Genomic DNA, 72,089 nt, shown 5'->3' on the forward strand with positions numbered 1-72,089 from the left:
CTAATATTAAGGACTACTACATGTACAATATATACTGTAGTTTTTATGAACTGGTTTCTGCAAAAGAGTTCTAATAACATTAATGGATGAATGTGGAACATTTTGTGGAAATTCTCAGGAGAGGGATATAAAATAAAATTGTTATGGTAGGAAGTTATTTGTTCCAACAAACAACCAAACCAACTTGCTGTCTAGTCTAATCCAGTGGAAGAGAATATCTATTGTCAAGTGGTAGCCTAATTTTGCCTGATATGGTCAAGAACTGTATGTAAAGCCTAAAAGGAAATCTCTACAAAGTAAAGTCAGTGTATTCCTCTCTTAGCTCTTGTACACACGGTCGGAGATTTCGACAACCAAATCCGTTGGATTTTGTCAGACGGATTTTGTCCGAAAACTGTTGCATACACACGGTCGGACAAAGTTGTCGGAAAATCCGACGTGATGACGTTATTTCGTTACGACGGGACTACGTTCACGCTAGTAGCCAATAGCTTTGGTGTAGGAATTTGATCTGAGCATGCGTGGCACTTTGTCCAATCGGAATTCTCTACACATGATCGGAGTATGTCCGATCGGAGCATTTTGTCTGAAAATGTTACCAACAAGTTGGGAAACTAGGTCTGTTGGATACTCCGATGGAAACAGTCCGATGTAGACCACACACAGTCGGAATATCCGACAAAACGGTCCGATCGGACACATTCCATCGGCATCTCCGACCGTGTGTACAAGGGCTAAGACGGTTGTCAACAGAACATGTACCCTATCAGATTGAAACCCTTGGACTGGATTGTACCTATCTAATTTTTGTTCAACAAAGTAGGCAGGGAATGGTGACTTATCTTATCAGACTGAGTAAGCTTTTGGGGGCTCGGGAGACAGGTCTAATCTGCTCATTTACGGTAAATGGGTGTTCTGAATGTTGTAATGCTTCTCTTTTCTTTTTGTCTTTTTGTTCTTTTCTATGTTTATACTGGTTACACACAGCCAATGGAGTTGTAGCTCTTGTTTATATAAATATCCTATGTGGACTATTGTAATATATATGTCGGATGTTAACAGTACTGATATCCGTTGGCTTCATATCATTGTTTTTGACATGTACTGATTCAAGTTTCAACAAAACCTTTTTTGATTAAAAAAAAGACTCAGGATAGTGCAGGAATTCAAGGGCAGAGATCTCATTGGTGGAGTCCCTAGAGCTATTGGGTTCATTTATTAATATGTCTCAAATAAGAATTGCCTGTCTTTTGTTAAAAAAAATGACGTTAATTTTAATCCTTTTCTATTAAACAGTTGGAAAGTTAGAGGAATAATCTACTTGATGTGTAACAACACAAAAATTGATAAATGAGGATAACAATTTGGAGGGTGACTCTGTCCACCTGTATTCACCAATTTATCTTTTGAAAGCCCCCCCGGTCACTCAAGGTATCAAATCCAAATGTACTCCATTTATAAACTGCTAATGCTGTTAAAGGAAATGCTGCAACTGAGTTAACATCTGCTCAGTTTACCTGAATCCCACTTTTGTGCAATGCATGACAACCAAGGTTAGAGTTGCCTGGTGCGCTACAGCTATATTCGAGAATGTACTGAGCATAATGATTGTGTGCCCCTTTATTTTACGTTTTAATGTAAAAATTGCATAAGCCTAAACCCACCCCCTCCTTTTTTTTGTGCCTCGTGTCCATTTGTCTTTAGTTCACAACACAACAGGAAGTATGAAGAGATCTCTATAAAATGAGAGGAAATGCCAAAAAAGGATTTCAATGCTCTATCCAGGACTGTATATATTGGCTTTAGATATACTTTGGTTGCTACAGGTACACATACATTATAACTAAATCTGGGTAATAGAAAGAAAGTACTCTATGACCTTTACATGCATTGCTAATTGATCCACTCACACCTGTGCATAGCAATTTTATAGCTTTTTATAGACATTTATTAAAGCGTTTTTGCATCTTTTTACATTAGCACGATGCTAGAATTGTGTACCCCCTGTCAGCCTCTCCAGGCCATTCAAACTACTTAACGTGTGCTCTTTCATTCTCTAGTTGTAGTCTGATCTCAGCCAGAGAATGAGAGATTGCTCAGTTTGAACAGTCCGGGGTGGGGGGGGGGGTGCACAACTGTAGCATCCAGCCCATCCTTTGATCCCCCTTCATCCTGTCAAAGAGTCACTTGTTAAGAGGCCTTCCCATGGCTGCATGTTTAATAAGGGCAGGTGCAGAATTGAAGATGTCACATGATTGGGTAACGCAACGTGTTGGAAGGAACCAATGGCATCATGCCACAACCAGAAAGAGTGGAACGCCATCTTGTGAGGTACCTACTGTCTATGCATCTTAATGGAAACATAGTCTAATAATCTGAAGTTACAGTGCACTGTTTTATGTGAGTGAATTTTATATGATTTTAATTAAATAAAGGTCGGAATACAGGGAGCACTATGATTATTAATTATTTTTGAGCGAGCAGTGGTAATCTTTGTTTGGATGGATGAACATGGTTTGAGATTTTGGGGATCTGCAGAAGGAAAGACCATGGTTAAAAGACCCCCATTTAAAGTGGAAGGCACATTAGACCTATATGTTTGGGTCAGATTAAGAAGGTGAGAGCATAAGATTGTTGGTTGCTGGAATAGAACTGTATGTAGTGGTTTGAAGGACACTATTGCATGTGGAGACTGGAGAAGATGCACAGTATAGATTTAAAGGAGAAGTACAGTCAAAGTTCGCTTGGCTGTATTTCTCCTGTTGACCACAGGAGTGAAGTTCGCTCTGCTGTCGGCTGACATCACAGCCCAGGCTTGGGCAAGATCGTGACAATGAAGTTGGGATCTGCCCACATGCCTGGACCAGCACTTGTCTCAGCCTCTCAGTGACCTGCTGAGAGCCCGAGCCGGCCGCTCCTGTCCCCTCCACAGACCAACTCTCCATTGAGCACGGGGGGCAGTCACCAGCTCTCTGCTCCCCAGAGAGCTTGATAACCGAGTCAGTGTTTGATTGCTCGGTTCTGAGTGTTAGAGCTGGTGGGGGACAGATGCAGCATCCACCTAGGTAAGTATGAAGCATTAAAAAAAAAACAACGTACTTCTCTTTTAAAATTAAGTTTGGTGACACGCATGATATTAGTTATCACATATGATAACACAGACACTGTTACGGTATATGGTGGACAAGAAAATAATTTATTGCACATTTTTTTTACTAAATATTTTGTGGATTCTATATAAAATATAAAAATTGTGTAAACAAACGCACTAAGAATAATCTAACATAAAATATGTATTGTGTATATAAGCAGCAAACCTGTGAGACATATACACAGTGAAAAACATAAAAATTATATAGGTTGCGCTACTCAATCATATTAAACCAATAAAAATTATTCAAATTGATTTGAAAACAGTCTACAAGGGATGTGATATGTTAATCCCGATGTCATAATGCACCGTCCACCACCATAGTGATCATTAAAACATCAATGCCTCCAACAACAGCTGAATTGCTCGCTTAACAGCTCCAATTGATCCTTCATTATAAGGGATCATATGCACTTGTGGCTTTAGCCCAGCCAAGGCCTTTATCTGGGTCCGGATGGTCTCCTGCACAAGAGCACACATTAGCACCGTATTAGATAAAAGGATTTTTTACTTGTCCTCATCCATGTTTCCAGACCTATCCATGGGCTAAAGCCACAAGCGCATATGATCTCTTGTAAAGAGGGATTAGTTGGAGCTGGAATGTAAGAAATTCAGCTGTTGGTGGAGGCACTGATGTTTTAATGATCACTATGACATCAGGATTAACATATCACATCACTTATGGACTGTTTTCAAATCTATTTGAATCATTTTTAATAGTTTGATATGATTGATTAGCGCAACCTATATTATGTTTATACTTTCTATATAAAATATGCTGAGATAATTTATTATTTTGGAAGTATTATATTGCACAGTGATTTTTTGGAAAGGATGTATTGGTGTACACAGGAATACACTTAGGATTTGATTTACTAAAACTGGAGAGTGCAAAATCCGATGCAGGTGTGCATGATAGCCAACTTCTAACTTCAGCTTGTTTAACCACTTGCCGACCAGCCGCTGCAGTTTTACTGCGGCAGAATGGCATGGTTGGGGGAAAAAACAATGTTATGTTACGTTGCCACTAGGAGCATACGCCGCAGGAGGCTCATGCTCCTGCACCGCGTGCCCGACCCCTGATGCGAGTGCCCGACGGGCGTTATGACCACCAGGCTCCCGCGATCGCTCGTGACAGAGTGAGATCCTCGGTTCTTTCAGGGGAGAGGAAACAGATCGTGTGTACATACTATGTATGAACGCTGATCTCTCTCACCTAATGGACAGTCCCATCCCCCCACAGTTAGAAACACACAGAGGGAACACGGTTAACCCCTTAATCAACCCCTAGTGTTAACCCCTTCCCTGCTAGTGACAGTTACACAGTAATTAGTGCATTTTTATAACACTGATCACTGTATAATTGTCAATGGTTTAAAAAATGTGTCAAAAGTTTCCGATGTGTCCTCCATAATGTGGCAGTCCCAATAAAAATCGCAGATCGCTGCCATTACTAGTAAAAAAAAAAAAAAAAATTGTAATAATAAAAATGCCAAAAATCTATCCCCTATTTTGTAGATGCTATAACTTTTGCGAAAACCGATCAATATATGCTTATTGCGATTTTTATTCTTTTTTTTTAACCAAAAATATGCAGAAGAATACATATCGGCCTAAACTGAGGAAAATTTAAATTTTTTTCTAAAACATGTGGGATATTTAATATCGCAAAAAGTAAAAGGTATTGTGTTTTTTCTTTTTTTTCAAAATTGTCACTCTTCTTTTGTTTATAGCGCAAAAAATAAAACTCGCAGAGGCGATCAAATACCACCAAAAGAAAACTCTGTTTGTGTGGAAAAATAGGACTTCAATGGGTACAGCGACACACAACCGCGCAATTGACAGTTAAAGAGACGCAGTACAGAATCGCAAAAAATTATTTGGTAATTGAGCAGCCAAATCTTCTGGGGCTGAAGTGGTTACATAAGCTTTAACAAAAACCCGGAAGCTGATTGATTTCTATGCACAGCTGCACCAGATTTTGCGCTCTCCAGTTTTAGTAAATAAACCTCTTAATTTTAAGGCTATGTTCACACTGTTCTGACACGGAAGTTGCATGACTTCTGATCTGACATTGCCCTGTGACTGCATGTCCGACTTCCATGCGACTTCAATGAATGATATCTGACTTTGAATCTGGTATGGATATTGAGGGGGAACTCCACAGCAAAAAGAAAAAAAAACGGTGTGTGGTCCCCCCAAATCCATACCAGACCCTTATCTGAGCATGCAGCCCAGCAGGTTAGGAAATGGGGGGGGGGCAAAGAGACAGAGAGACGAGTGAGTGCCCCCCGACCATACCAGGCCACATGCCCTCAACATGGGGTGTTGTGCGCCCCCCCACCCCAAAGCACCTTGCACCCATGTTGATGGCTGCATGCTCGAATAAGGGTCTTGTATGGATTTCGGGAGGGGGGGACTCCACAATGGGTTTTTTTCACTTTTGGCATGGGGTATCCCCTCAAGATCTCCAGGGTACAAATCACATGCCACAAGTCGGATCAGTTAAAGAGGAACTGCAGTCTGCTCACATAAATTGTAATAAAAACATCTTTGCCATTCAGATGCTTCCCCCCAACCACTTTGTATATTTTATATATACTGTGATTCAGTACTTGTCAAATATGCTGCAGAAATCTCCCTCGACTGAGTCTGGCTGCAATCATGTTAACTGTAGGCAGCTGAAGCCTGTTCACTTCCTGGATTTACACAGACACGCATACCTCCAGCTCTGCAGCTCTCATTGGCCCTCTTATGACTCATCCCCCCTCCCTTCTTGGCAAACTCTCAAGAGAGTAAGAGAGAGAGCTGTAGATGATGTTATAAGCCTAGGCTTTTTACCAGACAAACAAGAAGTGGGCTGTATAAGGCATTTACTGGCAGAAAAAAAAATGTTTTACTATCCAAAATTCCACTTTAGGATGATGATTGACTTTGATGCGACTTACATTCAAATCAATGGGCTTGAATTGTGCCAAAGTTGGACCATAGTAGTGCAGGAAGCATCCTCAAAGTCGGACTGACACAAGTCAGACCAGTTAAGACGGCTCTCATTGGGAACCATTGATTATGACATATCGTGCGACTTGGGCTCTAGAAGTCGGAGTGCATGTCGGACCAGTTTGAACCGATCTTTACAGCAACATTTACAGTAAGTTGTCATAATTGCGCTAGGGTTTCTTTATTAAATTGTCATTTAAAAAAGTGCTGGTATGTACTGTTCAGGTTATATGCAATAACAAAGGGGGCTTTTTAGAGAAAGTGAACTAACACTTTGAGGATCAATGCACACAGCAATCAAAACTCTATGTAAGAAAAATGGTGAGCATTGCAAACGTAATCTTTTATTAGTGTTTTTTTATTTTTTTTTAAGGTTTAACGTAACCTTAACCACTTGCCTCCCTCCATATAGCAAAATGACGACGACAAAGTGGTTTCAATATACTTATCGGACGTCATATGACGTCTTCAGGAAATTAAGCCGCTGCACGCCCCACAATCATTGTTGCGGTGTGTCAGTCTGACACACCACAACTCTGATCTAGGTAAAGAGTCTTTGACTCTTTACCACGTGATCAGCTGTGTCCAATCACTGCTGATCATGATGTAAACAGGAAGAGCAGCTGACAGACACGAGTAGAGGAGAGTCGATCAGCTGCTGACAAAGGGGGTCTGTGCTGATTTATTATTGGCGCAGCCCCCTGGCACTGATTGGCATTCATCAGTACCATACAGGGGTCAAGTCCTGGGAAAAAAAGTGTGGGAACTCCCACCCAAGATCCATTCCCCCACCAAAAAAAAAAAAAAAAGTACGCTCATATGCATATATACTTCACAGAAAATACAGTACAACATTTATTGTAAAGTGCCAGTTTACAAAAACAAAAGAACGTGTCAAACAAAACAATCAACACAATGGGTGATGATCTTTCCCTCGCAGGGAATTTCTACCACAAATACACTCTGTTCCAAATTCTGTTACACAGCCCATTAGAAAATATCCCACAAACAGGAATAACGTTGTCCTTGGCGTTTAAGATTATCAACTTTCCGAGATTTATTATCATCTGCGCTGCGATGTGTGGTCAGCCATTTTGTGACATATGGCAAAGGATCCCATAAATGCACAGGGGGGCCAATGAGACTAATAAACAATAGAGAAGATAGGCGTTCAATGCCAAGCCCACTACTAATGGGTGACATCACCAAATTCATTGTACTGAAGCCCCTTTCACAATCACCGGATGTCACTGGAAGACTGTTAACTGCTGTCACCACTGGTTTCAGCTTTTCAGGAATCTCTTCACCACCATTATCAATGTAGTCTCTGAAACCTTCACAGATGGATGGATAATAGCTGAGACAGAATCTTTTGCACAGCTGCTCCAGCTTCACTTCACCTTCAAACCATGGACTGTCCACATTGATTGGCCAGCGTTGTGCATTCAGGATGTCAATTTCAGAAACAAGACTTTCAAATTCACCTGACTTTGATGAAGTGGCAGATCTGTTGCTTGCAGTTAAAGCAAAGAGTCTGGAGCACAAATTATCCACCAAACATTGGTAAAACTGAGGGAGGTTTATCTTCACTTGGCCTTTTGAACTCTCTGTATTCATGGTCACACCTTTGAAATTCCCTTTCTCCAGCGATTCCATGACTTCTTTCAGATGTTTACCAGGCATGTCTTTCATTTTTTCAACTGCACGAATTGAACGATTAATCAGCTGATAGGCTCGTGGAAGTGTGATGTCATCTCTTTGTAGAGCTTCAGATAGCAGTCCCATTTCCTGAACAGCATCCGCAACCCCTGCAAGGTTTAACAAATAATCTTCTGATGTCAAGACCTTGTTAAGGCCACTAAATAGAGATTTCTGTTGACTGTTATGAGCTGAGCTCAAACTTGCTTTCAAGAAATGACTGTGTAGTGCAGGATACGACTCCCAAACTGCTCGTATAGCTCTCTGGCTTGAAGCAACCCATCGAACTGAAAAAACTTTTCCAATTTTAAGAATTTGTACTTCTAATTCTTTTGCACATTCAGAGAGCTCTGCCAGTTTTTTCGGTGACTGATGATACACAGCATACAACTTCTCAAAAAATGATGTGAGATGGTGAAGACCAGGAATAGAATGAATTGTATCTGAAATGCACAATTCAAGCCTATGACACAAGCAGTGCCATTTCACAAGCTGTGGATATTTTTGGCTGAGTCGTTCCAAAACACCTGACTTTCTTCCAAGCATTACACTTGCACCATCACTGCAAGCACCAATCCAGTTTTTGGCAAGAAAGTCATCACTGAATCCAAATTTAGAAAGGCAAGCTAGAAGAGTGGCTTCAATAGACTGTGCATCTGCTTTAGGCAAATCAAGCAAATCAAGAAAAAAAGTAACTGGGTCTTTTCCGTTAACAGAGGCACGAATATAAACGATTAACACTGAATGTGTAGAAACTGTTGTAGACTCATCAATATAAACAGAAATTTTTGAAGCCTGCTCAACAACTGCTTTGCAAAGCTTTTTCCTCATTTCACTAGCAATGCAATCTATTATTTGTGCTGCTGTGTACTCACTATGGAGAATACTTCCTAAGTCAGCTCCATTTGCAACTTGCAAGCTGATAAGATCTGGAAAGTCTGTGAAAGGGCGATTTTTTTTTGCACAAAAGTAGGCAGTGCGAAAGACTTTAGTGGTGGACACAAACTTATGCTTCTGCTGTTCTGCAATATTGGATTGCAGTATCTCCTTTCTGGATACTGCTTGGATATTTCCTGCCTTTACATGTGCTTCTGAAATCCGATGTATGTGGATTTTTTTACGCAGTGAGGTCAACATATCTTTTTTGGTTTTGCCATATGGAGTAATTGTACCAGTGCTCCATTCTTTGGAAATGGATACACCCTGTGAAACAGACACTCCAAGGTGTTTAATTTCACGACACAATTTGCACCCTAAAAGACCATTTTCTACAAACAGCCAAGGGTTCTTTTTATTAAATTCTATCCACTGATTCTGGTCCTAACATTCCGGAAGAACAATGATATCACTGGCATTGGCAGTGGTATCTTCAGCCACATTGGTAATGAAGTCAACAACCGATTCACTGACTGGTGTAGTTTCTGCAGCGGACACCGCTTGCTGAAGCAAAGGCTCAGCCTGAGTTGAGCAACTTGCAGAATCAGCATGAGATTTCTTACTGGATGCCTTCATGAAGAAATCTGTAATGCTGCTTTTTCGTTTGCTCATTTCTGTAACAATGAATACAATAATGGTGTAAAATAAGCAGCCTGGCTGGCCTCAGGGTGCTGGCCTGGCTGGTCTCAGGGTGCTGGCCTGGCTGGTCTCAGGGTGCTGGCTGGCTGGTCTCAGGGTGCTGGCTGGCTGGTCTCAGGGTGCTGGCCTGGCTGCTCTCAAGGTGCTGGCCTGGCTGGTTTCAGGGTGCTGGCCTGGCTGGTCTCAGGGTGCTGGCCTGGCTGGTCTCAGGGTGCTGGCTGGTCTCAGGGTGCTGGCCTGGCTGGTCTCAGGGTGCTGGCCTGGCTGGTCTCAGGGTGCTGGCCTGGCTGGTCTCAGGGTGCTGGCTGGCCTAGCTGGTCTCAGGGTGCTGGTTGGCTGGCCTCAGGGTACTCGGTAGTTCCCTAGCTGGTCTCAGGGCGCTGGCCTGGCTGGTCTCATGGCGCTGGCATGGCTGGTCTCAGGGTGCTGGCCTGACACTCACCCAAGATTCCCCACTTCAAAAATACAAAAAAAGTGTGTGTGTGTATATATATATATATATATATATATATATATAATCATACTCCTTTAACAAATAAACTGCAACATTTATAGTACCAGTTTACAAGGACACCTCCAAAATTCACATGCCTTAAATAAATCTAGAACAGATGTAACAAAATAATTTAAGCTGTATGCTATACTAATAAAAAACCACCACAAATGTGTGAAAACGGTTCCCTCGCAGGGGATTGCAATGACTGGGGGCCCCTTCTGCACTATGTCTCTATGCAAGCTACGATATGTGGGGCCCCTTCTGCCGCAAGATGTCCACACATGTGTTGGTCTGTGCAGGGGAGGGAGGTCGGGCATGCTGAGTGTGCCGGCCCGGAGCTCCTCTTCTCAGGCTGCCTGTATTGTTTCTGCAAAGTGGGGCTCAGGCCCCAGGCCACTCACTCATCTGTTCCCATCAATGCAGCCTGATCAGTGCCCATCAAATGGAGCCTTGTCAGTGCCCCCATCAGAGAGCAGGGGTTCCCTTCAGACAGCCCCCCATAAGAGTGTCCCCATAACAGTGCCCTCATCAGAGAAGCAGGTGTTTTCACGGAGGGGGGAAGTAGCAGAATGGAGGGGGACACAGAGGAAAACTGGAGGGGGGCAGAGAGGAAAACTGGAGGGGGACAGTAGCAGAACAGAGGGGACATTAGCAGAACGGAGGAGACAGCAGAACGGAGGGGGACACGGAGGAAAACTGGTAGGGGTGCAACGGATCAAAAAACTCACGGATCGGATCATTCCTCGTATCAGAGTCATGGATCGGATCATTTTTCGAATCAGCAAATAATTATTGAATTTGCAAAAACCTGTGAAAATGCCACCACCATATAGTCCCCACTGCAATATACATCTCCCCCACTGTAATATTGGCTGAGCATGGATGGGTATGTCTGGGTATTGGCAGAGTAAGTATTGGCAGGGTAAGCATTGGCAGGGTATTGCAGAATAATGGCAGGGTAGGTATTGCAGAGTATTGGCAGGGTATGTATTGCAGAGTATTGGCAGGGTATGTATTGCAGAGTAGCGGTGGGGTATTGCAGAGTATTGGCAGGGTATTGCAGAGTATTGGCAGGGTATTGCAGAGTATTGCAGAGTATGTATTACAGAGTATTGGCAGGGTATTGCATTGCAGAGTATTGGCAGGGTATTGCAGAGTATTGGCAGGGTATTGCAGAGTATTGATAGGGTATTGCAGAGTATTGATAGGGTATTGCAGAGTATTGGAAGGGTATTGCAGAGTATTGGCAGGGTATGTATTGCAGAGTATTGGCAGAGTATTGCAGAGTATTGACAGGGTATTTATTGCAGAGTATTGGCAGAGTATTGCAGAGTATTGATAGGGTATTGCAGAGTATTGGCAGGGTGTTGCAGAGTATTGGCAGGGTATGTATTGCAGAGTATTGCAGAGTATTGCAGAGTATTGGCAGGATATTGAAGAGTATTGATAGGGTATTGCAGGGTGTGTATTGGCAGGGTATTGCAGAGTATTGGCAAGGTATTGCAGAGTATTGGCACAGTATTGCAGAGTATTGATGGGGTATTGCAGAGTATTGGCAGGGTATTGCAGAGTATTGGCAGAGTATTGAAGAGTATTGGCAGGGTATTTATTGGCAGGGTATTGCAGAGTATTGGCAGAGTATTGCAGAGTATTGGCACAGTATTGCAGAGTATTAATAGGGTATTGCAGAGTATTGGCAGGGTGTTGCAGAGTATTGGCAGGGTATGTATTGCAGAGTATTGGCAGAGTATTGGCAGAGTATTGCAGAGTATTGCAGAGTATTGACAGGGTATTGCAGAGTATTGGCAGGGTATTGCAGGGTATTGCAGAGTATTGGCAGAGTATTGCAGAGTATTGGCACAGTATTGCAGAGTATTAATAGGGTATTGCAGAGTATTGGCAGGGTATGTATTGCAGAGTATTGGCAGAGTATTGGCAGGATATTGCAGAGTATTGGCAGGGTATTGCAGAGTATTGGCAGGGTATTGCAGAGTATTGCAGAGTATGTATTACAGAGTATTGGCAGGGTATTGCATTGCAGAGTATTGTCAGGGTATTGCAGGGTATTGCAGAGTATTGGCAGGGTATTGCAGAGTATTGATAGGGTATTGCAGAGTATTGGCAGGGTATTGCAGAGTATTGGAAGGGTATTGCAGAGTATTGGCAGGGTATTTATTGGCAGAGTATTGGCAGGGTATTGCAGAGTATTGGCAGAGTATTGTAGAGTATTGGCACAGTATTGCAGAGTATTGATAGGGTATTGCAGAGTATTGGCAGGGTGTTGCAGAGTATTGGCAGGGTGTTGCAGAGTATTGGCAGGGTATGTATTGCAGAGTATTGCAGAGTATTGCAGAGTATTGCATAGTATTGGCAGGATATTGAAGAGTATTGATAGGGTATTGCAGGGTGTGTATTGGCAGAGTATTGGCAGGGTATTGCAGAGTATTGGCACAGTATTGCAGAGTATTGATGGGGTATTGCAGAGTATTGGCCGAGTATTGAAGAGCATTGGCAGAGTATTGAAGAGTATTGGCAGGGTATTGCAGAGTATTGGCAGGGTATGTATTGCAGAGTATTGGCAGAGTATTGCAGAGTATTGACAGGGTATTGCAGAGTATTGGCAGGGTATTTATTGACAGAGTATTGGCAGGGTATTGCAGAGTATTGGCAGAGTATTGCAGAGTATTGGCACGGTATTGCAGAGTATTGATAGGGTATTGCAGAGTATTGGCAGGGTGTTGCAGAGTATTGGCAGGGTATGTATTGCAGAGTATTGGCAGAGTATTGCAGAGTATTGACAGGATATTGCAGAGTATTGGCAGGGTATTTATTGGCAGAGTATTGGCAGGGTATTGCAGAGTATTGGCACAGTATTGCAGAGTATTGATAGGGTATTGCAGAGTATTGGCAGGGTGTTGCAGAGTATTGGCAGGGTATGTATTGCAGAGTATTGCAGAGTATTGCAGAGTATTGGCAGGATATTGAAGAGTATTGATAGGGTATTGCAGGGTGTGTATTGGCAGAGTATTGATGGGGTATTGCAGAGTATTGGCACAGTATTGCAGAGTATTGATGGGGTATTGCAGAGTATTGGCCGGGTATTGAAAAGTATTGGCCGAGTATTGAAGAGTATTGGCAGAGTATTGAAGAGTATTGGCAGGGTATTGCAGAGTATTGGCAGGGTATGTATTGCAGAGTATTGGCAGAGTATTGCAGAGTATTGACAGGGTATTGCAGAGTATTGGCAGGGTATTTATTGGCAGAGTATTGGCAGGGTATTGCAGAGTATTGGCAGAGTATTGCAGAGTATTGGCACAGTATTGCAGAGTATTGATAGGGTATTGCAGAGTATTGGCAGGGTGTTGCAGAGTATTGGCAGGGTATGTATTGCAGAGTATTGCAGAGTATTGGCAGGATATTGAAGAGTATTGATAGGGTATTGCAGGGTGTGTATTGGCAGAGTATTGGCAGGGTATTGCAGAGTATTGGCAAGGTATTGTAGAGTATTGGCACAGTATTGCAGAGTATTGATGGGGTATTGCAGAGTATTGGCAGGGTATTGCAGAGTATTGGCAGAGTATTGAAGAGTATTGGCAGAGTATTGAAGAGTATTGGCAGGGTATTGCAGAGTATTGGCAGGGTATGTATTGGCAGGGTATTGCAGAGTATTGGCAGGGTATTGCAGAGTATTGACAGAGTATTGCAGAGTATTGATAGGGTACTGCAGAGTATTGGCAGGGTATTGCAGAGTATTGGCAGGGTATGTATTGCAGAGTATTGGCAGGGTATTGCAGAGTATTGGCGGGGTATTGCAGAGTATTGATAGGGTAGTGCAGAGTATTGATAGGGTAGTGCAGAGTATTGTTAGGGTATTGCAGAGTATTGGCAGGGTATTGCAGAGTATTGATACTGATAGGGTATTGCAGAGTATTGATAGGGTATTGCAGAGTATTGGCAGGGTATTGCAGAGTATTGATAGGGTATTGCAGAGTATTGGCAGGGTATTGCAGAGTATTGATACTGATAGGGTATTGCAGAGTATTGATGAGTATTGGCAGGGTATTGCAGAGTATTGATGAGTATTGGCAGGGTATTGCAGAATGCAACTTACACACTAGTGACTGACCTCCTGGTATTCTCTTCCCTTCTGTTCTCGGGGGAGCCAGAGAAGTAAACTGGAAACGTGCAGCGGCTGTGGCCCCAGGAGGCACTGGGTAGAGGGGAGCGGGGGGACAGTCCGGAACTCCGGAACCAAGCAGGTGCGCAGCGTGTGTCACACTGACTCGTGCCAGTGCATGCCCACGTGCACGGCCGAAGTCATGTGACCGGTTGCTAGATGCGGAGCGGCTCCTGCCTAGCAACTAGTCACTCGGCGGCTGAGGAGCGGCGCGGACTACGTGCTGCATAGCCTCAGCCCTCAGACAGCTAATGGGAACGGCGTTCCCGCTGTGGAAATAGTACGGGAACGCCGTTCCCATGCGTTCCCGCAGCACTCGAGCCCTGGTACCATACATTACAGTACATCAATACCACTTATCAGTGCCCATGCCCATCTGTGCCACCTATCAGTGCCCATCCGTGCTGCCTATCAGTGCCCATCTGTGCTGCCTATAAGTGCCCATCCATGCCGCCTATCCATGCCCATCTGTGCCGTCTATCCGTGACCATCCATGCCACTCATCAGTGCCCATCAGTGCCACCTTATCAGTGCCTGACAGTGCAGCCCCAACAGTGCCCATCAGTGAAGGATAAAACTTACTTATTTACAAAGTTTTATAACTGAAACAAAAAAAAACATATTTTTTCAAAAATGTCTGTCCTTTTTTTATTTGTTTAGCAGAAAATAAAAATCCCAGAGGTGATCAAATAACACTAAAATAAATCTCTATTTGTGGGAACAAAATGATAACAATTTAGTTTGGGTGCAGTGTAGCATGACCACGCAATTGTCATTCACATCGCCGAAAGCTGAAAATTGGTCTGGGCAGGAAGGTGAATAAGTGCCCAGTATTGAAGTGGTAAAAGTGGTTGTAAACCCCCCCCCCCCCAAAAAAAAACCTACACGACAAAGTCATAATGAACTAGTATGCATAGCATACTAGCTCATTATGTATTACTCACCTCAGATCGAAGCCCCCGCAGAGGTGCTTGTTCACCGCTTCGGCCGGCGACATTGAGTTACTTCCGGGTATTGCGGGCTCCGTCGCCGTGATTGGCTGGTATCGGCACAGTCTAACTGAAGTAACGTGCCATTGCTTCAGTGCGCATGCGCCGATGACGACGGCACATGCAAATACAGGGGATATCTCCTAAACCGTTCAGGTTTATGAGATATACAGTGTAGCTACGGGTAAGCCTTATTATAGGTTTACCTGTAGCAAAAAGTGTGTTGTAAGGGTTTACAACCACTTTAAAGTGGATGTAAACCCATCGATTTAAACAGTTAAAAAAAAAAAGGCATGTCGGGAATGCTAACTGCACATTGGCTGTGCTCTCAGCCAAACTATCAAACCATCCAATGGCTGGTGTCATAACGAATCACATGTGCAACACCATAGCAGTTGAAGATTAAACAGAGGCAAAGATGGCCGCTTCCTTGGCTGAAAATGATAGGGGAGTTTACTTCCACTTTAAGTTGTGCGGAAAGCCAGTTCACTCAGGAGTTGAGTTAATTCACCTTTCCTTCATCAGTGTCCACCCTGGCCTCTCTTAATGTTTTCTTATGCTCCAATGACACTATTCCCCCTAAAGTATATGTTATGTGTAATGGTTGTTACCCTGACACTGATTAGCATCAGTTAGTTAAGTTTAATTATACTGAAGGACAAATTATTGCCAAACAACTCATACATATACAAGAGTCATTAGCTTTTGTAGTGCAGTCGTCTCCAGGCCCAGTATTATATTTGTGTACCTTGTACATGTGCTATCAACAAGGCTAATTAACCTTTTGATTTAAAAACAAAAGCATCATTATCACAAACACGGCAAATAATCCTTCACACAACATAAGTTCCGGCAAGCTCAAGTGGAATGAGTTGTGTTTACCTCATTCATTTTCTTACATAATTGCCGCGTGTATTAATTGTTTAATTTCAGATGCACTTGTACTCGTGAAGGTTAAGGGATGCACACTGCTTAAATGCGCTCTTATCCATCTGTTCATCCGATAAGAGGCACGCTTTTATTTTTCCACTCGCAAAGAGCTTTCTGTACAAGTCAATGGCAGTAAATGGTGTGACAGCGTTTACAACTCAATTGTCACTTGTGATGGCCATAGGGCTGCCAGCCTCAAGAGAGCGATCTTGTCTGAAAGGGTACTCGGGAGATTATCACAGTGTAGAAATTGTCATGATTTGTTTTTTTTGTAGTCTGGACATCTGTCCAGGGAGGGAGGGTTGGTACAAAACATGTCTAAGCTGGAGGATACAACAGTTTAACTTAACTCGAAAATAGTAAAATAATGCAGGCAAATGTGACAGCACGCTGATGTATGCAAAACAAAAGATGGAGGCTGGACTGTTATCGGAACTGGTTAATACCGTATATATATATATATTATACCAAACCATAGATACAGTGTGAGTGAAAGAAAAACTTGTGAATCTTTTAGTAACTTTATTATGCATGAATACATTACAAATGCAATCACAATATACACTCACTTTATTAGGTACACCTTGCTAGTACCGGGTTGGACCCCCTTTTGCCTTCATAACTGCCTTAATTCTTTATAGCATAGATTCAGCAAGGTGTTGGAAACATTCCTCAGAGATTTTGGTCCATAGTGACATGATAGCATCACGCAGATGCTGCAGATTTGTTGGTTGCACATCCATAATGCGTATCTCCTGTTCCACCATATCCCAAAGGTGCTCTATTGAACTGGGATCTGGTGACTGAGGACGGGGCCGTGTGATACAGTGAGCGGCTATAGCCGCCGGCTGTATCACGTGAGCGCGCCTGCAGATGCTTCTCACCATGCGAGGGAGCTCGCATGAATGTGAGAAGCACCTGCAGGAGGAAGCCAAGACAGCCGCCGAGGGACCCCTGAAGAGCAGGTTCGGGGCCACTCTGTGCAAAACGAGCTGCACAGTGGAGGTAAGTATAACATGTTTGTTATTTAAAAAAAATTCACTTTACAATCCCTTTAAACAAAACCAGTCGGCCCATTCTCCTCTGACCTCCGACATCAACAAGGCATTTTCATCCACACAACTGCCGCACCCTGGATATTTTCTCTTTTTCAGACCATGCTCTGTAAACCCTACAGATGGTTGTGCGTGAAAATCCCAGTAGATCAGCAGTTTTTGAAATACTCAGACCAGCCCGTCTGGCTCCAACATTAATGCCACGTTTAAAGTCACTTAAATCCTCTTTCTTTCCCTCCCTCCTGCTCGGTTTGAACTTCAACAAGTTGTCTTTACCACTTCTAGATGCCTAAATACATTGAGTTGCTGCCATGTGATTGGCTGATTAGCAATTTGTGTTACCAAGCAATTGAACAGGTGTACCTAATAAAGTGACCGGTGAGTGTAGATTAACTGTTTACATTTTAAAGAGAAAAAAAAAAAAATTAAAGTTCATCAATATCATGCCTTCTAAAAGATGTGATATATGTTTGTATTGCTGCTATGTGTTTTTCTTCTCAGGATGCACCGAGATCATCTGTCAAGCTGCCGGAGAATGGGTGGTGTAGATAGATAGGATTGGATGGTGTGTGTATAGTCTGTTAATGCAACTGTTTTATGTGAAAAAGTTTAAATATGTTTGTTATTTCTTTCCCTTCTCCTTTCCCAAAACCCCCTCCCCCCCAAAAAAAAGCTCAGGTACTTAAACCGTTTTGTAGTGTTAAGACTTTTTTTAGCTAGACGATGAGGACATCATCTCAATGACCCGGGGGAGTGTGTAGCGCCGGTACTCCTGAAGAGTACGTGCTATGTCTGTAAATTTAGTTTTTTCCCAAGACTATAGTTGAGTCTTGGGGTTAATTGCTCTAAATTGTGGTTTTGGCATGGGCTGTACTAATGTTCTCGTCATAGGTGTAGGTAGCACCTTTGACAGGCATTGGAATGCAGTCTGGTTGGACACATTGGGTACCAATCTCTTTCTCTGAGTCAATCAGTGGGTGCGTTGTCTCGCTGTGTATTCCGGGAGAGGGTACTTAAGGCGCCGAGGTGCCGAGGTCACGTGGTTCTGGGTTTATGGTCCAGAAGTATGTTCTGACTGCATGGTCCTGGTCCTCCTGACCAGCCACCAGAGGCCCTCATGGCCTGGGGTGCGGATCCATCAATTTCCGAGTCTCGGAACTGGCTAGTCTGAGGCACAGTAACTGGAAGGAGAATTCTAAAGTGGTCCGGTGCTGTCTCAGGTTTTGGAGAGGCCCAGCAACTCGTCATGCAACCAGGGGGGGACTCTTTAGAAGAGGGCCACGCATGAGGCTGGTTGTTCGGTAAGAGCCTGAATGCTGAGCTGTATGAACACTAATTGAATCCACATTTCTTACGGTATCGCTAGACCGGCTGCAAGATACTGGTACCGCAAGTAGGCTCCTATTTCCATCCTTCTGTTACAACTAAGTTCCTGTGAGAGACTTTCTGTGTTCATCTGAAAGTTTGCAACCAAGTCTGTGGCAGAGACTTTTCTAATTTTGAGTCATGTGTCAGCTGCTAAATCCATAAATCAGGATTTATCCAACAGTGGAAGTATCCAGTTGTGAGTGGCTATTCCCTGGATTACCTAGAGAGAGACATTTATTAAGTGTCAGCAGTTTCAAAGTGCCTGAGCTTCCATACCTATACCCTCTATTCCCAACTGAGAGACTGTGTTTCTGTTCAACGTTTTAAGCAAATAAAAATTCATAAAGGAATTCAAGTGTCGGTCTCTGCAGTTATTGGGTCATCAACCTCGGGAACCCCTAGCCAAGAACGACGAGCTACAAGGCGGAGGAGGTAAACGGTAAGCCAAAGAAAACCAGCCGCTCCTTTGGGGGTCAGTGCTACAAAGTGTTACATGCATCCCCATACCAGCATCCAATTTATTTGTATTCTGACACATGGCTGCACTGACACAGCCTCTATATCCCAATATGACATGCTGGTGCGGGTCCCTGAACGCACCCTGCATGCATTCTGGGACCCACACCCACCACACACAACAAATTGGGACACAATAAATGTGTGTGTCAGTAGAAATAAATGGGATGCTGCCACAGGGATATATGCAACACTTTATGCATCCCCAAGCCAGTAAAAGAGAGCCCTACATGTTAGATGGATGTCTGCAGCATGCCCCGTGTGAATGAGGCCTAAAGATTAATTTAACTGTCATTCTATATTATCATTATTATCATGATAAACACACAATATAGGTGTTGTGGCTCATGATGATAATGGTGATGATTGCTAACTGTAACATGCAGCATAGAGGGGGTTAACTAACCCTATGGTGCTGCATTAGTGACAGTGTTTTTTTAAACCCCTTCAAGCTGCAGCATAACAAAGGTTAATTAATACTGATGGTGCCACTGGCACTAATGCAGCACAAAGGGGTTAATTAATTATTCAGGGAAGCCTATCCCACACCCACCTAACTGTCCCCGAGCCACCTCCATCAAATCATTCTCTGCAGCTATTACCTTTTGTACCATCCCCTCCCTTTATAATGTAAGCTGTACGAGCAGGGCCCTCCTGTACCTTTTGTATTGTACTGTAATTTTGTTGTCCCCCCTTATACATTGTAAAGCGATGCGTAACCTGTTGGCGCTATATAAATCGTGTATAATAATAATAATAATAATAATAATTGTAACTGCATCAACCCCCACCACTTCAGCGAGTTCCCACAGCTAAGACAGCTAAGGCAGTGTTGCGTTAATCACTCACTTTCAGTGCACACAGGCTAGTCTGGCTACAGGTCGGAAGCATCTTATCTTCAATCTCGTGCTCCTGGCCTCTGAATCGTGACGTCACGCCAGTCAGGACTAGGGAGCTCCTGTCGGGTGGAGATCACTCCGCCTGACAGGGAAGTAAGTGCTTAGAAAGGCAGGAGTACGCTGGGCACACTCGCATCGCTGTGCTGCGGCTCTGGCAGTATTACTACACAGTGTGTAGCGGCGGCCCCGGTATCACCGCGGTCTGTACCCCCAAAGCGACGCTGCCTGGGCCCCTCTAGATTAACTGATGGGGCCCATTGAATATATTTTAGGCCATCTGGGAGCTGCGAGGAGCGGGGGAAGCAGAAATAAAGTCCCTGCCTCTGCAAACTTAAATATGGTGAGGTGGCGGAGGGAGAAAGTCTAGGAGTCGGTAATATTTTCTGGAGGGGGGAGGCAATTGCCCTGTTGACCCCCCCCCCCCCCTTCTACCCCTGGTTTCTACAACATTCTGAATTCTCTGCAGGATTTGCAGCTTCTCCATTGTGGTTTTATTTTCAGTTTTTAAAGACGACATATCCCATGGTACTTTGCTGCTTTTCAAGCAGTGATTCCAGTACTGACTCCGCCTCCTGAAACTCCTTCTCTCAGCGCCTCTGTAGTTCAGATTGCAGGCATTGCCTACTTGCCGGACTTAGTGAATATGTGTCACAGAACTTGAGGAAGTACATGTGTGGGGATCTACACAATGTAACTTTAGGGTTAATAGCAGTAGGCTAGAAACAATTAAAATACAATGTGGAAAAGAACGGAAGATTTTACATTTTGATCATAGATATGCCCAAAAGACCTCCTCCTCCTCTCCTCTTTAAGTTTTGGCCCTTCTTTTTTGAAAGGGGGGAGCAGATACCTGGTGTTGACATGTACCCGCTCCCAGTTGCAGTCAGATTTCCTCTTTCACCTGCAGTCTTCACAGGTTCCAGAAAGCTTCGGGACCATTCACAAAGAGCAGCATGACCCGCTCATGTGCCATGGGAAGCCAGCTTTGAAGCCTCAAGAGGTCACAGCTGGCTTCCCAGAGTAAACACACCAGCACCTGGATCCAAAGATGGTCGAAGGACACTTACTCTTGCTCTCCAACTGAAAGCTTGTACCTCGGTACAGGAAAGGAGCTGGAGGAAGAGTCTGCAGGAGCTGGAAATTGCTACTACGGACCATGGAGCCCAGGTGCAATGCTTTTCAGACCCTTTTGAAAAAAATTATGAATGCACATTTTTCTCCTGTAATTTGTGCATTTTTTTTTTCAAAGGTTGACTTAGCATTTAACTGTTGTAGAGTGTTGTCTATAGTCCTATTGTACATACTCAAGGAAAACAAGGCTTCTCAAAGGTGGGTGCTGTAGCGATTACCAGCTGGATCCTGGAGAGATCAAGAAAGTGTACATATTTGCCAGCACACCATGGATCTACAATCACCGTCCAAAAGTTTTTATTGCAGAGATCACATCACGAAGACAAATGCAATGTTTCTGAGTCACGCAGGACCCCTTTGTTGTGCACGTGATGACGAAGGGGTGTTATGCCACTCTGATAAAACGCACTTGTCTTTGTGATGTGATCTCTCTGCAATAAAAACCTTTGGATGAGGAGTGTAGATCCTTGATGTGCTGGTAAACATGTACACTTTAACTGCTGTAAAGGTCTCCAGGTTAGTTACAATGTCTGGCAGAGCTGTGTACTGTATATATTAGGAATACAAATCCATAGACAGGAAATACAGCTCATTTTATATGTTTTTCATCAGAGTATTTAGCAAATGGCCTGCAGTTCAGGTTTAGAGTGATTGAAAAGGTTTTTTTAAAAAAAATAACAAACCTATTATACGTACCTGCTCTGTGCAGTGATTTTGTACAGAGCAGCCTGGATCCTCCTCTTCTCAGGTCCCCAGCCTGTGCTCTAGGCTCGTGCCCCCATAGCAAACCACTTACTATGGGGGCACTCATACAGGCTCGCTCCTGAAATGCACTTTGTGCAGGGTGGATAAAAATCCAATGATTAAAAAAAAAAAAAAATCAGATTTTTTTTTTATTTAAATCAGATTTTTTTTTAATTTTTATTAAATTTATTTTAATAAAATAATTTTGTAATAAAAATGTACCGTATTTATCGGCGTATAACACGTGCCAGCGTATAACACGCACCCCAAGTTTAGGAGGGAATTTTAAGGAAAAAAACTTTTAGGAGGGAAATTTAAGGGAAAAAAACTTACATTTAAATGCCCATCAATGCAGCCTTATCAGTTTCCATCTGAAGCCTCGTCAGTGTCATTTGCAGCCTTGTCATGCAGCCTGTCCATCATTGCAGCCTTGTCATGCAGCCTGTCCATCATTGCAGCCTTGTCATGCAGCCTGTCCGTCATTGCAGCCTTGTCATGCAGCCTGTCCATCACTGCAGCCTTGTGCATCGTTGTCAGCTTTTATTTTTAAAAATGGCGCCGCCGAGATGTCCTGTGTATCTCGGCGGCGCCCGGTAGTTCTTGGCTGCCTTCGGTCGTACTGGGCGGCTTTCGGCTGCCTTCGGCCGTACTCGGCGGCTTTTGGCCACTCTCGGCCCTTCTCGGTGGTTTTCGGCTGCCGAGAAGGGCCGAAAGCCGCCGAGGAAAGGCTGAAGGCAGGCGAAAGCCGCCGAGAAGGGCCAAACGCGGCCGAAAGCCGCGAGAAAAGCCGCCCAGAGCCCAAAAAATCGCACAGAAATCGCAGAGGATCGGCGTATAACACGCACCCGCGATTTTCCCCTGATTTTAAGGGGAAAAAGGTGCGTGTTATACGCCGATAAATACGGTATCTAAAGATACTTTTCGATTTAAGATACAGTAGCCTCCCTGGCGGTATGATTATGTCAGATTTTTGAATCTCAAAGCAGTACATTGTTTTGCATAGAAATTTGGCGTTTTTATATTGTAGGCCTGTAATTGTTAGTAATAACAAACTTGAATCTGTCCAAACAACAGTCTAGTAGACATCCCGGGTATGAAAGTTTGAAACACGAAATAATAATATAATAAATAACTATAAATAAATATAAAAAAATAATATAATGATAAAATTTATTTCCCCACAATTCACTATCGCTCAATTCTGCAGGTGTTCTAATTTATAATCGCTGTTTTCTAGCTGGTCTAAAACTGCTTTTGACGTAAAGGGACACTTTTTGGTTGCCATGGACAATCTCAAGTTTCCAGGCAGAAAGAACAGTATTTATAAAACTGCAGGCACGCCATTGGACAAAGCACTAGGGACAAAAGGGATGTGAAATCATTTCATACAGTAATGTAATCTGTAATATTACAGTGTACTGTATGTATTATGGTTTGCGTACTTATTGAATTTAACGCCGGGCTCTGTCCCCATGCGACGCTCACAGGGAATGGAGCCCGTCACAGAGAGGCATCGGGCGGAGGTCAGAGCCCGCAGGCACAGCGGGGGGACATCGCAGGATCCTGGTAACAAAGTAAGTATACTGCACCAGGATTTTGCAATGCAATCCCGAGTGTGGCTCGGGGGTTACCGCTAATGGTACTGAAATGTAACCCCGAGCCACACTCGAATACTGCCAGGAGGGTTCATGATTTAGTTTTATGCTCCATTAGATGCTGAATAGTTATGTAGTATGAGGCTGTATGCTCTGCAATATTTACATTTTTGGTAAACTCATTTGGTAAACTTCAAATTTATTTAAATTTTTTTTGCATTTTAGTGTAAATAAGAGTTCTGAGGTCTTTTTGACCCCAGATCTCATATTTAAGAGGTCCTGTCATGCTTTTTTTCTATTACAAGGGATGTTTACATTCCTTGTAATAGGAATAAAAGTGACACTTTTTTTTAAACAGTGTAAAAATAAAAAGTTAAAGGTAAAATAAATAAGAAAAAAAAAACATTTAAACGCACCCTGTCCCGCCAAGCTCGCCTGCAAAAGCGAACGCATTTGTGAGTAGCGCCCGCATATGAAAACAGTGTTTAAACCACACATGTGAGATATCACCGCGATTGAAAGAGCGAGAGCAATAATTCTATCCCTACGCAAAACATGCAACTGGTAGAATTTTTTAAATGTCGCCTATGAACATTTTTAAGGGTAAAAGTTTGTCTCCATTCTATGAGTCGGTTCAATTCTGAAGCGTGACATGTTGGGTATCAATTTACTCGGCGCAACATTATCTTTCACAATATAATGAAAAAATTAGCTAACTTTACCGTTGTCTTATTTTTATATTCAAAAAAGTAGATTTAAAAAAAAAAAAGTGCGCTTGTAAGACCGCTGTGCAAATAAGGTGTGACAGAAAGTATTGTAACGACCGACATTTTATTCTCTAGGATTTTAGAAAAAAAAAAGTATAATGTTTGGGGGTTCTAAGTAATTTTCCAGCAAAGAAAACAATTTTTAACTTGTAAACATCACATCTAAAAAAGAGGCTCGGTCTTAAAATGGTTACAGGTAAAGAAGAGATCTGGAGTCTCTTTGACCCTAGATCTCTCCGTAAAGAGGACCTGTCATCCTTAAAGGGATTGTAAAGGTATTTTTTTTTCTTAAAATATCAAACATGTTATACTTACCTCCACTGTGCAGCTCGTTTTGCACAGAGTGGCCCCGAACCTGCTCTTCTGGGGTCCCTCGGTGGCTGTCTCTGCTTCTTCCCGCAGGTACTTTTCACGTTCATGCGAGCTCCCTCACATGGTGAGAAGCACCTGCGGGCGCGCTCCCGTGATGAAGTCCCGCCCCAGCACGCTGCATCATTGGATGTGATTGACAGCAGCGTGAGCCAATGGCTGCCCTGCCTTCAATCCATCCACTCCAGCCAATCAGCGGCCAGGCTGAGTGGTGAAGAGGAAGTCGGGGGCAAGCGCGGGACTTTCGAGGGGTGAGTTAAGTAAAACGGGGGGCTGGGGGGGCCGGCATTGTCAGATGTTTTTTCACCTTAATGCATAAAATGCATTAAGGTGAAAAAACATTTACCTTTACAGCCCCTTTAATTCTTATTACAAGGGATGTTTACATTCCTTGTAATAGGAGTAAAAGTGTTAAAAAAAAAAAAATTGAAAGGATGGTGTAAAAATAAAAAAGTAAAATAAATAAGAAAAGTATTATTTTTTTAAATGCCCCCGTCCCTCTGTGCTCATGTGCAGAAGGGAACACATACGTAAGTCCTGCATGCATATGTAAACTGTATTTGCACCACACATGTAAGGTATTGCAGTGAATAATAGAGCAAGAGTCATATTTTTGGCGCTAGACCTCCACTGTAAGGTAACCTGTAAAGGCATTTAAAGCATCGCCTATAGAGATTTTTAGGTACCGTAGTTTGTCGCCATTCCATGAACATGCACAATTTTAAAGTGTATCATGTTACATATCTATTTACTCATCATCTTTCACAAAAAAAAATTGGGGTATATAGTGTGGTTTGATTCTCTTGAATTCATTAAATTATATTTTTTCCAAAACACTGCGCAAATACTGTGTGACCTAAAAAATTGCAATGATTGCCATTTTTTTCCCTAGGGTCTAGGCTAAAAATACATTTAGAATGTTTGGGGTTATAAGTACTGTATTTATTGGTGTATAGCTTTTTCACCTTGAAAATCGGGTGCAAATAGCGTGTGCGTCTTATATGCCAATACTTCAATTTTAGCTGCCTCAGAGGGGACAGGGAGCGGGAAGGGACGAGCGCCATCAGATTACATACAGTGAGAATCTCCAGTATACTTGGTGGCCTCTGTAATAGGAAGTCCCATCTCTTGGGCCGCCATTGGACCACTGTTCTGTCTATTATAGGAGATTCTCACTGTATGTAATCTGTTGGCGCTCGTCCTGCCCCCTCCCTGTCCCCTCTGGGCTGCAGATGGGCATCGATCAGGCTGCACTGATGGCAATGGTGAGGCTGCTGCATTGAGGCAATGGTGAGGCTGCATTGATGTGGACTGATGAGGCTGCATTGATGGCACTTGTGAGGCTGCAGATGGGCATTGACCCTTATTTTGGTTCAAAGTTCCTTATTTAACCACTTGCTTACTGGGCACTTAAACCCCCCTCCTGTTTCAGCTTTCAGCGCTGATGTACTTTGAGTGACAATTGCGCAGTCATATAACACTGTACCCACAAATAGAGATTTCTTTTTTATGGTATTTGATTACCTCTGTGGTTTTTATTTTTTGTTAAAAAAATTTAAAAAGACAGAATATAATAACATTTTAAAACAGGTAATTTTCTCTTTCATTGATGTATGCTGATGAGGCAGCACTGATGGGCACTGATAAGTGGCAGTGATGGGCACTGATGGGTGGCAGTGATGGGCACTGATGGGTGACAATAATGCACACTGATCGGTTACACTGATAGGCAGCACTGCTAGGTAGCACTGATTGGCACCACTGGTGGGCATTGATAGGTGGCACTTGCAGATGACCAATGTCTCTTGCAGATGAGCCGGTGAATGGCTTTTTTTTTTTCTAATGCCGCGTACACACGACCAGACTTTTCAACATCAAAAGTCAGACGGAACAATTCCGGCAGACTATTCGATCGTGTGTGGGCTGCAGCGGACTTTTGATTTGCAAAAGTCTGACAGACTTTAGAAATGGAACATGTTTCACATTTTTCCACCAGAACTCCGCCGGACCCAGTTCCTACCGAGAAATCCGCTCGTGTGTATGCTAGTCCGACGGACAAAAACCGACGCGAGGGCAGCTATTGGCTACTGGCTATGAACTCCCTTATTCTAGTCCAGTCGTACGTCATCATGTTCAAATCCGTCGGACTTTGGTGTGATTGTGTGTGGCCAAGTCCGTTCATTCGGAAAGTCCGTCAGAACTCTGTCAGAACTCCGTCAGGACTCCGTCGAAAGTCTGTGGGACCTTGTCCCTCGAAAAGTTTGGTCGTGTGTACGTGGCATAAGCGTGAGGAGAAAAAAAAAAGATTACCAAGCTTTTGTTTACATTATGTGATCAGCTGTCATATGCTGACAGCTGATCACATGGTAAGGGACCAGGACCGCCCCCTTACTCGAATCGGTGATCACAGTGCAAGCAGGGAGCATGCACAGGGGAGGCCGTCATATAACAGCCTCCCGCAAATTCAGGTCCACTCTGTGGCCGTCATTCGGCTATAGCGTGGATGTCAAATGGTTAAAACTTACGTTTTTTTCCTGAAACTTCCATTTTAAAATGAATGTGCGTGTTATACCCCATTAAATACAGTCATTTTCTAGCAAAAAATACTGATTTAAACTTGTAAACAAAAAGTGACAGAAAAAGCCTGGTCTTAAAGTGGTTAATGTACATACAACAACAATGTATTATTAAAGCGGGAGTCCGCCGGGAGTGCGCGTTTTTTTTTTAAAAGCCAGCAGCTACAAATAATGCAGCTGCTGACTGTTAAAATAGTGACACTTACCTGTCCAGCACGCCTGCGATGTCGGCACCCGAAGCCGATCTCTCGATCGTCTCTCGGGTGCTGCCGCCACCATCTTGGGTATGGGAATCAGGAAGTGGAGCCTTTCGGCTTCATTTCCCGGTTCCCTACTGCGCATGCGCGAGTCGCGCTGCGCAATGAGGATGGACCCGCTGCCTCTGGGATCTGTGTGTTTCCCAGCAGGCAGCGGGGGACTTTCGGAAAGGGACGTAATCTACGCCCCTTTCCGCAGAGAGCTATCCAGGAAGTGGGTGCAGATACCTGTACTGTACAGGTACCTGCGCCCCCCTCCCCCCTGAAAGGTGCCAATTGTGGCGCCGGAGGGGGGGAGGATTCCAATGAGCGGAAGGTCCACTTTAGGGTGGACCTCCGCTTTAATAAAATGAATGCAAAAATGTGAAGAAAATTGAGAATAAAAACAATCAAAGATCATTAAGAAGTCCATATATGTAAAATAGAGTTCAAAAAGTCCCAAAGTTGACTATATTGAAGTACTCTCCCAGTGAATGACACCAGCTCCTTACCAGAGGGAGAGATCTCAATCAACAAAGATCAGTTTTGCTTTCCTGTGATACAGCCACAATATCCCCAATGGCAATGCAGGTTTGATATGGCTCCAGACAGATGGAAAAACGACAACATATAGAGATCAAATGCAACTCATGGGGACCCTGCCACATATCTCCAACAGCTACTCAGGTCTGACATGGCTCCATTCATATGGCATATGAGGTAAAGACAGAAAAAAACGCTCAAACTCAAAGTGCAGAAAATATTCAAATCATAAAAATGTATTGCGGTATTCCACTCACATGAGGTAAATGAGAAAATCCTAGTATACACTAAGGCCGCGTACACACGGGCGGACTGTTCGCCCAACTTTGTCCGCTGAACAGTGTTTCAGCGGACAGTCCGCCCGTGTGTACGCGGCCTTACCAAGATGATGACACAAGCTTAGACTTCCATCCAACGCATTTCCACCACATAGTCACCGTCTTTCTCTGTATTTATTTTACTATAATAAAAGTGTTGCAAATATTCCAGTATTTTTAGCAAATTGGGGAGCATTATAAAGTATGTGCGGTTATGAAAGGATAAACAATATTTTTTAGTAAAGGCCAGCAAAATGGTTTGCTAGGATTTAAGCATTTTTAGTTTTGTGAAAAAAAAATCAAATATGGGTGTGTTCACAGCATGGAGCTGTTTTTCCTATTTTTTCCACCAATTGGAGCTTCATGATGTTGGCGGGAATCCACCCTTTGCTTGGGATATAAGCTGTCTGGGTTAGCCAACTGACCATTTCACATGGACCATTTACACAAGCAGGACTCCAGGCAAGTCTACAGCCATAGAATTATACACAAGGTAATTTAGATTTACTTACATTTTAGTTTACCACCATACGGTGGGTTTGCCTTGTATTCACCCACAGTGGGCATACATTGCACATTCTCTCCGGTTGTAGTCTACTCAATTATTACATTTTACATCATTGCATTAATTGCATACTATTTATTAATTTATCTACATGTATGGAATTTTTCTATTCATAGTAAATTTATTTTACAAGGTTTTATCTCTATATCCTTGCAGAGCAGTATGGACTATTAAGCATACATCAGACACATATGGTCATGACATGGTAACCTGGTCTCTACCCAGCTGCTGTCCTTGATCTGGATGCGATTCCTCACCACAGCCCCGGGAGAGATCAATGTTCCTGTCCTTTGCATCCCCTGGACATAGGTTGAGGATCACTTTTGGGCTGGATTGTAAGTTGGCCTCCCTTTATTTGAGAGATAGTTCTCCATCTAAAGGTTATCCCATATTTATAGATATCCTTGATTTAATTTCAGAGCCTTTTTACTCCTGATGATTGGCATGAGCCATAAAACGTGCGTCAAGCATATATCCAACTGATGCCCAGACAAGTTTGGCTCACCATGAGCAATTGCTTATGTTTACTGGTTTTATGAATGGATGAGTGTGTCTATGCATTTGCATTGTTAACCATGTTGTATTCTATGTGTATGTAAGTGTATGTAAACAAGTGTATCATATAGTTTATTGTGCCCTGTATCCCAGACTGACACATTTCATGATGTGATTTGTATTTTATAAATAAATGTAATTAAAGTATTCATTCAGTGACATGCCTCATTTAAAGTCCTATTTCCATCTCTCTCCAAATGTTGTAGATATACATTAGCTGTCTGAGTGCCTAAAGATGGAGGATTGCTGCATTTCTAGTGATGGAGTGGAGGTGTTTTACACTTTGAAATACCAACTCACAGTATCTTGGGAAGATTCATTAATATGGATTTGGGACTTTATGAATTAGTGGACATTTATAGAGCACTAGCAAAATTATTTGTTTTTAGTATGCATGAGTGCACTGCAGGCATACCCCACTTTTAAGCACACAATGGGGCTAATTTACTAAAGCTGGAAAGTGTAAAATCAGGCTCACTTCTGCATAGAAACCAATGAGCTTCCAGGTTTTATTACCAAAGCTTAATTGAACAAGCTGGGGTTAGATCAACTAAAAGTGGAGTATTCCTGTATATTGAGTATCTACTAGTACAGGGGGCCCCCGGGTTACAAACAAGATAGGGACTGTAGGTTTGTTCTTAAGTTGAATCTGTTTTTTACGTGTAGCTCCAGCCAAAAAATCTACAGGCATACCCCACTTTTAAGTACACAACAGGGTTATTTACTAAAGCTGGAAAGTGCAAAATCAGGCTCACTTCTGCATAGAACCCAATAAGCTTCTAACCTTGGATTTTTCAATTAAGCTTTGGTAATAAAACTTGGAAGCTCATTGGTTTATATGCAGAAGTGAGACTGATTTTGCACTTTCTAACTTTAGTAAATAAACCCCATTGCGTACTTAAAAGTCGGGTATGCCTGTATTTTTAAGCTTTTTGGATAACATAGGGAAGGGTTATCACCCTGTAACATTTGTTTAGCTGTCTGTGCCCCTGTACAGAAGATTTCACCTCACTTTCTGTCCCAATGGTAATTGGATTTTGAAAATTTTGGGCTGTTAGGGAAACAAGGATTGGTGATAAAGCATCGGTGGAGACACCTTTTTCCCATATTAACATTTACAGGAGAGAATTTCTCTCTAGAGGTAGATTTCCTCTTACTTCCTGTTATCTCCCTCCGTTTGTAAGTAGGAGTCGTTTGTAAGTCGGATGTTTGTAAGTAGGGGACCCCCTGTACACCATATTGAGCACTAGCACTTTATATTTGCTTGGTTTCACATACTATCATGGTTTTCATATACATTATATTGTATTGATTGATGTATTTAAATATTTTATTAATTTTATGCCACTTTATACGCTTTTTTATTTGTGCTTGGGTACTTTTTCACCAGAGCTCTGCACTTTATTCTGATTTAAAAGGCATTTTAAAGTGATTGGATCAGCATAACAACCAAGAAGGGAACATTTTCTGAAGGAAAAGTCAACAATGTCCCCCAATGTATTTATCTTAGCATGAGGTTTCTGTTAATTGGTTTCCAACTAAAATTGGCTCTAGAGCATATATTTGTGCATGGATGTATGACTGTAATAGGCATTAGGATGTGAGCTCCTGTACAGAAAATACTATATATGTACATATGTATATGTAATAATCCTACCACTTGTAAGACTCTGGTATGTCACGTAACCATAATACTGATTTTTTTCTGTGTTACAATAAACTGGCATGAATAAGAATAAACACCTGAAGCTTTCAGGGCACTGTATAAATTTACTTAATTTTGCCACACAAGGTCAAAGTGACCTCCAGAGACGAAGAAAGCCAGGAACACCACTGCTTAATCATTAGGCTGTCTCTGCATGTTACTTGTGGGTAGAAAGTGTATAGGCCTGACAAAAGCAAAGTGAGGGAGAAAAAACTGTTTCAGGAGTCATGAATTGTAGGTCACAGTAACCCTGCTTTCAATAGAAATTGAGATTATTATAAGGGCTTTCCACACAAAGGATTTATAGCTGTGCTTATGCTTGCATTAGACTATTCTGTTTTTTGTTACTTTTTTGCTTGTCTAGATTTTTCCTAGTAATTGATATTTTTTTTCTGCATTTTAAATCTTCTGTTGTAAAATTGGCAGAATTCACAAAACACTTGCCTGACATTAGCTTTTGCAAATAATTTTTTTTTTTTATAGCGCTCAAAAAGTAATTGGCAATCTTTTTTTTCTACTTATTTCATTTTTCATACCATCATCCACATCTCCTATGACTACTAATTTACGGAGTGAAGATACCTTCCTCTTTCTTTTTCCTTCCTCTAATTGCTTCTAAGCTCTGCATGTACAGATCCTCTATACACTTCTATACTTTGCTTTTGGGGCATTACGCTGGGCAGTCCTCCTGGTTGGACTGGCTGAAGTCACCTTAAGGTGGAATTCCAGACAAAAATTATAATCTCCCTTAGATTTCTATGATTAATGATATTAACTTTTGTATTGTTCACATTTAAGTTTTATTAATGGCTTGAAAAACCCATCTCAGCCATTCAGAAGCCCTCCTCTCTCAGGCCAACAACGGCTGATGTGTGCAACCAAATGTGGCTGCTCACTGAGGCCGCGTACACACGCGGGGACTGTTCGCTCAACTTTGTCCGCTGAACAGTGTTTTGGCGGACAGTCCGCTCGTGTGTGGGCTTTCAGCGGACAGTTTCAGCGGACAGTCTGACGAACAAAGTTTTTCGGAAATTCCGAAAAACTGTCCGCTGAAACTTGGTTTGAGCGGACAGTCCGCCCGTGTGTAGGCTTGTTCGTCAAACTAAGTCTCGCGCATGCTCAGAAAGAATTTACACGCCGAAGGTTGCATTGCAGTGTATAGGACGTCGTTTTCTAGTCCCGTCGTACGTGCCGTTCACGTCATCGCGCACGGTTTCAGCGGACTGTTCGTTCGTCGTGTGTGGGCAAGTCCGTCCATGCTAATTTTGAGCGGACTGTCCGCTGAAACTGTTTGACGGACAAAGTTGAGCGAACAGTCCCCGCGTGTGTACGCGGCCTGACACTTCCGTGTGCCAATGTTGGTCAGTGCCTTCCCAAGCCATTCAGCTCTGCTCTGGCCCACCCAGTCCCACCTCCCTCTTCGCCCTTGTACACACGGTTGAACATTCCGACGGAAAATGTCCGATCAGACCGTGTTGTCGGATAATCCGACCGTGTGTGGGCTTCATCTGACTTTTTCTGTCGGAATGACCGACCAACAAAGTTTGAGAGCTGGATATAAAAATTTTCGGACAACATGACCCGATCGGACTTTGTCTGATCGTCTGTAGAGAATTCCGATCGGACAAAGTGCCACGCATGCTCAGATCAAATTCCTAGACCAAAGCTATTGGCTACTAGCCTGAACGTAGTCCCGTCGTAACTAAATAAGGTCATCACGTTACGAACGATCAGATTTTCTGACAACTTTGTATGCAACACCAGTTTCGGACAAAATCTGTCGGACAAAATCCGACGGATTTTGTTGTCAGAATGTCTGATCGTGTGTACAAGGGCTTCCCCTCCTTGTGATGCAAGCATGATGGAATTAGAAAAGAATGTACATGCTTACTGCCATTGTTGGCCCCTGCTCTATCCAGTCATTCAGCTCCGCTTTGCCCCACTCAGTCCTGCCTCCCACTTCCCCTCCTTATGACAGAGGCATGCTGGAGCTAGAAGAGAACATGCATGCCCATTGGCCAGCCTGTGTTTGCTAATGCAGGGGGATTGCAGTCATGTGATAGGGTAAATTCTGTGCAAAAAAAAAGACATTTAGGCTTCACAACCACCTCAAGTCTTGTTGTTATACAGTAGTTCATTCCTAAAATTGCTTTTGTGATCTGTATGTACAGATCCTCCCTATGCTTCTCTATTTTACTTTCGGGGCATTAAGCTGGCCAATCCTCCTGCTTGGACTGGCTGACTCTTTGAACTGGTAAAGTGCTCCTAAGGACCACCTACCAGTTTATTTTGAAGAGGGCTCAATTCATTTGCCCTGTTCCCAGACATCAGTGTTAGCTGATCCAACAGAGTTCCTCCTTAAATGGTGCAGGGGGCTAGGTAACTACACTAAAACAGAAGCTCTATACGTATTTATTAGGATAGACTCTAGTAAGGAAGTATTTAAAAAGGGGAGATGAAGCTCTAACCAAATATCAAAAATGAGTCTCTACAGCATAAATCTCATAAGAGTCCAAACACAGAGATAAATAGCATAGAATCCCCAGACCAGCTTCTGTGAAATAGATGTACATGCATACTCTAGTCTTCACCACAGGGAGAGGGTAGGCCTGCTTACCAGAGACTGTTGACCCTCAAGTTATAGAGAGGTCAACAGCATAGTGGAAATCAGTGGCCAGATGAGACAACAAAACTACATATAATTCACACACATCCCGGTCAGTGCATGATGCTATAATGTACAGGTCCCATAGTCTCCTTACACAATGGTCCACGTATCCAGCGATATAGGTAAGACTCTCAACAGTACCTCAGGGGATTGTAAGTGACAAGACCATAGTGCAATACATATATGAAGAAATACTATTGAGAAGAAATCCACTCACATAGAATTAAATTAAAAAGGGCACAACAAACGATATTCAAAGATGGCCACTGCAAGATAGCATGATTATGTCCTATGTTCCAGTAAGAAAGTATTGTACTGGTATAAAGAATGGAAAAAAGCTGCGCTTAGGATAAAGTAAAGAGGTGGCTGCCTCCCCTAAGGGGGCTCTAGATATATAACACAGAAACAAAAATTGGGGTCAGTGGCGCTACCTGTTGTCAGAAGGCACAGAGGAGAAAGGGGCTATAACCCCAGGTATAAGGGTATGCAATAAAATGAAGTACCCATCATCCTCACCTAGGTGCTAGAGCAAAACCTCCTATGGGGGTAACACCTTGAGATATGTGCGGGTATGCAGCGTTCCAACCTCTCGAGTTCCCGGAGGTGAGGTAGTGTGTGTGGCTCCGTCATACTCGTTTAGTCATAGATGTCTTCGGCGGAGGTGCCTTAGGCAGTAGATTGGCGACATCTGCCCATGGGGGCTACACTGTGAATTTGCTCACTTGCACATATTCTAAGGAAGTATTGTACTTGCCTATTAGAGCAGAGAAGTTGCATAACCTTCAATATTGATGTAAGCGGGATCCACATTAAACACTGCTCAACCTGTTATGGATGGGGAGTCCTCTCTCCATTGTGATGGGAGGTAACTGCACACCCTTGCACGGACTCAAAAATAAACTATTAGGCCGCGTACACACGCGCGGACTGTTCGCCCAACCTTGTCCGCTGAACAGTGTTTGGGCGGACAGTCCGCTCGTGTGTGGGGCTTCAGCGGACAGTTTCAGCGAACAGTTGGCCGAACAAGGTCTTACGGAAATTCCGAAAAACTGTCCGCTGAAACAAGGTTTCAGCGGACTGTTCGCTCGTGTGTAGGCTTGTTCGGCCAACTAAGTCTCGCGCATGCTCAGAAAGGATTTCCACGTCGGAAGGTTGCATTGCAGTGTATAGGACGTCGTATTTTTCGTCCCGTCGTACGTGCCGTTCACGTCATCGCGCACGGTTTCAGCAAACTGTTCGTCCGTCGTGTGTGGCCATGTCCGTCCATGCTAAGTTTGAGCGGACTGTTCGCTCAAACTGTTGGACGGACAAAGTTGGGCCAACAGTCCGCGCGTGTGTACGCGGCCATAGGGGTTCCACTGGGCCTCTCCACTAGTTTATTTAGGATAGGCATGAATATTTGCTGTCAGAGTGAATAATAGAGTCCAATTTCCTAAACTTTTGGAGAAGCAGATTTCCATTTTTTGCTTACCACAGATTAAGGTAAGCGTGTGATCCAGTATCAGTTCCAGGATGGTTTGGGTGGCATTACAACCAATTGCCCATGTCAATCAACATACAACTGGAAAAGCAGAAGAGGGCAGAAGGACACAACACAGAGAAAAAATGAAAAAGGGAAATGAATTGTGATTAAATGTAAGTGAGAACATAAAGAATGCACAGCAGATATATAACAAACAGATTATGAGAAAAGGTGAAGTTGGGCTCTAAGTTCTCATCCTTTGCTACAATATATCTGTACTAGTCACCATGGGAACACAGAACCTGTATGCAGGTAGGATTTGTCAAGGGGCACAGGTCACATTTTCAACATGCTTTACTGAATCATTAAATTCAAACATTCATTTCTTTATCCATTAAATCAAATAAACAAATTTGCTTCGATGTTATGATGTGGAGTGCATTTAGGTTTATCTAATGGAACAAGTGACTGTGATGTTTTGTCCTTCAGACCATTTCATAGGAATTCAACGGAAGCTGTAGCTACTAAAGACAACCTGAAAATATGTATATATACAGTATCTATAATGTTAATTAGGCATAGCTGCATATATTTTTGAAATAGGAATCCTTTCAACTTGTAATTGAACTGCTACAGATTATGATTAAAGAATTTTAAAAACTTTAAACTATTTAATTGCTTTCTACATGTGTTTAACACTTTGCTGTCAGTCTTTCTTGCTCTCAGTTCTCCATGTTGAGGAGCTGCTGTATGGGTTTGATAAAGTTTTATGGTTTGTATTTGTAGCATCCCCTTACCATTAGGCAAATGAGGAGGACTCCCAGGTGGGTCAGTGAGCTTGCATTTTAAACCTCAGGTGGAAGGCAGAAGCCTTGACTCCTTAAGGGATGAAAGGAATTGGGCCCCAATTACTCTAGTGCAGCCTTTCTCAACCTTTTCAACAAAGAGGGACCCTAGAAATATTTGTTCAGTCTCAGGGAACCCCTGCCAAAAATTACTACTGTATATCTTTAACTCATTATACATTAGTGTGATGGTCACTAGGAAGAATGCTCCTTATGCCTTGTACACACGGTTAGAAATTCCAACAGAAAAGGTCCAATCGGATTATATTGTCAGAAAATCAGACTTTTTCCATCGGAAAATCAGCCGGAAAAAATTTGAGAGCAGGATCTCAAATTTTCCGACAAAAAAATCAGATTGGACTTTTCCCGATTGTTTGTAGAGAATTCCGATCGGACAAAGTGCCACGCATGCTCAGATCATGAGGATGCTGGGACTGTGACATCATAATGGGCGGGGACATCATCCGGTGATGTCCCTAAATAAGTCGCCGCAGGCCGCGTCCCTGTCATTGTGAGCGGAGGCAGCGACGAGGAAACATCTCCAGAAGAGAAGAACAGAAGAACAGAAGAGAAGAACAGAAGGCCAGAAGACAGCGGCCACAGAAGACCGGGCCTCTGCTTGTAAAAGAGCTAGAAGAAGGCGCGGTGGCCCGGCAAGAAGAACCGAAGAGGGGGATAAGACCCCCGAAGAGGGGGACAAGATCCCTGAAGTCGAAAGAAGAGGGCTGCAGCGGGGAAGAAGAAAGCCGGGCTCCTCCGCTAGTAAAAGAGCTAGCAGAAGATAGCGGAGGAGTCCGGCGTGAAGACCCCCGAAGATGGAAGACCCCCGGAGCTGTGCAATAAACTATTTTAACCCTTGTGTGTTGTGGTTTTTTTTTACTTTTTTTTTTTACAGATGAATGGGTAGGGGTACATTGTACTCCATACTCATTCACATAGGGTGGGGGGCCGGCATCCAGGGGCCCCCTTATTAAAGGGGGCTCATGGATTCCGCACACAGACCCCGACAACCAACGGCCACTGTTGTCGGGAAGAGGCCCTTGTCCTCATCAACATGGGGGCAAGGTGCTTTGGGGTGGGGGGGGTGTGGCCCCCCTCTTCCCCAAGGCACCCCCCCATGTTGAGGGCACGCGGCATGGCACGGCTCAGGAGGGGGGCGCTCGCTCTTCCCCACCCCCTTTCCCTGCTGGCCGGGTAGCGTGCTCAGATAAGGGTCTGATATGGACCTGGGGGGACCCCCACGCCGATTTTTTGGCATAGGGGTTCCCCATTAAGTCCATACCAGGTGACGGGGTCAGCAACGCCTCCTTCCTACCTGGAGACGCGCTCAAAATAAGCAGACTTTTCTCTGCGCAGTAAAAGTTCGCTCATTTCAAAAGTACGGCGGACTAGCACACACACGGCCGTACTGTCCGCCGAAATGCGAGTCCGGCGTACATATTGGAGTGCAAAAATACTTTCTTAGTCCACCGGACATTTGGGTAAAAAAAGTCCACCGGAGCCTACACACGGGTGGATCATCTGGCGGACTTGAGTTTGCCGGACTTTTCCACCGGATTGTTTGATCATGTGTACAAGGCATTACATGCACTTGTATGATGCAGTGCCATTCAGAACCCCAACACACCTTACAGAAGATTAATGTAATATGAGTTAATGAGTACACACTACATAATACTTTGCTTGCTTACACTTAAAGCGTAACTCCACTTTTTTTGAGAAAAAAATATTCCCCTCTGGGTGATCTATGTACATTTACAACCTTTGTTTCAGATTCCTACCTTTTTTTATTCTGAAGAAATCCCTGTTTGTTCCTCTGTGCCTCTGTGCCAAGTGGGTCTAATTGGAGTGGTTTCATAATTATCAGTCAGCTGTGGCAGCTGCAGGGCACTAACGAGGAAAGCTGCTGTGCCTGCATCACTTTAGATGGGTTCCTATTAAAAATATCTCACCAAAAATGACATGTTGCAGCGGATGCCTGAAATCTGACTTGTATGTTATGCAGACTTTTGGGAAAATTGGTGAGCCAATCACACAAGCAGGAAATTATGTTTTTTGTGGGAGTGGTCAGTACACAATCTGTATATAGAACAACTCCAGGTAGCCATATTGCATTGCATTTTCAGAAAATTACAGCGGCTGCAGATTGAAAAGGAAAGGTCATTTTTAATAACATTAATTTACAATATGATTTGTGTTGCAATTGTATACGCTACATTATTTTTTCTTTATTTGCAATTTTTTTTTCCCCACGAAAGCGGAGTTTCCCTTTAACATGAAAAAAATGTAGGGTAATTCTAGGTCCACCTAAATTAGGGAGATCAAATAAAGTTTAATTAAATACAGAGGCATTTCTTTTGCTTATTCTTTATATTTAATGCAATAATAAAATATAAAAGTGCAATCATTTAACATTTTGAAAAAAATATTAACGATTACTTTATGGTGAACACTGCAAAGATAACAAATCAAAAAACATGTGCTTTCTAAAAACACACTGTAAGCCTTTAAAGTGTTTTTAAAAGTAGCAAACTCTTGTACCACATATCTACATATTTCGAACTCATGCTGATTAGAAATAATCAGTTTACAAAAAACACTCTAATGCCATGTACACACAATCGGATTTTCCGATGGGAAATGTTGGATGTGAGCTTGTTGGTGGTAATTCCGACCGTGTGTATGCTCCATCGGACATTGTCCGACTTCCCGCCAACAAATGTTGGCTAGCAGGTTCTCAAATTTTCTGCAAACAAATGTTTGTTGGTGGACTTTCTGATTGTGTGTACACAAATCAGTCTCACAAAAGTCCCCACATGCTCGGAATCAAGGACGAGCTGAAAGCGCTCGGTCTTGTAAAACGAGCGTTTGTAATGGAGATATCACGTACGTCTTGTACGTCACTACCTTCGTAATTGTTGGCCAACATTTGTGTGACCGTGTTTATGCAAGACAAGTTAGAGCCAACGCGCTTAGAACAAAAATCCACTTTTTTTTGTCGGAAAGTCAGATCGTGTGTATGGGCATAAGGCTCCATCTTGGAACTCGATTGCTAAACCAGAGATCATGAGACCCACATTATTTCCATGGCTTTAGTGGTATTTTATCTGTCTACTGGGTTTTTTGTTGTGTTCTGTTCTACCTTATAATGCTTCAAGAGCTGAAGTTACTAAAAATTTGGCATTAGATTTGGACAGAATTTTGTGAGTTTGCATGTCCTAAACCAAATCTGAATAATGCCACGTACACACGATCGGAATTCTCGTCGGAATCTGCTCTGATGGTTTTCCCGACAGAATTCCGACGGAATTCGGCTCAAGCTGTCTTGCCTACACATGGTCACATCAAATTCCGATCGTTTATAACGCGGTGACGTACAACACGTATGAGGGGAGTAGCAAAAGGAAGTTCAATAGCCAGTAGCCAATAGCTACTGTCTCGTAGTTGAATCTGAGCATGCGTGATTTTTGTCATGTCGGAATTGCATACACACTATCAGAATTACCGATAGAAAGTTTTTCCGTCGGGAAAATTGAGAACATGCTATCAATTTTTGGCTGGTGGAAATTCGGACAGCTAAATTCCGATGGAGCATACACATGGTTGCATTTTCCGATGAAAAGCTCTCATCGGTCTTTTTCTGGCCGGAATTCCGATGTACGCGGCATTAGAATTGTTTTTGTTTTGGCAGTTTAGATTACCATAACACTTTTTTAGAAAAGGGGACCAAAGGCTGTTTCAGAAGCTGTCTTGTCCTTATATCTGCTTCTGAGCACCAATAGCTTGACTGTCACCAAGACCACCACCTTCTATCTTAGTATCCCTGCAGTATATTTAAAGAGAAAGTCTCTATCTGTTTTTGGCGCAGTCATCTCATCAACTCATCAGACAGGGATAACAGGAGATTTCCAAACCATTCTGCACAATTTTGTATCATTTGTTACTCAAATGAGCCTAGTTTGGATTCCCAGTTAGTTCAATAGGACTTTTGGTTTGGAAATTCCAAATTTTGGAAGTTTCCTAATTTTACAAAACTTGGACAAACCACAACTGATCAAACTTTTCAAAAGTTTTTCTCTAGCTACATCAAAGGGGTATCATAACATTTATGCATAACTTTATCCTGTACTAAGTGGTACAACTAACAGAAAAAGTAATTTCATTAAACAGCTATCTTCCCGTTTAATGCAATTGAGCAGTATTTAGCCCCTGTCAGTTATATCACATTAAACCACCGAAGAATCAATGTTGAAATGCGCAGCAGTCACCTTTCAATAGAGGTCATTCATCTCATACACTGCTACTGTGTTGTAATCAATATGCTTTTTAATTTGTACTTACAGCCTAAGTTTTGTACTGATGGGAACCTGCCATAAGCTGGAGTGTCCTAAGAACAAATTTAGTGTTTGCACCTAGACTGTAGCCAGTCTGAGCTGTTTGCTATTATTATCTGGGTTTGTTGGGTTTTCTACAAAAATAGGACATTGCTTGCTTCTATCTGCTGCTGGGAATTGCAAGACGATGTAATGCTATGGGCTATGAATGTTTATTTCACCCTAGTGAATCACGTGGAGGTTTGCACCCGTCATGTGGACTGGGAAAGGGAATACATATTTCGGGAGAGCTTTTAGAACTTCCTTCCCAGGCTTTGTCTGGAGAGGATGTGAGTGTGATGGATCCTGGTCTTTGGTAAGTGAATAAATTGGGCACTTGTTCAAATCCCCTTACATATTATTATACAAAAAACATAAACTTATACGATAAATTATTCACAAAGCATAAAGTCATTATGCCGTATAATCATTTAACATTCAGAAAATGTATTCAAACAGTGCAAAAAAATTGTGAAGTCCAATATAAGCATGCAGGTTCTCCATCCAGAATAAACCTGCCATTGCTAATAGATGTGCCCAAAAAGAAAAAAACTCCTATAGACATGAATAAGTAGCTTGCACCAACCACCTTCAGGTAAAATGGCCACTCACCCCAGGGAATGACCATAAGGTCAAACTGTGCTCTTTTAGATATACAATAATGATCCTCAGCTTCTGAGCACTTCCGCCCAGTACGATCCATATCACTAGATCCACACTTCCCTCCACTGGTACCTCAAATTAGCTTCCCATGGTCTGCATTAGTCCATGGAAGAGTTTAACGATACTTTAAAAATCTACTGTGGGAGTTTATGCTGCTATCGTTGGCAACCCCTCATCCATCTCTCCACTGGACATTGGAGTCAGTAAAATACGAGCATAAAGTACATGGAAGAGGTTGAAGTATTTTGGTTGTCGTTGGAGAGTATTTGGTGCAACTATAGACCAAATCACCAGTAGAAAGGCAAGGAGGGCCTATAAAATCCAGCAGCTTCTGAGGACATTAGTGCTACTGTACATTTTACTGCTTCTTGCTTTTTACTGAGAAGTCCATTCACATGTCCATCCAGATGTATTGAATGTGCAGTATGTAAATATCACTCTTCTGCATAATACCTAACCTTTTAAAATGAAAATTCGGAAGTAGCAGTGTAGTGCAGCAAAGCAGGATATAAAGCCACCATATTTAAGGAGTAAATATGCTAATTTAGGTGCTGCCTAGTCTGTTTAATATCATGCACAAAACAATACCAATTTGAAAATATAAACAGTGAAAAATACATTGAAACCAACAAAAGAAATATTCATTAAAAAGTAACACATATAAACATATCAGAAATCATTAAAGCACAGGGACATAAGTCCATGTCATTGTGCTTTTTCATTAATTTAAAATGTGACAAATGACTGCTCAGTCTTTTAACAGTGTGGAGTGCTATCTCAAAGAGAGGATGCCCTGGAGGAGGGGTGAAACGCATCAGTTGACAGCTGTTGGTGACATCATTTCGGCCGGTGAGATGCACACCGATGCGCTACTTCCAGTCCGGAGTTCTTCTGCAATTTTCTATATGCATGTGTGTGTAATTGATTTTAACTACGGTAACCTTTTTTATAATAAACATAATTATACTATGTGGGGGTTTCCTCTATTGTCTCTTTCATACACTCATTATGAGATAAATTAACTTCGATATGGTATACAGTTGAGGGATATAGGACACAGCCACCAAGGAGGACTACAAGCTCCAGCATAACCAGGATTACTGTTCAGCACATATGACTCTTATTTAAACCTAAGAGTCCATACTTGCTGGTGAGTGAGGCTGCGTACACACGGGCAGATTGTCTGTCCAACTTAGTCCGCTGAACCGTGTTTCAGCGGACAATCCGCTCGTGTGTGGGCTTCAGCGGACTTTTTCAGAGGACTGTCTGACGAACAAAGTCTTATGGAATTTCCGAAATTTTGACGTTCAAACTTGGTTTTGTCAATCCAAACTTGGTTTCAGCGGACAGTCCGCTCGTGTGTAGGCAAGTTGGACAAACTAAGTATGGCGCATGCTCAGAAAGGATTTACACGGCCGAAGGTTGCATTGCAGTGTATAGGACGTCGTTTTTCTAGTCCCGTCGTACGTGCTGTACACGTCATCGCGCACGCTTTCAGCGGACTGTCTGCTCATCGTGTGTGGTCAAGTCCGTTCATGCAAATTTTGAACGGACTGTCTGTCGGATTGTCTGACGAACTTAGTTGGGCAGACAATCCGCCCGTGTGTACGCGGCCTGAGAGGGAGCACTGGAGGGGAGCACAGTATTTGCATCATATTTAAAGAGATAACACTCCACACTGTTAAATGACTGCATGGTCATTTGTCACATTTTGAATGAATGAAGAAGCACAAGGACATGGACTAATTTAATGATTTTTTTATATTTTGATTTTTTTCACTTTTTATTAACTATTTATCAACTATTTATTTTCACTGTTTATATTTCCACTGTGGTTTTGATACCTGCATAATACTTAACAGGATAGGCAGCACCGAAATTAGTACACTTATGCCGCATACACACGACCGGACTTTACGACTAGGTCCGACGGGATCAGTCCGTCGGACAATCCGATCATGTGTGGGCTAATCCGTTCATTTTTCATTAAAAAAATCAGACAGACCTAGAAGTAGAACATGTTTCAAATCTGACCGACGTACTCAATTCCTATCAGGAAAAACGTTTGTCTGTATGCTGGTCCGACAGACCAAGTCCGACGCAAGGGAAGCTATTGGCTACTGGCTATTGAACTTTATTTTTTAGTCCCGTCTTACGTCATCACATTCAAAACTAATGGACTTTCAAACAGACTTAGTCTGTTCGTGTGTGGGGACAGGTCTGTTCGTTCAGAAAGTCCGTCGAAACTCAGCCGAAAGTCCATCGGACCTAGTCTGCCGGAAAGTCCAGTCATGTGTACGCGGCATTAGTTTAAAAGGGATAGCACCTTATTGGAAATGCAGCCGGTCATATAGTGATTTTATATTGCTTTTACAATATTGCTTTTACAATATTGCTTTTACACATATCTGGTCCTAAGCGTGGGTGTACAGAATTATTATAAATGAGTAAATATGGCTGACCCAGGTACATAGATAATAACATACTATACACGGAAAGAAGGCCTTTAAAATTAAAGCATATCAAAAGCCAAAAGCTTTTTTATTAGTTTCATTTAGAGTAGGGAAGTTTTGTCTAGTGTAGGGAAGCCTGAACATCTGTCAGGTTTTTTTTTTTTGTATTTTTTTTACTGTCTATCCACTAAGTGGATTAGCGCTTGTTACTTTTCCTGGTAACCAACCGACTGTGAGGTAAAATCCAGTTATTTCAAACACAAGTACAGAGAGTAAATATTTCAACAGGGAAACTTGTTGCAGTGACAGTTGTCTAAAGCCCCTTTTCACACGAGTGGTCTGATTGGGTTAGCCTGTCCGTTTTTCAGGAGGACCTGATCAGAACCTCCATCCTCCTTTATGGACAGTCTAATGTAAACAGACTTGTGTTCATTTACACCCGCCTACCTGTAGTCTGATCCGGTAAAAACAGAGGATCTGTTCCTCTCCACCTGGCCGGATCGGACGGAAGGCAGTCAGGTGTAAACGGCCGGTCTGTTTTAATGCAACTGCTCATAGGGAAGAGCAGGCTGTGTCGCTCTGCATTATCAGAGCAGACAGGGATTGGTCATCCGCCCACTCCGCTCAGCAGGGGATCAGAGGACAGATCCCCTGCAGGGAAAACCGCATAAAAATGGATTCTGTCCAATGTGAAAGGAACCTAACAGAGGATTTTCTTCACTTCCTGTTGTATCTACAGGATAGGAAATTAAGAGACATCTCGACTATGTAATACAAAAAGAAAAAAAAACATGATAGGTTTCCACCATTCCAGCAACCCGCTCCCACTGTGATTGAACACTGCAGGAGCCAGTCAGCGTGTTGGGAGGACCCGATGTTCGCCGACATCCGATGATCGTTCCCAAGAGAGACAGAATGGTGGTGTGCCTATGTAAACAAGGCAGATCGCCATTCTGTCAGAGGGGAAGATAGAGATCTTCTGTTTCTGCTAAGCAGGAACATGGATCTCTGTCTTCCCCCAGTCAACACACAGTTAGCAAGCACTCCCAGGGAACACATTTAACCCTTTTATCGCCCCTGATGTTAACCCCTTCCCTACCAGTGTCATTAGTACAGTGACAGTGCATTTATTTAGCACTGATCATTGTATTAGGGTCACTGGTCCCCAAAAAGTGTCAGACTTGTTAACGGCAATGTCGCAGTCCTGCTAAAAATTGCTGATCGTCTCCATTACTAGAAGAAAAAAAAATCCCACAGTTTTGTAGATGCTATAACTTTTGCGCAATTCAATCAATTTATGCTTATTGGGATTTTCTTTTTACCAAAAACTTGTAGCAGAATACATATTGGCTTAAATTGATGAAAATTAGATTTTTTTTTACTTTTTTTTATTGGATGTGATTTATAGCAGAAAGCAAAAAGCAAAAAATACTTTTTTTTTAAATGTTGGTCTTTTTTTGTTTATAGCGTAAAAAATAAGAACCTCAGTGGTGATCAAATACCACCAAAATAAAGCGCTATGTGTGGGGAAAAAAATGACATCAATTTTATTTGGGTGCAGCGTTGCACATCCATGTAATTGTTAGTTAAAATAACGCAGTGCCGTATCCCAAAAAATGGCCTTGTCATTAAGGGGGTAAACCTTCCAGAGCTGAAGTGGTTAAAGCTGATCTCCAGACAAACAGCTAAATACACAAGTAAAATACATATTGTATATTGTGCATACTATATACAGTTGCAAAAAAAGTATGTGAACCCTTTTGGAATGATATGGATTTCTGCACAAATTGGTCATAAAATGTGATCTGATCTTCATCTAAGTCACAACAATAGACAATCGCAGTCTGCTTAAACTAATAACACACAAAGAATGCAATGTTACCATGTTTTTATTGAACAGTAAACATTCACAATGCAAATGGAAAAAGTATGTGAACCCCTAGACTAATGAGATCTCCAAAAGCTAGTTGGAGTGAGGTGTCAGCCAACTGCAGTCCAATCAATGAGATGAGATTGGAGGTGTTGGTTACAGCTGCCCTGCCCTATAAAAGACACACACCAATTCTGGGTTTTCTTTTCACAAGAAGCATTGCCTGATGTGAATGATGCCTCAAACAAAAGAGTTCTCAGAAGACCTACGATTAAGATTTGTTGACTTGCATAAAGCTGGAAAGGGTTATAAAATAAAAATGTTATTGCTACACTTAGAGGTGCCTTTGTTCTGTTTTTTTACTCAGTTGTGACATGTATTTGTATATCGAGACCAAAGGCGGTGCATCCATAGAGGGCGCAGGGGCGCCGCCCCCTCTCTCCTGCACCGCTCTATCACCAATAGATAGATTCATGCATTGCATGAATCTATCTATTGTCTCCGCTGTCACCCCCTATTCAGGTGTCCGGTCCCTTGTTGGGTGCCAGGCATCTGAATTACAGCGGCGGGTGTGTTTTCGGAAGTGCCTGATTAGAGTTGTCAGCTCTAAAAGGCTTCCTGATTAGAGCCGTGGGCTCTAATAGGCTTCCAAATTGGTAAACAGCGGGCACACTGCTGTACATTCACTGTTTACACGGTGTTGTGTTAAAGAAGCAAATAAATCGCTTCCCTAACACTGGCCCGTCTCTTAGCCAATCAGGTGCTCGGGTCTGGTTATCCTATCACCTGATTGGCTGAAACAGGCCCTATCAGGCTTCCAATCGTAGCAGAGATGACAGAAAGAGGACGGGAGAAGACATGGAGGAATCGGAGCACGGAGGAATCTGAGCGTGGAGGAATCGGAGCGTGGAGGACTTTGCCGAGACAGGTAAGTGCCGGGCAGGGGGGGGCACACTGCCAGCATTTGAGAGGGAACAGTAAGGTCAATTGATGGGGCACACTAGCGTCAATTGATGGGGCACACCTGTGGCAATTGATGGGCACACTGGCATCAATTGATGGGGCACACTGATGGCAATTGATGGGGCACACTGACAGCAATTGATGGGCACACTGGCAGCAATTGATTGGGCATAGTGGTGGCAATTGATTGGGCACACTGACAGCAATTGATGGGGCAAACTAGCAGCAATTGATGGGGCACACTGGCAGCATTTGATTGGGCACACTGGCAGCAATTGACTGGGCACACTAGCAGTATTTGATGGGCACAATAGCAGCAATTGATGGGCACAATGGCAGCAATTGATTGGGCATAGTGGTAGCAATTGATGGGCACAGTGGTGGCAATTGATGGGCACACTGGCAGCAATTGATGGGCACAGTAGCTGTGTTTGATGGCACAGTGGCGGCAATTTATAGGCACAGTGGCTTTGTTTGATGGGCACAGTGGCTGCGCTTGGTGGGCACAGTGGCTGTACTTGATGGGGTTTTTTTTTTCAGTTTGTTTGCGCCCCCCCCAAAATTTGGAGCACCAGCCGACAAAACATTGCTTATATATCAAGTTAAAATGTATTTATAAATGTTGTCTTGCAAAACACTCTCACTTTTACTGTATAAACGTGTGTAATATGTGTAAACAATCATTTGGTAGACTGACCATTTCATTTTAATCACCCCTCATGCGTGCTATCCTGGTCTTCACCCAGTCCCCTCTGGGTGTACCTGTGTATCTACCTTCTAAGGAAACTGAACATCAGCCTGTTGTAAGCAAAGAAAGTTTTTTTTTTTAGAATAAGCTTGCTGTGCCTTTTTTTTTTTCAGTGCATGCTTCAGAGACTGAAATAAAAGCTCTGCTAAAACTGTCAAGAGTATAAGATAGCGCAAGGATCAAAAGAGATGGGAAATGGCTAGAGAGTATGACAGCAGAAAATGTCAGCAACAGATATACAGCGATAGATTGATAAGCGTGTTTAGGAAACAGCCAGATAAGGGCAGCAAGGCGTATTTATATGTCACTGCTAAGAAAAACTATAGAACCAGAATTCTGAGGCTTAACTAGAAATGCTGTATGATGACTGGTATGGAAGGTAATCTGTAACAGGAAACCAAGCAACTAGCTCTCATATACATACAGTAATTATGGAGCTGCTAAAGGCTTTCTCAGTGTTAGCTTATAGTAGGCAATCTACTGTAGCTTTAGATAAGCTTTTCTCAACCCTTTCAACATCCTTGAAATTTTCAAGCTTAGGGAACCCCTGCTAATAATTACTAAAGCTACAACTCATAATACATTCGTTTGATGATCAGTGGGAAGAATGCTCCTTACACTTGTGGTCATTGGGAAGAATTACCCCCTTATGCCGTGTACACATGACCAGACTTTTCGACGAACTTGGTCTGGCGGACAATCCGACGGACTTTGCGGCTGAGGTCCGCCAGACTTTCAAACGAACGGCCACCCACGATCACTCCAAAAGTCCGACGGATTCGAACGTGATGATGTAGAATAAGGGAGTTCATAGTCAGTAGCCAATAGCGGCCCTAGCGTTGGTTTTAGTCCGTCGGACTAGCACACAGACGACCGGATTTTTCGACCAGACTCGAATCCGTCGGAAAGATTTGAAGCCAGTTTTATTTCTAGGTCCGCCAGACTTTTGGGAAGAAAAAGTCTGCTGGAGCCCACACACGATCGAATTGTCCGACGGATTCCAGTCCGCCGGACCAAGTCCGTTGAAAAGTCCGGTCGTGTGTACGCGGCATTACAGATAGCTAAAAAGACCAATGGTGTTAGTGGGAACTGAGAGGCAGAAATTGCTGATTGCTCAAGGAACCCCTAGTAACTTTTGGAGGAACCCTAGGAATAATTGGAACTCTGGTTAAGAAACCCTGTTCTAGACCGAGAGATTACAAGATTAACCACTTGGGCCCTTAATAACCAGGCCATTTTTTACAATATGACACTGTGTCGCTTTAACTAACAATTGCGACGTGCGACGTTGTACAAAAACAAAATTGATGTCCTTTTTTCCCACAAATAGAGCTTTCTTTTGGTGGTAATTGATCACCTCTGCGATTGAATTTTTTGCTCTATAAACAAAAAAAGAGCGACAATTTTGAAGAAAAAAACAATATTTTTTACTTCTTTCTATAATAAATATCCCCACATTTAAAAAAAAACAACTAATTTCTTACTCAGTTTGGGCCGATATGTATTCTTCTACATATTTTTGGTAAAAAAAATTGCAATAAGCGTATATTGATTGGTTTGCGCAAAAGTTATAGCGTCTACAAAATAGGGGATAGATTTATGGCATCTTTATTGCTAACTTTTTTTTTTACTAGTAATGGCAGAGATCTGCGATTTTTTTATCAGGACTGCGACATTACAGTGGACAGATCGTCACTTTTTTGGGACCATTGACAATTATACAGCTATCAGAGCTAAAAAAAACACTGATAAAGGGGTTAACACTAAGGGGCGGTCAAGGGGTTAAATGTGTGCCCTAGGGAGTGTTTCTAACTGTGGGGGAATGGGACTGCCTGGGGGAAGAGACGGAATGTTGTTCCTAAGCAGTAGGAACAACTGATCAGTCTCCTCACCCCTGACATAATGGAGATCTGTCTATTTACATTGACAGACCTCCGTTCTGTCTCTGTGTGGGGCAATTGCGAGTGCCTGGCGGACATCGTGACCACCGGGGACACGTGCATCGGGTAAGTCGTTGTGCCTAGTGGTCTTAGAACAGCTGATGTACAGCTACGACTGATCTCCCAGGGGAGCCAACCTGCTGCAGTATAACTGCAGCGGCTGGTCGGGAAGCAGTTAATCATATTCCAAATTGGAGGCCAGCCTTGGCCTTAACAAGAAAGAAATATGTCTGCCAAGATTGGTGGATGGGGATAGTGGTCATACCTGTAGTTGGGATGCTATGACCCTTTACAACTCTTTAGTATTGCCCACATAAAGCAGAGTGCTCTGGATGGAAAGGTGCTGCAACAAGATCATCCACATAAAGGAGGTACAGATTATAGGTACAAAGTACAGGCACTGTTATAATTTGCAGGAAAGATCTCTTGTATATCATGAACATGTATTTATTTAAAAGTCTTCATCAAAAATGACAGCGGAAAGAACAAAGTGAATGTGTTTATGGGTGTGAGTATGTGTAAGTTTCAAATCTATGTAGTCAAATAGGGTTAGAAATATAGACAATGATTTAATAGAGGGGAAGGCATACAGGACAAAACCATAAGAGGAGGGAAGGAGGGGTACAGGAGATCCCGTGAGACCCAATCGACTGCGTGGTCAGTAACAGCAAGAGAAGGGAGCGATGTAGGTATAGGTGATTATTCTAGTCCAGCCATGGGCTCCAATCTTTCAAAAGTGTCGGGCAGCATAGATGTTAGCTTTCTGTGTATCCTTGTCCCCTGAAATCCTAATTGTAATATTTAATAGGGACGTTTCCCCACATATCCACTGTGTTTGGTCATATGATCTAATCTGTGATGTCATATGACCAAATGTAAGGGACATGTACGCGTGTCCCCTAGCCTTTCATCAGCAGTTCTACTCTGGGAGTGTGTGCAAAGATTTATTTAGAGGTAACAAGGGATAATAGTTTCTGCAAGAGTGGAGTGCAGCAATTGGTGGTAATCCAAAATTTGTTCCCCCCCCCCCCCCCCCCCACAAAAGCTACACCATCAGAGTTTAACAGCTGAACCCAGATTACACACATAGCTGAATGAGTCTAATGCCCCGTGCACACGATCCGAATATCATACGACCGTTTGTACGACCATTTTCCGTTAATAATCACAACTAGAAATTGAATAGCTAAATAAAGTCACGAAAATTCTGGTACAATAGAAAAAAAATTGGAAGTAATGTCATGTGTTGTAATGTATTTGTATTGTATTTTCGGATGACAACAATACTGACTAAATGAAAATTGTACGATCTGGAATCGTACGAGGAAAATTTCTGTGAATGTCCGATCAAATAATATCGGATGAACGGTCGTGATCGGCTGTCGAAAGTAGTGTACACACGATCCAAAAATCGTACAATCCTTCCTCGGATGACTGTTTTCTACAGGACCCTTTTTTTGGTCCGCACTGGAATCAGATCGCATGGGCTTTCACATCCATGCGATCTGATTCCTGTACTATTTCACAGTTCGTACTGCAATCTGCGAACTGATCTGGGGTGTCATTAACTTTACATTGACACCCACAGCGGTTCACAGAGGGCTGTGTGAACTGCCTGTGAGTGACATGCGATATGGGAACCCGCATTGGAATTGAGCCTGTTCCCATCGCACATGTGTGGACCCAGCATATGGAGTCATTTGTCCCTTCCCTCTCCTTCTATAGGACCCTTTAGTTAGAGCAGCTGTTCTCAACCAGGGTTCCTGCAGAGGTTGCTAATTCTTTGAGCTGTGGCTGTTTACGGTCCCATTAGATGCTGTCTCCATGATTCTGCGGCCAATGCCACTTGACAAAGCCATCTACTTCACTTGAGTCATCTCTTTAGCTGTCCCCTGAAGTTCCCTGAAACCTGAAAAAGTATTTTAAGGGTTCATCTGGGAATGGAAGGTTGAGAAAGGCTGAATTAGCGCGATGGCTAAATCTGCATTGTTTAATTGTTATGGGTGACATCTCTAGTATTTTATTTTTATTAATATAATAAAATATTTAATACAAGTATGAATAAAGTGGACTTTTAATAAAACGACATCTATAGTTATATTTTATATAGTTATCTTACATATACAGTATGTGTTATATCTATAAACTAGGCCTAAAAGAGGGGTTATTGCAGAGGAAAGAAGGTTTTGAGTAAAAATTAGGGACTGTTTTTTCAACTGATGGAAGGTTAGGAGCTATGGTTTTACATCGTATTGTCTATATGTATGGCACTAAATACACCTGAAGTTCTTTACCGTTCTTGTTTGGCTAGAAGGAAAACCCGCAAAGCTGTGTTATCAGCATTCCATGAACAATTATTTCTCATGTAGGTGGTCCAACCTTTCAATCACAGTTGGCTTGTGTCTGGTCAGCACCCCTAAAGTGGGTTAGAGAAGAAAGCAACTGCGAATCATCTGCTGTAACAGATGCCGCTGCCATAGACTTAACCAGTCATTTATACTGCAGTGTGACTGGTCAAACTTCCTTGCTGGGTGCAGTCACGTTTCATTGATAGATGATTCATCTTATTTCAGTGTGTCTCCAGGCTATCGAATGTAGAGATCTGTTCTTCAGCATAAAAAAAGGAGAAGCTCTTTTCTGTGTATTTATAGACAGATAAAAAAAAAAAGCTTTAGGAATTGCCTGAGCGTTCAGTTTCCAGATTCAACTTTCACCAAGTGTCAGGCAATGACCCTGGCATTTGACCTCCTGTGGAGACGTGATGTGACAGGTCATAGTGTACAAGAGACAGTCTAAGAATAATGCAGACAATATAGATAGAATTTTCTTTGCTGGTAAATTCCTGCTGAAATGAATATGGCCGATTTATCAGTGTCTGAGGAACTGTAAAGAAGAACTCTAGACTGTGATTTCTAATTGCAGTACTGTTAAGCTCTCTAAATATATGTAGTTACTGTGTTTCAGTTTCTGAAGCTGGTAGGGCTGCTAATATTCAGTACATGTAATCTGCAACACCAGGCACCTAGAATAATTTCATATCTGTTTATACTCTGTTTTACACTCATGGAACCTTGCTCTTTCTGCACTTTTTGTTACTGGTTTAGGCCTGATCAGATAAGTCATGGAAAAGTGACCACACATGGAGGCATTGACAACAGGAAGGAAGATCTGCAACCATTCTGTAAGCTTGTACAGTAAAAAAATAGAACCCAAGTCTCCAAGATATAGTCAAATGTAGTCAAAATCTGTCCTTGCATTAGGGCCTCGTGCACTGCAAGTGTTAGATTCTCATTAAAGCTGAACTCCAGCTTTTCATACACTTTACATTTTTCTTTGGGCCAAGCTGTCCCGAATCCCTCACTAGCTGGGGCTACATACAGTGCATCGCCCTAGGTTCCGCATTCGAAACAAGACTTTCAGTCTCATACCCGGAGCACAGTGAAGTTTATCACAGCAGCACTCAGCCATTCATAGAAAGCAATGTATTCTAAGAATGAATGCAAAGCTTCCTCAGATTGTCTGAGTCAGAGAGGCGGGCTGATGATGTAACAACCTCTGATTTAGCCAATCAGGGGAAGCTCTGTATTCATTGTTAGAATACAATGCTTTCTCTGAATGGCTGAGTGTTGCTGTGATAGACTCTACCAGGTTGGAGCCGAGACTTCCAGTCTCATACCAGGAATACAGAACACCATGCAGTATACTGTATGTAGCTGAGGCTACATACAGATCATTCCACACATCCAGTGGCCTCATATGTAGAGAGGGACATAGTAAAGTGTATAAAAAGCTGGAGTTCAGCTTTATGTCTAGGGGGATTTAAAAAGGCAGTTAGTTACATTTACCTTACCCCTGCTCCAGGGTTCTCCTTCTTTTCCTCCAGTGCTCCAGGCTGTGGATGGGCCTTCTGCATCATCATATACAATGTAGGGCTATTGTTACTGTATTGTATATGGAGGAGGCAGGAGTGTGACTGAGGCTGGGGAGCGCCTTAAAGAAGAGGCTTTTCAGGATTGTTGCATCCCTGGAGGGATCCTGCTGGATTGAGGAATAATGTAAACTGCAAGGCATTCTGTAAATGGAGCTCGAGGGCAGCTGCTCGACACGAAACCCAGAAGTCAATGGCGACCACTATAGTAAAAGAGACTATTACATTGATTTCCAGCTTCTACAAAGATTCCGCAGGTAGGGCATATGCATACCTCCATACTTTCTGAGATGGGAATGAGGGACATCTATTAGCATAAGTGTGTAGGCATAAGACACACCCCCTAACATGTTCCCCTTAATGGAGAATTATACAAAAAAGTTAATTTTTTACCCTTACTATTCCTTTATATTGACTTTTGAAATTTACAAAAGCAATTTAGAAGTTGGATGAAAGGTTTAGCACTGGAAAATACATTTAGATAGATAAAAAGTGCATTTTAATGCATTTTATATACAACCGTAGCACTGGCTTGGTATTGTCTCTGTCAGGGCTGTCTTTAATATCAATTGGACCCTGGGCAAACATTTTCTTGGGCCCCCCCCCCATACAATTTCGCTCTCCACCTGCTCTGAGACATACAATAAATAGCAGCTGGACTTAAAATCAGTTTACTGTATCAGGCACCGATTGCGATTGGTTGCCAGAGGTTGCAATGTATCATTACCACTTCCTGACTGGTAGCTAGAGGTTACAGCACAAGTTACGGCTCACTGATTAGTTGCTAGATATTACAGCACATGATTTCTGCTTGTTGATTGGTTGCTAGAGATTACTGTACATCAATACTGCTCACTGATTGGTTGCTAGAAGCTACAGCACATAATCTCCTCACTGCAGGGGGCAAGATATACATATGAATGCCACCTTTATTTACATATCTATGCCACCGGATGCAGCTATTTACATATGCATGTCACCCCTATTTACATATGATTGCCAGTTATTTACATGTAAACACAGGGTCTGCAGGTGAGTCATCTGTACACAACAATAGGGCAGAGCTGGGCAGTATTAGTAGCAGAACTTCACACAGGGATATTGGGTCACAGCACAGGACTAAATTTTCAAGGGATGAGGGAATTTAAACTGGGATAGTTGGCAAGCATGAAGCAGCTGCTTTGGGCCCCACAACAATGACAGGGCCCAAGGCAGCTGCCCCTTTTGCCCTGCCTTAAAGACAGCCTTGGTCTCTGTAATATATGAAGATTATTGCTCTCTGAAACATTGCATTGCATTTTCTGGCTAAAGTGATAGCAGCCCAGGAGAGACTATATTGGGTACAGCTGCAGATTGGTTACTGCTGTAGCTAAGAAGGAAGCCCACTCATAACAACAAAAACAAGGAAGGACAGGATTGGATAGCAGCACAGGAGAGCTGTGATTGGGGGGGGGGGGGGGGGTAGAGAGGAAGACACAGGAGGAGAGACATAGACTGGCATTGTGGCAGTCAGACAGGGGAATGTGTCCCATGTGCTTTTCTCCTGAGCACTTCCAGAGCCTGGGATTCTGTATGTGACTCTCCTAGGGAGGTGCAGACTTGAGAGGGGAGTTTGCAGCGTGTTCAGTCCTTTTTCGCCTGATTACCGAAGATGTGCTAAGAGTGCAGTGAAATCTAGAAACAAATTTCAGTACTGCAGCAATCATCATCATCATCATCCTGTTTGGAGAATTCTGCGGCCTGTGTTGCTCCCATCGCCATCCAGTTGACTGAGACAGCGATCAATCTACCAATTGCTGGAAGGAACATATATCAAGTGCATCTAATGGTGAGAGATCTTCTGCCATCCTTATGTGAGTGGATTTTGCTTAATTCTGCTAGGTCCTATTTATGGCTAATGCAGTTCTATCTGAAGGTGGATCATGACATCTGTTAATCTTTATTACCTTGTGACACTTTGCGAAGATACCCCTTTCCATTCTGTGGATTACAAATATTGCTTCACAAAAGTCTGAGTACTCAAACACAGGATTTAAAGGGCCCCAACGCTGGCAGACTCTGTGTGTGTGTGAATGTGAATAAAATTCCCCCGCTTTTTCGCCCATGGACAGACTACCCGACTCCCCCAACAGCCTTGCCCATCCCCTGCTTACCGCCACTCTGCCCCCAATAACTTTGTTACCCATGCCGGGGTTTTATAGTTGCCCACAGCAAACCCACGGTTAATGTCACAGCTGACCTCCACCAAGGACCCTGTTCCACAGATTGATGCAGCCTGTTTAGTTGGTATTATTCCCTCAGCACATGTGATGCAGGCTCCCTCCCTGTTTACCTCTGTTCTTCCCCTTGTGTGTTTTTTTTTTTTGTTTATTGCTATCTTTTCAAGTGATATCTAAGTTGTTTGACATACCTAATTTCAGAGGTATGATGAAACTGGAGGATGGCAGCCTGCAGGCTCACTTGGCTCTACTAAATTCACTGGTATGAGCTATCATGACCGCAGAATCCAGATCAAAGGTCCTAGTATAGTGTCCCATCTTACGGGGCATACCCGGTCAGAAAATTGGAGCTGAAACACCTGCAGGCTCGTCCAAAGGTACCCTTCATGAACCTGAGGTTATTGTTGTCTACGCAAAATACTGTAGACTTGGTTATGTTTGCCTTTGTTTATATATGTATTCAGAGCATATTTACTGGTCCAGGTTATTAAAACACGATCCTTACACCTGTGTCTTTCTGGTATAGCGTTACACGCAGACGGATGAAAATGTAGTAGATCATTATCGTCCTAGGGTACCCTTTCATTTAGAAGCAAACCCCATGCAGCAAAATCCTATTAGCCTCTTTTTTTTAGGCACCTTTTGTCTTTCTGTCTTGCCTCCTATCTGATGATCCACATCCTGCCTCTCTTTGTATATCCCGCTCAAACCCCCACTCCGATTATTAATTCGAACAACCTCGAAACCTTACTCACCCCCTTGATATAAATCTGAATTCAAACTTAGTGTACGTGTCCATGCCACTACATGCTTGTAACTGCTCTCCTGATCTTTTTCTTTCTCGGTTAGCACCCTCCCCAACTCTCCAAAAAGCCGCACATCCCTTACATCTCATCGAAAACAACTACCAATACAGAGCCCACATATGTGTTTTGACAGACCTCCGGAGTAGCCGAGAGTTCGACCACTCTGAGACCCGTAACTACCACACCCACACCCAGCAAACTCAGGTAGTCACTGCTGACCTTTTCCGGACCCCTTCCCCCTTAAGGGTAAGTCAGCTGGTCTAGACACTTACCCCCGGATACCAGACCTTATTTCCCATATCTAACTCCCCGATCCCACCCTCACACCCTACTTGCTCCTCTGTCCCCCTGTCCCATTTCTCCTACTCTAACCCCCTCTAGATCGCCGCACACGCTTCCACCCCGCTACAACCTATCACCCCCCCCCCCACAACCAGACCGCTCATCTCTCTCTCCCCCCTGGTTTGAACTCCCCCCAGTTCAGGGAAATCTAATTTACCTCCTTATACCACATGGTTCCTACCATAACCCTCCCGCAACTTTCATCTCCACCTCGGTCGCTCAAACTCGTCTCTCTAAACACAAAAGCACTCAATAAACCAGAAAAAAGGTCGCAAGTACTCACCATGATGCATAACATGAAGGCAGACATCGTTTTCCTACAGGAAACACACTTCAAGAATGGATCTATCCCCAAACTCAAAAACTATCGCTACCCCTGGCCTTCCACGCGACGGACCCAAACTCAAAAATAAAAGGAACTTCTATTCTCTTAGCCAAAGACCTCCCCTTTCATATGACAGACACCCTTAAAGATGAACAAGGGCGATACATCTTCCTAAAAGGCACAATATGGAACATACCTATTACATTTGCCAATATTTACAGTCCGAACACTTCACAGGTCCCCTTCTTTAGAATGGTCACCCGACTACTGACTACATTTCAAACGGGACTCTTAATCCTAGGGGGGGATTTCAACATTCCATTGAACTCCCTCCTCGACTCCTCCACAGGTACCTCCCAGCTTCCATTCCGTGCACTGAGACAAATCAGGCTATCCTTACAAGAACTCGCCCTTCACGACACATGGAGAACAATGCACCCTGATACTAAAGACTACACTTTCTTCTCTGCCCCTCACAATAAATATTCTCGCTTAGATTACCTCTTCATTAGTCAACGAGATATTCCCCTCCTCTCTGCTTCTTCGATTGAACCTATGACTATCTCGGATCACAATCCAATCACTCTACGTCTGACGTTTCCTCTCACCACCCACACCACTAAAATATGGAGACTCGACCCCAACCTACTAACAGATAAGGACAGGGTAAATAAGGTGGCAGCGAATATCTCCAACTATTTTGTAGACAATGACACCCCTGACACGACACCGTTAACCCAATGGGAGGCACACAAGTGCGTGATACGAGGACATCTCATCTCCATGGCCTCATCTATAAAGCGTGACCGACAGAAACAAATGAACGAGCTACTCATGAAAGATACAGACACTGGAAAGAAAACACAAACGAGACTTAGCCCAACGCACCCTAGAGGAACTCTCTGAAACTCGAAAGAATCTCCTAGAGCTATTGGATCAAAAAATCAAAAAGAAACATACACTATCTCAGAAGCTCTTCTACGAGCATAGCAACAAAAGCGGACACTTACTGGCACAAGTACTGCGCACTAAGAGAGCCAAAATAATGGTTCATCAGCTTAAAACATCAAACGGAAACACAGTACAGAGTAGCCCAGATATTGCGCATACCTTCGAGCAATTTTACACACGCTTATACGATATAAAAGCCTCTGAGCCCACTCAGATAGGATTACAAGCTAGGAAAGACCTCATTGACAATTTTTTACAAACTCACTGCCCCAAAGCGCTGTCTCCAGAAATCTCCACCCAATTAGACCTACCCATTTCAAAACCTGAATGGGATGCAGCCCTGAAAAACCTAAAACCCGGGAAAAGTCCGGGCCCGGACGGTCTCTCGGCGGTTTACTATAAATCATTTGCAGAAGTCCTACACACTCCATACCTCAAGGCATTTAACTCACTTTCCCCAGAACTCCAGCTTTCACCCCCTATGTTGGAAGCCCACATCACTGTAATACCGAAGGAAGGAAAAGACCCCACACTAACTGCAAACTATAGACCGATCTCCCTTTTAAATTTGGACATAAAAATTTTCGCCAAAATCATAGCAAATCGTCTGCTCCCCCTCCTTCCTAGTATTATTGATCAGGACCAGGTAGGCTTTATCCCTGGCAGAGAAGCCAGGGATAACACTTTAAAAGCTATTAATCTCCACCACTTCCTCACCTCTACCAGTACAGCGGGTTTCTTTCTATCATTGGATGCGGAGAAGGCGTTTGACAGGGTCGCCTGGGAATATATGGAAGCAGTTCTCCAAACTATGGGCGCAGGACGCCGCTTATTGAGCTACATAATGGCATTGTATTCCAACCCGATAGCGCGAGTCAGAGTCAATGGCGCCCTGTCGGACTCCTTCTCCATCTGTAATGGTACGAGGCAGGGCTGCCCCCTTTCCCCAGTCCTCTTCGTCCTCACCCTTGAACCCTTTCTGAGAAGTCTGAGATCTAATATAGACATTAGAGGTGTACAAACCACCATCAAAGAATACAAACTGGCCGCCTATGCCGATGATATTCTCCTTTTCCTCACCGACCCGCATATCTCTCTACCCAACCTTCTAAAAGAATTCCATCAATTTCAACTAGTCTTAAGATCAACTTCTCTAAATCCCATGCTCTAAATGTATCTCTCCCCAGTAGTGTAGTAGCCCAATGCAAAAGTAACTTCCCCTTCCAGTGGAAGGAGGACCATATAACTTACCTAGGAATCCAGCTCCCACATTGCCTAAAGGATCTATACAGCAAAAACCATCTCCATATACTACAAAACCTCACTAATGATTTTAAACGGTGGAACAAACCCATCTTTTCCTGGTTCGGTAGAGCAGCCATATTAAAAATGAACGCCCTGCCCCGCCTTTTATACATCTTACAAGCAGCGCCTATCCACATACCCACCACCTTCATTAAGAGTTACAAGAGTATCTGTACGCGCTTCCTTTGGGGGGATCGTAAACCCAGACTCAGCTATCAACACCTGTCATTACCCAAGCTCAAAGGGGGGATAGGTCTCCCCGACATAAAAAACTATTACAGGGCCTGTCAGCTCACTAGGATAGTGGATTGGAATATTCACAACGGCATTAAGGACTGGATCCACCTAGAAGCCTCCTTTACCCCACTACCACTACATTCCTTACCATGGATTCCCCATAAACACATTGCAAGAGATACCCTCTCACACCCCCTGATTGGTCCAACATTGAGAAGCTTCAGAGAGTCGTGCAAAGGGACTTCTCTCTCATCGACACCTGGTCCTCTCACTCCAGTTCACCTAAACCCAGACTTTCCACCTGGTCTACACAGAAATTTCCTGAATGAGTCCTGGCCACACAAAAAGTCCTTGATATGCCACTTCTTTGCTCAAGGCAAAATTATACCCTATGACAAACTACATTCCGACAGCGAAAACCCCCCCATCTCCCCTTGGAACTATTTACTTCTGACCCACTACCTCAAGGAGATGGACAGAAAATTCAAGGTCTCTAGATCCACATCTCCATTTGAATCCTTATGCCTAGCCGATACCCCGCAACGTCACCTTCTCTCGGTAACGCATTCCATGCTATTCTCAAATATCGGGCAAGGCTTGCTTAATGTGGGAGAGAGACCTTGACTTATCACTTGCCCCAGAAGACTGGAAACAGATATACCAGACCATACACAAAGGTTCCGTTAAGGTCACAACACAAGTAAACGGATATAAAATCCTGACGCGTTGGTACCGTACCCCTACGTTAGTTCACAAGTATAGCCTAGACCACCCAGATACATGCTGGAGGTGTCAAACAGATAAAGGAACCATGCGACACATCTTCTGGGACTGCCCCATAGTGCATTCGTTCTGGACTGAAGTCCACCGTATCACTACCAAGGTCACCACCTTCACCATGGAATTTTCACCAGCCCAGTTCCTCCTGCACTACCCAATTTGTGCTCGCACGACACACTACCTGAAGTCACTTGCCATGCACATGGTGAATGCTGCAAAACAATGCATCCCTACTCACTGGGGATCGCCACACCCACCGACTATCAAAGAATGGTTCACTAGGATTGCCAGAATAGCAGAAATGGAGAGACTGATTTCCATAGCGAATGACACGCCCACTAAATTCTCTGTGAAATGGGCCTGCTGGACCCACTTCCTAACAACATCAGAATATCGCGATTTGACCACCCCCAGTACAAGGCGAGTAAGCCCCCCGGAATAGAGGACCCACTTCTATACTGAACAACCCCACTACCACATGCCCAAAGTATATAATCTCCTAACCACGGAAGAGTTGTAGAACTGATTCCCCCCCTCACACCTACCCCTACGGGGGGAGAGAGGGATGAGACGAGATGAGACGAGACCCTTTCCACACCCCCCATTCCCCTCCCCTTAACCCTCTATACCTCTCTATCCCTCCCCACACTCACTTTACCCCCCCCTTATTAATCCCCCCCTGTGTTCATCCTGAAGACCACTAAGCAATATTAGAAGCCAAACGCCTTATCCAGACTCATATAGGTTAGATAAAGGTTTACTCCTCAAGACGACTGAGGCGAGAATGTCAATTAATCTTTCACCATGGGAACACCCCCACATTTAAAAGGCTTACTAGAGAATGAGCCAAGGAACCTACCACAAATGAGGAATAGCTTGGGTAGTACTGACGCGTTCCCAAAGGCTTTATTCCGATAGCTATTCATATTGATATGCATTTCTATAGGCCTCTTGCCTCAAACTACAGAGTGCTTAATGGATGATTTGATGTTTTGTCCTGGATAAATGTCATGCTCACCTTCTTTTTTTTTCTCGTGTACGAACAAGTGCTTCTATATCACTGTCAAGTAAACAGTTTTTTTCGGTTCTTTCAATAAAAAATTTTCATGGAAAAAAAAAAAAATTCCCACTGGCCAGCGGTTAGCTAGAACCCACGAGACCTAGATAGGCTCTTATAGTCAGTAAAATCACTTTTGGGCAATTGTTGGACATTATTTTTGTATTGTGCAACTGACAGTTTCGTTCACCACTCGCTCAGTGTATTTCAGGCAAGGCCTCTCACTGTCGGTTAAAGTGAACAAACACCAATCCTGTTTTAATTTACTGAGCAGTTGAATTATTTCATTGCATTTAATATTGGTATTCTGTTAATCAGTTTATCTCTTTTCCGGGCTTATTGCTAGTTCTAATAAAGCCCAGCTAAAAGTTTAAACAGTGTATTGGTGTTACTTGGATCCAGATGAGGGTGAGCCATCACTGGTGTGGGACAGAAGACCAGTATATTACAGTGATACTTGCGGGGTTAACTCTACACGTGGGGGTTCTCATCTGGGATACCTTCTGGTCCCTGTCAGAGTGATGACTACCTCTCCCAGCCAAGTCACCATGATAATTATGAGGCTCACTGGTGCCACCTGGACTGAGAAACAGGTCCAGTAAGTAGTGTCAGCTTTGATGCCTGATCAGAAAACATTCATATTGGACCTGAAAGTTGATCAGACAGCCTCTCGAACCTATGCTTTGCTAGAATGGAAAAGAGGGATCTCAACCTGTTTCCAGGGAGTTGGCATACAGTTACCAGGGGACCTCAAAGCTCAGCTTATACAGCCAAGTATGCTGGATGATCACCTTGAAAAGGCTAGATCAACAACATCAGGACCAGGAGTATCAGCTACTACTTCCACCCCAACTGCAGGGCTCCCTTCTGCTACATTCTTTACCAATATGGGAAAGCTGGTGGAAACGTTGGCGCAAAACTCTGCCAATTATGGATATCAAAAGTTGTGGATCTATTCCAGGAAGGTCCCTGTTAAATCTGAGGAAGAGGACTTTGAAATCTGGATAGATCAGGGCAGTGCAGGCTGTGGAAGAATGGGTAGTCACTGACACAGTAAAAAGACAAAGGTTATTCGAGAGCCTAAGAGCTCCCACTTCAGATGTAATCAGAAATCTAAAAAGGGACAAGCTGGCCTGAGTGTCTAGAAGCTTTACAAGAGATTTTTGGAAGGGTAGAGGACTGCGCTGAGCTAATTTTATATGTTCTCACACGCCTATCAATATGAAGGAGAAGAGTTATCCACTTATGTCTGGCGGCTGGATAAAATCCTTCATCAGGTCATTCTAAGAGGAGGCATGGAGCTCAGTCATGCAAGAAAAGCTTTGTTGGATCAAATTCTTAAAGGAGTATTACCACTGGATCCCATAATGTTGACATTTCGGACTAGAGACCAGAACAAGCCATTGACTTATTCCAAATTGGTCAAAGCTATCCTAGAAGAAGAAGCTTTAATTAGTGCTAAAAAAACTGCTAGTGCTTCACATGCAGATTTCACTGTAGAAGTAGGAACCACGGGCACAGTGGAAGTTCAGTCCGAAGTAATGGCTTTGAAAACTCAGATGTCACAGATGATGGAGTTGAGGACATCGCTGCCTGCCAGGATTGCCATACCAGACATTGAAACCAACCAGGGCAGAGGCAATACAGAATGTTCCTGCTGAAGAGCCCTCTAGTTCAGTGGTCTGCTATAATTGTGGGGGTATTGGTCACTATCAATGTGACTGTCCCAGCTCACCAAAGCCATGAAGAGAACATTATAACCCAGCGGGATACTCCAGAGGACCCTGGTGAGGGAGCCAGCTGGGTGTGCATCTAGGTCAACTTGCTCCAGTTCCCAAGTCTTAAACGAAGGGCGGATAAGGCCTAAATCTCTGTACCAAACCTCACCCAAAGCCTTTGTTAAGCTGCCCAAACTACTCTCAGAGTCGAGTCCCAGATCACGGGAGGTTGGTGCACACCACACCCAAAACCATCAGTCCAGACTACAATGGAAACGGGCACAGGTCAAAAGAGGGATTGAAGTCCAAACATCCGAGCAAGCTGCACCAAAACAGCCAAGAAGTTCCCTGACAAGCTAGTGGGTCCTTCTCCTATAGTGACAGTTCAGGTGGAAGGTGTATACACAAAAGCCCTTCTAGACTCTGGCACCAAAAGTGACTCTAATTTATCATTATTTCTATGATAAACACCTGAAACACCTGGCAGAAGTTAGAAAATCTAGAGATCTGGGGTATAGGCACTAAGAAGCTCCCCTATGATCGATGTCTTCCAGTCAAGCTTAAATTTGGCCTATCTGATATAGGTGCAGACAGAGACTTCTGACACATTGGCCATTGCATGTCCCCACCCCGTGGATACTAATCTGAGTTTTTTTATGATTGTGGGGATGAACATTGACTTGATTCGAAGGTTACTCACTCCTCAGGTCTCAGAGGGTGAGGCTGCAGTTAAAAGTGTATATCTGATGTTGTTCTCAGCGTATCAGCCATTGGTCCAGGGACAAAAGGCCCCAACAGAAGGAGTGGGAAAATTGTGGAAGTTGGACAAAACGGAAAAGGTCTTGCAGCCAGGTGAAGTAGCATGTGTGCGGGCTTCAGTCAAACTGAATTGGGACCAACCTGGTCCTTATGTTATCCTTGAAGGTGACCCACAGGAGACAGATTCAGGTTTGGAACTGATTCCGGTAGTCATTTCTATGAGGGACGTACAGGGAACCTATGGAAAGGATCCTGTCAGTGTTCGTAATGTTGCTGATTCTTCAGTGAAGCTTAAGGCCCGAATGATGATAGGGCAGGTAAAACCAGCCACACCCATCACACAACATGGTGTAGTAGGGGAAGAGTTACCAGAGGAGTATTTCTATCCAAAAGGCTCTCCTATGACATCTGAATGGAAAGAACGGTCAAAAACACAACTCTTGTAGTGGAGGAATATTTTCTCTAAAAACGAGTTTGATGTGGGATGCGCAGAGTGCAAAGAAACATATTCGTCTATAAGAGGATAGGCCATTTTGAGAAAGGTCTCGACAAATCTCATTAGCTGATTTAGATGACCTTAGAGAACATATTGCAGTTTAAGAGGACAGGAATGATTCGGGAGTCCTGAAGTCCCTATGCTTCTCCCATTGTGGTGGTGAGGATGAAAAATGGGTCAATAAGGCTGTGTATCGATTATCGCACTCTCAACAAAAGAACCATCCCAGACCAGTACACCACTCCACTAATAGAAGATGCCCTGCAATGCCTTTCAGGAGCCAAATGGTTCAGTGTGTTCATGCATCCAGACAACCAGGAGAAAAACACTTTCATCTGCTCTGTGGGGTTCCTTGAGTTTGAGTGGATGCCACAGGGTCTGTCTGGAGCCCCTGCTACATTCCAACTGTTGATGGAATGGACTGTTGGTAACATGAACTTAATTGAAGTGTTAGTGTACCTAGATGAAATCATTTTCTTTGGACAGACTTTGGAAGAACATGAGGAGCGTCTAGAGAAAGGGGTTGAAGATGTCCCTTGAGAAGTTCCAGTTCTACCAGTCATCAGTCACCTACTTTGGGCATGTTGTCATGTTCTCAGCGGAGAGAATGGCCACTGACCCCAAGAAGTTGGAAGCCATTACCACTTGGCCCAGGCCCAGAAATGTGCAAGAGCTGAGATCTTTTCTTGGGTTCTGCTCCTACTACAGGAGGTTTGTGGAGGGATTTGCCAAAATAGCCAGACCTCTCACTGAACTTTTGCGGGCTGGAGATGATGAAGGAGAGCAAGAGGTCTCAGAAGTAGTCCGACAAACTAGTGGAGCGAGAGTCTCAGGAGTTCATAGAGGAAGAGTGGTCTGATCAATGCGAACACGCTTTCCTTCAATTGAAACAGAGCTTGACCAATGCACCAGTTTTAGCCTATGCTGACAACTGCAAGCCCTATGAGCTCCATGTTGATGCCAGCAGACAATGGACTAGGTGGTGTTTTGTACCAAGAACATGATGGAAATCTGAGACCTGTTGTGAGTCAAAGCCTTATTCTATCTGAGAGAAATCGCCCTACCCAAAAGTTAGAATTTTTGCCATTGAAATAGGCTGTTGTGGATAAGCTGAAAGAATACCTGTATGGTGCAGAATTCCAAGTCAAAATGGATAACAACCCACTCACATATGTCCTTACCACGGCCAAACTAGATTCCATGGGACATCTATGGTTGGCAGCACTTTCTAGTTTTCGTTTCAGCTTGAAGTACTGACCTAGAGTTGGAAATAGGGATGCTGATGCTCTGTCAAGGAGACCCTATGACCCTCTAACTCATAAGGACGGGTGGACACAACTGATGACAGAAGGCATTCAGGCTTTGTGTCAAGGGATTGAGTACTGAGCCAGAGGAGCATCAGGGGCCAAAGCCATTGGAGTCACCACTGTTGGGGTCCCAAAGCTCTACTGTGACTTGACCCATGTGAGGGATGAAGGACTGCCTACCCTTTCCAAGAAAGACTTAAGAAAGTATCAAACAGAAGATCCTCTTTGTTCTCTGACTTTAGAGTGGTTGCCCAAAGGAGGCTCGGTTGGTTCACAAGGAGTGAAATCGACTGCAGCTCTCAGATGGGGTGGTCTACCGAAGGGGCCCCTCTGATGTTCCAGAGAAGAGTTGGCAGCTGTTCCTTCCGGTTAAGCTTAAGGGGACAGTGCTGAAAGCGTTACATGATCAACATGGACACTTGGGTCCTGATAGAGCATTTAAGTTAGCTACTGGCTGTGTATGCAAAGCTACTGTCACTCCTGCCTTCTCTGCATCCAGAGAGATTTTGCCTTACAGAGCTGCCCCAATGAGCCATCTACAGAGTCAAAGTCCCATGGATCTGGTGTGCATCGATATCTTGTGTCTGGAAATGGACACACGTGGTCATGGCAAGGTGTTGGTAGTGACTGATCATTTCACCCGTTATGCCCAGGCTTATCCAACAAGAGATCAACAAGTTGTCACAGTTGCCAAAGTGTTAGTGGAGAAATTCCTCATTCATTATCGATTACCTCAGAGAATTCACTCTGACCAAGGAAGAGACTTTGAAAGCAGGCTCATTAAACAGCTACTGGATCTTCTGAGCATCAAGAAATCGAAAGAACACCTTACCTCCCTCAAGGGGATCCTCAGAGAGGTTTAATCGTACCCTCCTTGACATGCTTGGAACCCTTCCATCTGACAGAAAACAGCATTGGAGCTCATCATATAAACTGATGTTTGGAAGAGAAGCTCGTCTGCCAGTGGACTTGGCCTTCAGTATCTCAATAGACAAAACTTCAACTACATCCTACAGGGGCTATTTGTATAGGCTCAGAAAGAACCTAAAGACAGCCTATGAGAAGGCACAAGAAGCTTCTGGTGTTAGAGGTCAGTGGAACCGGAAGGTTTATAGCTGGGGGAAAAGGTGTTCCTGAGGAATCTGGGTCTTTCTGGAAAGTATAAGTTATCTGACCGATGGAGTTCTCACCAATATGTCATCTGTAAGCAACTACCTGGTCTTCCTGTATACCAAATCCAGCCTGATGGGAAAACAGGGCCCCTGAAGATCTGACATTGAAATCATCTACTGCGTCTGAGTGAAACCATCAAGGTACCTGTGAGAACTGAGACTTCATTACTCAAACCGTCTTCTTCCAGGCAAATTCCAGTTACCATGTCTCAACCTCTACTGCCAGGTGAGGCCACAACAATAGAAGATGACAGTGATGATGATCTGGAGGTAGGATGGTTGTGACCATCTGAGCCCATGGATGCCACTCCCTCCACATCAACTGCTAATCAGCCCTCAGGTGTGCTCCAGCTTGATGCATTTGCATTTGTGCCTCAGGTTCAAGGTAATTCAGAGCTAGTAGAGCAAGCCTACCAGTTAGTCCATGGACCTGATGAAGGGTTTCCGGGTGGGAGTTCCTCTGAACTCGAAGGAGAACTGTTTGAGGAAAGCCACCTTGAACCTGATGGAGAATCCCATGAAGAGATTAATCTTGAGCCCAAAGAACAGAGTTAAGAGAACAGTGAGACCCCCACTTAGATTAACATATGACACCCCTGGAACAAGCTCAGAATAAGCTATTCCCACTGTTAGCAGACTTCCTGATTCCCAGGCACATTCTATGGTGGTAGCAGTGACTGATGTCCCCAACCCATCTCTCAACACACTTTGGTGGCAGTTCCCGTGACCTAATGCATTTGTTAGGAAATGTCATAAAATCAGTCTATAATCACAGGCCTAAGTTGTTGGTCCATGTGTAAAGTTACTCTACAAATGCCATGTTATTATTAACCACACACATTTCTCTTTGGGGGACCAAAGATTTTTTGGAAGGGGGTGAATGTAGCACTGGCTTAGTATTGCCACTGTAATATATGCAGAGTATTGCTCTCTGAAATATTGCATTGCATTTTCTGGCTAAACTGATACCAGCCCAGGAGAGACTCTATTGAGAGATGAAGGCAGATTGGTTACTGCTGTAGCTAAATAGGAAGCCCACCCCTAACAACAAAAACAAGGAAAGACAGACTTGTATAGCAGCACAGGAGAGCTTGGGGGGGGGGGGGGGCACAAGAGGAGAGAAACAGACTGGCATTGTGTCAGCCAGACAGGGGAATGTCTCCCATATGCTTGTCTCCTGAGCACTTCCAGAGCCTGGGATTCTGTATGTGACTCTCCTAATGGGAGGTGCAGACTTGAGAGGGGAGTTTGCAGCGTGTTCTGCCCTTTTTTGCCTGATTACCAAAGATGTGCAAACAGTGCAGTGAAGTCTAGAGAAAAATTTCAGTACTGCAGCAATCATCATCATCATCATCCTGTTTGGAGAATTCTGTGGCCTGTGTTGCTCCCATTGCCATCCTGTTGACTGAGACAGCGATCAATCTACCAATTGCTGGAAGGAAGATATATCAAGTTCATCTAATGGTGAGAGATCTTCTGCCATCCTTATGTGAGTGGATCTTGCTTAATTTTGCTAGGTCCTAATTACTGCTAATGCAGTTCTATCTGAAGGTGGATCATCACATCTGTTAATCTTTGTTACTCTGTGACACTTTGCAAAGATACCCCTTTCCATTCTGTGGATTACAAATATTGCTTCACAAAAGTCTGAGTACTCAAATACAGGATTTAAAGGGCCCCAACGCTGGCAGACTCTGTGTGTGTGTGTGAATAGAATGCCCACTGGCCAGCGGTTAGCTAGAACCCACGAGACCTAGATAGGCTCTTATAGTCAGTAAAATCACTTTTGGGTAATTGTTGGACATTATTTTTGTATGGTGCAACTGACAGTTTCGTTCGCCAATCGCTCAGTGCCTTTCAGACAAGGCCTCTCACTGGCGGTTAAAGTGAACAAACACCAATCCTGTTTTAATTTACTGAGCAGTTGTATTATATCATTGCATTTAATATTGGTATTCTGTTAATCAGTTCATCTCGTTTCAGGGTTTAATGCTAGTTCTAATAAAGCCCAGCTAAAAGTTTAAACAGTGTATTGGTGTTATTTGGATCTAGATGAGGGTGAGCCATCAAGTTGTCCACTTTGAAAACAAATTGAACTTAGCCTTTAAAAAAACAAAACAAAATAAAAAGTCCTATGGCAAGGCTTTTCATAACAATGAATAGACATTTGGGGTTATTTACCAAAGGCAAATCCACTTCGCACTACAAGTGCACTTGGAAGATCTGAGGGGGACATGCAAGTAAAATAAAAAAAAATGCATTTTTGCTTGCCCATGATTGGATGATAAAATCAGCAGAGCTTCCCCTCATTTCAGAGCTTCCCCTCAGATCTACAGCGACTGCACTTGCAGTGCACTTGTAGTGCAAAGTGGATTTGCCTTTCGTAAATAACCCCCACTCTCTTACTTAGCACTGCCTGGCTGGGAGACATTTAGAGAGTGGGCAACACCATGAAGATCTGGAAAAAGTGAGGACAGGTAAGTACAAAGCCAGGTACATATATACTGGAAATTGGTCAGTTCAGCAAGAACTGGCTGAATTTCACTCTGTGTGTGGAAAACCAGCATTTAATAAACTGATCTGTAAATTCTGATGATGAGCCCCATTGGCAGAATACAATAGTGTGATGGGGGAGACCTCTACATCCATATCGTTTGTTTGAATGCGGGGCTCTGTCAGTTTTTTTTTTATTCAATCCGCTGTTTGAAAAAAAAATTGCATGTATAAATAGCTTAAAGCAGAGTTCCATCCATTTCTGTGTTTATTAAAAGTCTGCAGTTACAAAAAGTGTAGCTGTTGACTTTTGTTAAACAGACACTCACTTGTTCCCCGGCTGGCAGTGACAGCTTGCAGCTTAACAGCCGGGTGCGCATTCATGAGTCGGGCTGCACATTCTGAATGGCCAGGCAATCTTAGGGGCCTGTGACATGCCCCTAAAATTGCAGATAAGGAGAAGAGCTTCCACCCAGCGCCACGGCACCATGAGCAGAAGTAGGAGCTGGGTACATGTCCCCCCCCAGTGTAGTGTAGTATAGTATAGTGGTCAGTCTAGTGTAGTATAGTGGTCAGTGTAGTGTAGTATAGTGGTCAGTGTAGTGTAGTATGGTGGTCAGTGTAGTGTAGTGTGGTGGTCAGTGTAGTGTAGTGTGGTAGTCGCAAGGGGGCGCAAATTACTTGCCTTGCCCCGGGCGCTGACAACCCACGCTACGCCACTGGGGGGAACACCGCTTTAAGACTTGAAATGTTGCTGGGGGTGCATTTAAAGGATCACTGTATTAAACCGAGGACTTAAATAGGACTTACTGTACTATTTGATTCTCCAGTTTTGTAGAAGAAAATCGGAATAAAGTCAGGAGATCTGTGCTGCTCTGTGCCTGGTCACTGCAGCTAATTATTCAATATTGAAGCACTTTAGTGCTTAGGCAATTTATTGCACTGCAACATTAATGAGGACACTGACAGCTTTGATAGGATCATGCTGCTTTTTTTTGTAACTAGAGAACTTCTCCAAGCCCTCTTCTCTTGAGGTCAGATTGCCTTTTTGATAACTTTAAGCAGAACAAATAATAATAAATCTATTAACGTTGTTTGATATTCGTTTACATGCATTTTTTATTAGGAGCTGCAGAATAACCAGCACTAAGGTCTTAACACACATCTCAAGCCAATTATTTTTCTAGTCAGTTTGTGTAGAGCAGGTAAAGGATTGAGTCTCTATCTGGCTTTTTTGTCATCTCTTTCCCATTGTGAACATTGTGTTTGAGACCCGGTTCACATTGCCATGACTTAAAAGTCGCCCGACTTTCACATGACTTTGAAGCTGACATCCCATCGTGACTTCGGCCAACTCAAGTTGCTCCTATTATAATGGTTCCATTGCACTTCATGGGCTGTGACTTGTCATGCAACGTGTGCTCCCAAAGTCGGAGCACATGTCGCACCAGTGTGACCTGGGCCTTTGACACAACAGGAAGTGATATGAAATCTCTTGAAAGCAGTGGCGTCTGAGGGGGGCTGGAGTCCCGAGTGGGCCCCCAAAAAGCCCCGGGTCTCGGACATTCACAATTGCATTATGAGCCCCGAGCCCGAACGGGAACCGAGTGACATAGCAGGTCCCGCCTTCTGGAGTCTGCATCGCCTATGATGGATGCCTCACTGATCCAATGCTGGGACCGCGGGATGTGTGACGTCCATCATAGGCGCTTCAGGCTCCAGAAGGTGGGAAATACAATGCAGCCGTGTTGAGCACTATGAGATCCTGCTTGGCGCTTGGATTGGCAGCTCTCCTCTCCTGCCTCTGGTTACCTGCCTGCTGTCTACTGGGATGGGCGTGCCATACACTAGGGCTGAGCTGCAGGAGGGGGTCACCTGAAGTTTGATGTGTAATGGTCAAGTAGGTCTGTGCAAGTCAGTGTGTGTCAGGTAGGTCAGTGTGGGTCAGGTAGGTCAGTATGGGTCAGGTAAGTCAATGTAATTGTCAGATAGGTCAGTGTAATGGTCAGGTAGGTCAGCGTGAGTCAGGTAGGTCAGTGTGGTCAGGTAGGTCAGTGTAATGGTCAGTGTGTCTATTCTTTCTCTGCTGATGACTAATAAGTTAGGAATTTCCCTCTCTTTCAATCATAGTGCAATGATCACCATGACAAAAAGTGACAGTGAATCTTCTCAACTGGGACACAGCAGTAAAAAGCTCTTGCTATTTCAAGAAGGTCATAAATAAAAACATGATGTTTACAGGACACAGAACTTAGAGACCTGGTAAATCACAAAACCACAGATTTAGGTGAGCTGTTGCGGTACCCGCAGACCCGATCACCGCCGGTGTCCTGCGATCGGGTCAAAGAGCTGAAGAACGGGGAGAGGTAGGTGTAAACAAACCTCTCCCCGTGCTTCCTACTGGGCCTGTCACTGATTGTCTGTTCCCTGTTATAGGGAAAGACAATCAGTGATGTCACACGCCAAGCCATGCCCCCTACAGTAAAAAAAAACACACATTAGGTCACACTTAACCCCTACACTGGCCCTAGTTTTAACCCCATTCACTGCCAGTGACATTTTTACAATAATCAATGCATTTTTAATCTCACTGATCTCTGTATTAATGCCAATGGTCCCAAAAATGTGTCAAAATTGTCCGACATGTCCGCCACACAGTCACAATAAAAATCGCTGATCGCTGCCATTACTAGTAAAAAAAATTAAAATGCCATAAAACTATCCCCTATTTTGTAGACGCTATAACTTTTGCGCAAACCAATCAATAAACGCTTATTTTTTACCAAAAATATGTAGAAGAATACGTATCGGCCTAAACAGAGGAAAAAAAAGTTTTTTTATATATTTTTTGGGGATATTTATTATAGCAAAAAGTAAAAAATATTGAATTTTTTTTCAAAATTGGCGCTCTATTTTTGTTTATAGTGCAAAAATAAAAACTGCAGAAGTAATCAAATACCACCAAAAGAAAGCTCTATTTGTAAGAAAAAAAGGACGCCAATTTTGTTTGGGAGTCACGTCGCACGACCGCGCAATTGTCAGTTAAAGCAATGCTGTGAATTCGCAAAAAGGGGCCTGGTCCTTTAGCTGCAAAATGGTCCGGGGCTTAAGTGGTTAATTTATAGAGGATTATGTATATCAATCACACCTTTCAATTTTAGTCAGAAGCCACTTAATTTACCAAAAGAATATACAAGCTCCATGCAGGCAGCATCCAGAAACCTTGTACTTCATGCCTTTTATTGATGACCA

The sequence above is a fragment of the Lithobates pipiens genome, unplaced genomic scaffold (genome assembly GCF_037356315.1).
Source record: "Lithobates pipiens isolate NorthernLeopardFrog02 unplaced genomic scaffold, aLitPip1_a1.2 Scaffold_16, whole genome shotgun sequence".
In the NCBI taxonomy this organism is placed as follows: Eukaryota; Metazoa; Chordata; class Amphibia; order Anura; family Ranidae; genus Lithobates; species Lithobates pipiens.